General features: G+C 37.9%; 1 protein-coding gene across 4 annotated transcripts; it reads right to left on the bottom strand.

Moving 5' to 3' along the window:
* Positions 1 to 6,364: 6,364 nt before the first annotated feature.
* Positions 6,365 to 37,661, bottom strand: Cpsf6 (cleavage and polyadenylation specific factor 6). 4 transcript variants are annotated; one of them, XM_048359860.1, is made up of 11 exons: positions 37,529 to 37,661; positions 27,561 to 27,770; positions 25,915 to 26,018; positions 21,972 to 22,117; positions 20,931 to 21,104; positions 20,689 to 20,799; positions 19,747 to 20,251; positions 19,286 to 19,401; positions 18,786 to 18,939; positions 18,008 to 18,200; positions 6,365 to 11,298 (listed from the first exon to the last, which is right to left on the bottom strand). In XM_048359860.1, the coding sequence occupies exons 1-10, from the start codon at positions 37,586 to 37,588 to the stop codon at positions 18,011 to 18,013; spliced, it is 1,770 nt and encodes a 589-aa protein (XP_048215817.1). In that variant the 5' UTR covers positions 37,589 to 37,661; the 3' UTR covers positions 6,365 to 11,298; positions 18,008 to 18,010. The 4 variants fall into 4 exon arrangements, with proteins under 4 accessions (XP_048215817.1, XP_048215827.1, XP_048215837.1 ...); XM_048359870.1 differs by having other exon boundaries at positions 18,008 to 18,197; positions 37,529 to 37,660; XM_048359880.1 differs by lacking the exon at positions 20,689 to 20,799 and having other exon boundaries at positions 37,529 to 37,660.
* Positions 37,662 to 72,089: the final 34,428 nt, after the last annotated feature.

Raw genomic sequence — 72,089 nt, forward strand, 5'->3', positions numbered from 1 at the left:
TACTGGAGCCACACTTTTTTTTTTGCCAGTCTTGGGGCTTGAACTCAGGGCCTGAGCACTGTTCTTGGCTTCCTTTTTGCTCAAGGCTAGCACTCTACCACATGAGCCACAGCACCACTTCTAGCTTCCTCTGGTTATAGTGCTGAGGAATAGAATCCAGGGCTTCATGCATGCAAGGCAAGCGCTCAGCCACATTCTGAGTCCTGGTCCTTCAATCTTGTAGATAAAAAATAGTACATAAATTTTCTCCCTCCTTTTTTGTTACCAAGGGTTGAACTCAAAGCCTCATACTTGCTAGGCAAGTGATTTACCTCAAGTTATGCCCCTAGCCCTTGTTGCTTAGCTATTCTTCTACCACATTTTTACAGGTCTATTTAATCTTGAGATTAGTCAACAATTTGTCGGTTATGTGTGTCTCAAGTACCTTCTCCCAGCTTGGGGCTCTTAATGAAAATTAGTTTCAATTTAATGTATTTGCCTTTATTTTTACTCCTATCTTTAAGATGTTCTACAATCTAGTCATAAAACTCACTTAACTGTCCCTCTCACATTCAATTCATATTTAACCCAAACTGAACTGATATTTAGGCTAGAACATGTAGTATGTTCTATAGAATGAAGTAATTTTCCCATCCCAATCCATAAGCAATTCCTAATCACAAATTTAGTTGTCATATATATGCAGTTTCTAGTCTTTCTGGCTGTCTGCCTATTCGTACACCAAATCTCAGCTGACTTATTATGTTACGGAATCTGGTGGGATGTCTTATCCATCTACTCTTCCTGTCATTTGCTTCTGAACTGCCACATAATACTTATTCAAAACATTCTACAAAGACAACTTGCACATCTTTTATTCAATTTAACACTACCTATAGTTTCTAAATTGATTTCATATTCATGAAGGTGGGCAATTTTTTTTTTTTTTTTGGCCAGTCCTGGGGCTTGGACTCAGGGCCTGAATACTGTCCCTGGCTTCTTTTTGCTCAAGGCTAGCACTCTGCCACTTGAGCCGCAGCGCCACCTCTGGCCATTTTCTGTATATGTGGTGCTGGGGAATCGAACCCAGGGCCTCATGTATACGAGGCAGACACTCTTGCCACTAGGCCATATCCCCAGCCCCGAAGGTGGGCAATTTTTAATTCTAATCTGTAGATTCTTTCACATTATCTCTTCTGCAAATAATGGCTAAGAATCGGTCTACCATCATATTATCTAAACTGGATGTTCAGACTCCAGGATACAGCTGATCACTTGCTTTGTTACTGAAATTTTCTAAATGTTTCCTCACCTGTAAAATGAGGAACATTAGTAGCATTGCCTTTTTACATAAAATAGTACCTAGAAAAGTGGTCACTATTTATTAAGTCTCTTTAATTCCTTATTCCAGACAGCACATTGTTTTATATGCTCTAGGCATTTTGCATACTGTAATCACCTAAATACCCACAGGGTAGAAATTATTATCTGGATCCCAGAAGACAGAGAAAATAGCCTTTAGCTTCTTAACTCCTTCCTGAATTGCACAGCAGACTAAATACTCACAAAGAACAAAGGTTAAAAAAAAAAAGGACTAAAAATAAAACTGCACAACATAATATAGCTGAGAAAGTAGAGCCTCAAACACACATTGACTATTCTATTCAGAATGTTAGGACATCCTTGGTGTTGGAGATGTGGCTAAGTTGGTAGAGTGCCAGCAAATAAGCAAAACATCAGGACCAAGTTCAAGTCCTGGTCTCACAACACAAGTTTACGTAGTAAACTTTCTGAAAATGTCAAGTGAAAGCAGCGATATAGCTCAGTTGCAAAGGGCTTGACTACCACGTGTAAAACCCTAAGTTGGCCCCTAGAGCTTGAAAGACAAAAAATGGTGAATTTTTTAAGGCAATGACCTGTGTAATTAAGGGAAAAAAAAAACAGCCCCTTTAATAATTTGTGTACTTAACAAACTTAAAATGTTTTGAATGTGAATCAAATCAAACCAATCCTGACTTTATTATACTGTTTTATAATGGAGTCTTAATTAGAAAAGAACATTTCAGACCTCTCTTGGTTCTTCTAGTTCTTGCTTTTATTGGTTGTATAACTTGAATAATTGGAATGTTCTTAATCATAAACCAAGACTTACCTTTTCTTCTTTGCACAAAGCCAACACTAGATGGCAGTACATCACCTTTTAAAAATGTGGGCTGGGACAATAGCTCAATGGTACAGCACTTGTGCGCAACACTGCAACATTGCAAACAAAAGAAAAAACAAAACCACCGTTTTTTAATCACAAGGTATGGTATCAATTTAAAAGGATGTGGAGAAAAACATTTTTGCACACAGATGTAGTGGTAAATCAAAAGCAATTCAATGTACCAAAATCATTCTGAAGCACTTAAAAATGAACTTTTTGAAGAGATTTGTGTTATAGCTCATTTTAAGGATATTACTATAGCATCCTTTATACTAGTAAAAAAACAAAAACAAAAAAAAAACAAGGCTGGGAATATGGTCTAGTGGTAGAAGTGCTTGCCTTGTATACATGAAGCCCTGGGTTCGATTCCCCAGCACCACATATGCAGAAGCAGCCAGAAGTGGCACTGTGGATTAAGTGGCAGAGTGCTAGCCTTGAGCAAAATGAAGCCAGGGACAGTGCTCAGGCCCTGAGTCCAAGGCCCAGGACTGGCAAACAAAACAAAGCAAAACAAAAACTGGCAGAATAACCTGAAGATCCAGTGATAAGACTTGTCTAAAAAACACAACTTGCTGAGCACTAGTGGCTCAAGCCTATTAATCCTAGCTCTTCAGGAGGCTGAGATTTGAGGATTGTGGTTCAAAGCCAGTCCAGGCAGGAAATTCAGCATAACTCTCCATTTAAACACAGAAAACTGGAAGTGGTGTTCTGGCTCAAAGCCAGAGAGCACTAGCCTTGAACAAAAAGAGGTCAGGACAGTGCCCAGGTGTTGAGTCCAAGCCCCACCACAAAAAACAAACAAACAAAAAACAACAACAACAAAAAAATGAAACCTGCCAGTCTTTAAATGCACACAATAAGCCACCTGGCAATCTATTCAAATGCAGTAAAATTCTAGTTCCCAGCCTGGGTTCCCTGGCATTGCTGCAAGTCAGTGGGGGCAATTCTTGTGTGTTCTACCTATTGAGCCATAGCTCCATTTCCATCTTCTTGGTGGTTAGGTGAGTCTCATGGTCTTTCCTGCCCAGGCTGATTCCAACCACCTTTCAGACTTACCCTCTCAAGTAGGAATATAGGTGTGAGCCACTGGCACCATTTTTTGTAACATGTTTTAACACTATTTAAAAAGCCAAGTTTCCCAGAAAACCTACCTACCTACCAAGTTTACAACAGGTAACTTATGGTGTGCTTTCACTCTCAAGGGCCACACTAATGCCTCATAAACTTTTAACTGGAAAGCAAGTCAGCATGTAAGTTATATGCTTACAGCTCAGATGAATAAAGTTAAAAGCACTTATGGCAGCAGGGGCTACTAGACAATGTGCAACAAGTAACTAAAAACCTGGAAGAGTTCACTATTCTGAGAAGCCTTTGTAAAATACTATCTAATGTACATGGTTTAAGGTGAGCAAGAAACCATTGAGGCATGGTTTAAAATGCTAACAGCAATCCTTTAAAATAGACAGGAGGGCAGGGGTAATTGTATCTGTAGTTTCCATCTATACTCTCCTGGGACATGTGTTCACAAAAATATGGAATCTAACCTTATCACCAAGTCCTAACTATACTACACACCAGTTTTACTACTTCCACACATAAGCCACGTCCATGCTATAATGCCCTAAATTTTGTATTTTAGCCACTTCAAAGGAACATCCAAAATTTCTCTAAGCCCACAATATGCCATATACTTTACTTATCCTGAGGAAAGGGGCCTTTTTTTTTTCTTTCCACTCAAAACTCAACTATGTTAATTTGTTATCACTTTTGCTTCCCAAACCAAACAGACATTTTACCAGACAATGTTATCCCTTTCCTGTTAACCTAATACTATTTTTTAAACAGATTCTTCTGTTTTAAATCATTTAACTCCCAAACCATGTCATTACACAATCGTCATTTCTTAGGTTTCAAAGGTACTAAGTTCAATCTTGTAACCTTTACCATCCAGGTAAGCCCCCAACAAAACTTTCTTGAATCATTTCCTATATCCAAGTGCCAGTGTTCTCATCTTTTTGGTATTTCTCATGTCACTGGCATCTTACTGAAGCAAGCTCTAAGCAACGCTCTAACCTCTGCATAGCTACTCACTATATCCTGTTGGTTTTGCTTCCTAGCTCTCTCATTCTCTCTGTACTTATTGTACTTCTGCTAGTTAACAGAAGATCATACAAGTTCCCCTGGCCTACTTCATGGATGCTTTTCCCAGTTTAATCAGGGGACAAGATGGTTGAAATACTGTGTCTCACACACACACACACACACACACACACACACACACACACACACATTCCTTATGAAAACATTTTAATATGACAATAAAAGCCTTAGTCTGGCTTTGCTTACTTCTGAGGCTCTTCACCCAGGGTATGTTCCTCACTTCCGACACCAGCCAAACTGGCATTGTCTATCCTAACATGTACTATATACTTAACTATCAAAGTCCTAAACTTTTATGTAAGCCTCTGGCCTACAAGGCATTTCCCTTTCACAAAGTCTTTTAAGTCTTAAAGTAACTTTAAGGAAAGAAGCCGTATCTCCCTAGTTTTCCTATAAACTGAATATAGCTTTAGAGAATAGGGGAAACATAGCCTTACCACGATCTGGACTGGCTTCAAACTCCAGATACTCCTGCTCAAATTTCCAAGTGCTGGGACTATAGGAACCATATATACCCAGCAAGTATCTATTTTTGACAGATGAAGAATAGATTTATCTTAGCTGGGCCTTGTAGTATACACGAGCGATCCCTCCAATTTGTGTAGCCCAAGCAGAGGATAATTCAGTTCAAGAGCAGCCTAAGCAAAGTTAGTAAAGTCTATGTGAAAACCAAAATATGAACAAGAGCTGGAGGAGTGGTTCAAGTGGTAAAGCACTGGCCAATCCTCAGTGCCAAACAATTTTTTTTAAACAAAATATAATCTTTTACCTGACATAGTGATCAAAATGAATTGGCACACAACAATCCAAGATATTATTTAATGAAATAGTAAAGGGTGATACTAGGACAGAACTGAAAACCATTACTAATAATTATAGCAATGGCTGGGAAAACATTGCCAAGAGGAATGGGGAAATCGTTTCTTCTTCACTGAAAAGGCCACACTGATCCCTATAAAACTTGCTAAATCACTTGGTCAGATTCCAATAATCTTTTCTTAAATATTCTGTTTTTACAGGCTATACAGGAATCTCAGCTCTACACATATGGGGACTAGTGAATGCCATCTTTTTAACAGGAACCAAAGTAAACCTGAAGTACAGAGGCACTAAAAGGGATTCCAGTGACGGTAAATTATTCTCACATGGTCACTTCTAGTCATTCAGAAATGTTACCATAAACACACTCTGAAGCTTACAGATGAGAAATCAGAGCCTGATACATCTAACACACAGGATTTAGTGAGAATAAATCTGTGTAAAGAGTACCCTAGAGGGCTGGGAAGGTGGCTTTGTGGTAGAGTGCCTGTCTAGCATGCATAAAAAGCCTTGGGTTGATTCCTCTGGACCACATATGCAGAAAAAGCCAGAAGTGGAGCTGTGGCTCAACTGGCAGAGTGCTAGCCTTGAACAAAAGAAGCTGAGGGACAGTGCCTAGGTCCTGAGTTCAAACCCCAGGACTGGCCAAAAAAAAAAAAAAAGTACCATGTTTTCAAGCTGGTAATTTTTTGCTGTTACCTAGAAAAAAATTTTTTTTTCTTCATCAATAGTATAAGACTGGGCTGGGAATATGGCCTAGTGGCAAGAGTGCTTGCCTCCTCCTATACATGAAGCCCTGGGTTTGATTCCCCAGCACCACATCTACAGAAAATGGCCAGAAGTGGCGCTGTGGCTCAAGTGGCAGAGTGCTAGCCTTGAGCAAAAAGAAGCCAGGGACAGTGCTCAGGCCCTGAGTCCAAGGCCCAGGACTGGCCAAAAAAAAAGTCTCTAAGAGTATACAAATGTTTTCCTAATCTTAGATGTAAAGACAAACAGCATTTATATTTATGTTTCATCTCCTTTGAGAGCACTAAATCATCAATACAAAGTAAAATCACCTCTTCAGGAGACTGGCTATGGGACAACAGTTCTATTTGTTATGTTGCAGACTTACAATAGACTACTTATCTCAAAATCACATACAACAGTTATTAAGTTAATAAACTATAAGCCAGACAAAAAGGACAAACTGCAAAGTACTATCAAAACTGGTTTATTTTCAATACAAGATAAATATCATGCTTGTTACTAATGCAGTTTAAGGCCGACAATAGCCATATAGCAAACTGCTGAACAGTCACCTAAATGCTAAAGGAAGAAAGGACAAAGTAAACATTAAACACAAAATTGCAATTACAAACATTTTAATAAAATAGGAATAAGCTTTAAAAAAAAGCTAATATGGAAGTCTGGTTCTGATGGACATCAAAAACTTTTATCTATTTGAGCAAATATCCTCTTACCTTTTGCACAGAACTTATTATGAAGTCATCATCATAGTTAATAGCTAGAATTGTGAGACTTTCTTTGGTCTTTTGATATTAGACAAATTATTTACAAAGCGATTCGGCAATTCATGGATATTTGTAATATGACACATTTTGTTGTTGCTAAGGGCTTTCCATTAAAAATTGTAAAACAACTCTGTAAGGCTGTACTGGGTTGTAAACTACTTCGCTAATATACCATGGGATGCAGAGTAAGAAGGAACAGACCTTTCTTAAGGCTAAAGTCACCAATGTTATAGTTGTTTTCCTTAAAATATATTATGATTCACCCCAAAGCATCATTTCCCATTAAATACCACCTGAGTACTACATTTTTCAAAGTAAAAAAATAAAATGAATTTACCATCATATTTTAAAATAATTTAGCTTACAGAATGCTGAGAGGTGTTACGCAGTAACAATGAAACAAAGAACACACCTTCAAAGTGAAATGCAGGGTCTGCTCAATCATGAAATTAATGTAAAGCATTTTCACCCATAATGAAGTTTTAGGATACTCTCACTTGAAAAACTACTTCAAGATTTGTGTGACTTCAATTAAATTCGATCTAATATTTGAAAAGCTTCCCATTACAATGTCAATGTTGCAGAAAGTCTTTAGAACTTTGAAATCTGTCTGTATGTAGCCAAGTGTTTACACATCCCATACATAATAGCAGCTATATTCAGAGAATGTCAAAAACCTGAAAATTTAAAGTGTTGGTTAAGACAAACTTAAATCAATCTAAACTGACTGAATATTTTAAATATTCATAAATCTATATTGCTACTTTCTAATGCCAAGAAAACGTTAAGAACTTCCTCCCAGAAGCCTAGACAGTTAACATTTTCTATTTTGACTTAAGAAACTTTAATCTTGAATCTTCATTTCTCTAAAAATTATAAATCATTAACACTAGGAATGCCAGATATAAGGCCACATTCTGATAAATGTGTAATTTTTGGTTGTTTTATTTAAAATATTAGTCTAAGGCTTCTAAGAGTGAAGTTGCTAAAAAAACACAGCAGTGTTTCCAACTGAAGGTTAATGTTGGAAAAACAAAACAAAAACAACAAAAAACCACAGTGTAAGGACAGGAAAATAGAATAATGCTCCACTTCAAACGTTTCTCAATCATTTTAGCACAAGAACAACTGATAAATGTGCATTTAAGTACATACAACTGGGGGAAACATTACAGAAGACTATGATGCAAATGAAGTAAATGAGTAAAATTTTTAAAGCAGTCAATCTATAAAGCAGTGAGAATCTCAACACTGTATTCTCAGGTAAAGAATAAAAACATACTTCCTCTTAAAATAATTTAAGATGAAGCTTAAAACATAAAATTGGAACCACCTTATAAAATACAGAAAAGGCAATGATTATTCAGGTAAGAAAACCAAAATGTTGAGACCAGTCCCAACAGAAAAGTCTGGTAGCATCTTATATAAAACAGTATATATTTAGGTTATTGGCACATTTTAACATGTAAGGGAAAGAATTTTTACCCTTTCAACATTTTTCCCTTTCACTATAAAACAATGTACAACATTCATTAAAATCTGTTTACTTTTAGAATTGACCTTAAACTAGTAAAAACTAAAGCAACATTCTCCATAGGAGAATAAAATGAAAATAATACCTTAAGCTAGAAGTTATTTGTGAACTCTAAATTATAGTGAACTGCTTAAGAATATTCTGGGTAAAGGAGCCATTACATGATACAGTCTAAAGTATGGTCAATAGCCACAGCAAGTTTTCCAATCTTGCTAATGAAAACTGATAAAAAATAAACACTTCTGAATTTACATTGAGATATCCATTCCATAGCATACTTCCTTTAACCAAAAGCAGCATTTTCAATTGAAAGTGCTGCTTTAGAAACATAATCATTTGGGTGCTGAAACATCATTTGTAACTTTACTACTAGCTGAAAGGAATGTACCTGCATCACACCAGTAAATGCTATGATTGAAAATCCACTCATCTACTAGTTATTGTGACTTAGAAAATAAAAAAGTGTCTCTTTTTTGGTGTGTTTGTAAAAATTTCTCTTTGGACTGTTTTTACACATTAAAAAAAGAGTTTTCAAATAACATTAGCTCATAAACAACAGAAGGGTCATGACAAATAAAACAAGGTTTGCAATTTTTACCTTTTCTGCTATACATTCATGTGTTATCAGGTAGAGGATTTCAAAAAATTACTCAGTTAAACCAAAAAGTTATCTTCTGGCAATACTTAAAAACGGTCTAGCAGCAACCAATTCTAAGACACTCACACTGTCTGCAACCAAAGTCATGTAATGAAATTAGCCACAGAGAGAATAGTGATATAAAAGAGCAATTATAACGGGTCCTAATGATTAAAAAATAAAAAGGAAAATGAAGGATTAAATTAGTACAAAATTTCCAGTTTCACTTCAAGTATAGTTAAGTATTTTTAATTCCATTTTAAAATTGTTCAGAGAAAAATTTATTCTCATGGACATTTTACTTACCTTTTAATCTTACTATTAACTAATTTCCCTTGTAATATATGTACGTCCAAACTTCTTCACAATAGGGCATTGTAATTAAAAACTATATAAAAAAGCTAAGAAATGACAAAAACTTACAACACCTATTATACACAAAACATGAAAATAGATGTTGATACAACTTAAATGTTATAAAAGCAAGGTCATTTTCAACAAGATGAAATATCTTTTAAAATTTCTAAGAGAAAACAGTTCTGTTAAACACCAATGATCTCATGCACAGATATTCCAACCATAAAATGTTTTCAAATAAAATTGGCAGTAATGTAGGTATTTGAAACAGCTATAATTTTGTAGGTGGCTTGATAGCAGACAAGACAAAACTGAAGAATGGTAGGCAAATCTCTAGAGGGGTTCTATAGTTGCATATTACATATATCTAGGGCTCCTAAGTACTTCAAGCACTGTCCTAAATTTTAGCCATCTTTAAAAAAACCAATGTGTACAATCAGGATACCTCTCATAGATGATCAAATCATTAAAAATGTACTGAAAGCAAAGCCCGGCTCTGGTGGCTCATGCTTGTAATCCTAGCTACTCAGGAGGCTGAGATATGAGGAATGCATTTCAAAGCCAACCCAGGCAGAAAAGTCCATGAAGCTCTCATTTCCAATTAACCAGTAAAAAGTTGGAAGTGGAGCTGTGGCTCAAGTGGTAGAGCGCCAGTCTTGAGCACAAAAAGCTAAGGGAAAGCACCCTGGCCTGAGTTCACATCCCAGTACCAGAAAAACAAAACAAAAGTTAACTTAAAAGATTTTAACTCAAATTTATATAGTGATTTCAGAATTACCTTCTTATAAAAATAGCTAATCAAATTTACATCCACTTCTGCTAATTAACCCATGCAAACCAAGTGCTTTAAATGTAGGCCTTTTTTTTAAGGCAGATTGGGAGGGACGGACGACAAAACAAAATCTTCCTTATAAATCAATAGGCTGCATGAACACTCAAGTTCTTGAACTGTGGAGATGATACTACTAAACCTCCCACTACTCACACTCTAGGAATAAACCCTATCAGAATATCATGTCTTTCAGAAACTATACCAACTGGAAATAAAACTAAGGTTCTTTTCACTCACATTTATCTGTTGCATGGCTGTATGTACACGGCCTATGGGTTCAAATCTAAACCATAAGTGTTATCAATAAAAAAACAGCAAATCACTGGGCATCAAATCAGAATTACCAAAATCTCTCATTAATACTAGTAGTTCACAATTAAGTGTCTCAGTACATCTGTGTTGTAGTTACGCTGCACTACTGAAGCACATACACGACTTTTTACTAAAATGTAATAACCTCAAATTTGGGAACTCTTAACACATTGACTGGATTGCTATGTCTGTCAAATTGTAGTTTTTACAAGTTTACATACCATTCAGCAAAGTCACAAGCTAACTAGGTAAAAACAGCTAGAAAAGCAGAATATAGAAATATTAAATATCCATGTAATCACCTATTCTAATATCAAAACCAAGGGCAAGAGACACTTAATTAGTTATGTTTAATTCACTGAACGCAAGATTAGATTGATGCATATCCAAAAAAATGCTATTGCAATGCTTTTTTAAAGGACAGTAAAAATGTTGTCATAGTAACATTATCTTTAGATATTGCTGAACACAAGACTTTCCCTGAGGTGTAAACATCAAATAACTTGAACAGCTTTACACATCAGCCCCATTAAACAGTTTATTACAACACTACATCTATTGTAATCAAAGTGGTGCTGTTTACAGACATTATCATATGAACATTTTTTAACAACAAACAACTACTATAAAAACAAGCATGTACTTGACTTTTTCCAATTGCTTGCACATTATAATGGCCAAATGTATATAACCAGTAATAAAGTTGCAAAAGCTATTAACTTTTTAATCACACAGGTTTCCTTCAAATAAAACAGTTAAGCAACATAAAAAATAAAGTAGAGCTACTGGTTACCATTTATGCAGATTTGCTTTATTCAGATCTATTCCTGTTCAGTTTATCCATGAATCCTTACAGGTTCAGTTCAATCACAAGAAGCAAACTGCTGGACAAGCGTCACTTTTCTCTCATGAAGACTTTTGTCTTGGAAGGTGTTCCTCTTCCTTCAGCTGTAATGTGTTAAAATTTGTGATGTAGATTTTGCTATACCCCATAATACACAGAAAAAAGCTGGCTTTACTATACATACACAAGTCGTGCACCCACTTCACTGTTAATGTATTCTAACACAAGAATTAAATGAAACAGTAGCTGCCTATGTGGTGGAGAAATGCTCCCAATTTATATGATGATTCAAAATGAGACATTCCCATTTCATTCTTCTTTTGAAATTTAGTTAGGTTATCATAATGACATTATTTTGCAGAATATATTTTAAAAAAGGAATTTAGGGACAAGCAGAAACAAATTCAGCAGCTACTGTTTCTGTGATGATGGAGACAGCCATAAGTCATTTATTTTCTAAATTATGCATACTGCAAAAATAAATTTTAAAATGCCCAGATGATTTTTAATGTAGGTATTTTTCATTCACCTACATTATCAATTCTATAGTAACTCATTTAACAATTAAATGTTGAACTGAACATAAAGTGCAATAAGATTGACAAATTAACTATTTAACAGTATACAGGAACTTCTGCAATTGTAATAGATCAAATGATGCTCCATGTTACAGAAGTTATAAATAACTCAGTATGGACACGTAAATAAATGACATCAACGTACAAATCTTTAGACATAATACAAATTTGAGACATTTACTTTCACTACTCCACCTATGTCAAAATACCTAATGCAGTATAGAAACTAACCCAAACCTAGCAAAATGGGTATCTACACAATGAGTTTTACTGAAAACTCACATAAACAAAAGGGGGGCAAAAACACAAACAAACAATAAAGTGGGTAAACTAAAAATCTCAAAAGATACACATATATGCAAACTTCAGTTAAGAGATTCATAATTGCTTAATTTGGATGAGTGATCACTGAAATACCAGATATTGAAAATATAAATTATAAGGGGCATTTTAATAAAGTAATTTCAGAGCTAACAACTTTTTTCTTTACAACTAAGGATAATTTTTTGCTACAGCTTTAAATTTCCTTTTATATCATTTTTCCTTTAAGGTAAGCAGGAGGATTTAAGAACATTAGTACCCATTGCCCAGGAATAGAGCTGCAATGGGAAAAACACATCAGGGTCTTTCTCTTCTAAAGAGTTTCTATTTAAGGGACAAAACTTAAATGGCAGCTTTTCAACTATTTTGTTACTTGGGATGTGGTTTTGACTGTTTGGTGCTGGTATAGGAGACTGAATCCAGGACCTAATTAATGCCATGCAAACCAAGCACCCTACCAACGACCTATACTTTCTAAACATTATCTGCATTCAGGTAAAGCATAAGACAAAGTCAAAGCATTGTATTCCAGTAAGAAAAAATGATAGGTAACTACCGCAAAAGAATGTTATCTTACTAAATTTTTTTGCTTTGTTGAAAGGGAATAGATTATTAAAAGAAAACATCATACTACACACACAAAAAAATCATGGTAGTTGTGCGCCACTGGCTCAACTCATGCATATAAGTATGAGGCTGAGATCTGAGGATCACAGTTTGTTTGAAGCCAGCCCACGCAGGAAAAGTATGTGAGCCTCTTATTTCCAATAAACTACTCAGAAAAAGGCGCAAGTGGCAGAGTGCTAGACTTAAGCACAAAGAGGCTCAGGAATAGAGCTTAAGCCCTGAGTTCAAGCCCCAGGACTGGCCAAAAAAGCACATAATGAAAATGTTATTATCATTCACTAGAAAATTTTGCTTCTTCTTTTTTTTTTTTTTAAGAAAATACTGTTCATGAAGTTTCAATATACACCTACATGCAACTGATTCACTCTCCCATCATTGGTTTGATTATATTTTATAAATAGGTCTTGACTATAAAGTGATCTTAATCTTTACCATACAGGCTTAGGGGGTAAAAGTCCTAGAAAGATTTATTTCTACATCTAAACACTTTACAATTGATTCACTTGGAAATACAAATTTTACAAAGCAAAGTCTGAAGGCAACACAACCCATTTCCAATCATTGAATTCCATATTAGTCTCAAATGTCTAAGCAGACATCTACACAGATATAAAAAGTTTAAAATAACAAATACATTCAATGCTCTTGGTTTTCAGAATAGCATTTGTTCAAATCTATGTCAAAGCCACATATACCTGCTTGAGCTATTATTAGTTATAACAGGAACCCATATAAACACTTGCTGAAGCAACTAAGATGACAAATAAAACCTACAGCTTTTAAGTCTTAAAAGTGATCACTAAAGCAAAATTTCAATATTCAGAAAATTATATGCAATTTGCAATGTGATCAAACATTAACAACTCAAATGAGTGCCTTAGAAGCTATCTAAGCAATTTTGTTATCAGCCTTTTAAGTAAACATTTAAAAATTGTATTTAAATATGTATCTGATAGGGCTTCATAGTTTGTAATATATAAAATTAAAGATTCTCAAAATTTTAGAGATGCACTGTTTTTAACTCAATGAAATAAAATACATTCTTTCAGATGTGAAAATTTCTCCTATTCCTGCAAGAATGGAGATGAAGTGAGCCAGAGAAATGTTTACATGTTATATTCTTGAAATTATAGAACATATTATACAAAAATACTCATTTGTTATTGATGCTTACAAAAAGTTACTTGTTACCAAAACATTCCACATTTTCATCTTTCTATCTCTGGACATCATATACTTACCTTATTTCAACTAAAACATTTAATTACTCTATAAAACATTCACAATTCCTGCTCTAGGCAGTTAAATAAATAGAAATGAGCTCATTACAAAGAAAAATCAGCATTGCCCAAAAAAGGTTTACAAGAATGGACATTTCAAAATAAGCTGTTCGTTATTTAGAATTCACTGCCACTTTAAAGCATACTACTACTGAGCAAATTGATAAATTTGGATAGCATAAATGGTACTCTTATCCCTTACTGATAAAGTTTTTTTAAAAAAACAATGCTGAATATTTGTTAGAACATTATTCAAAACAATCTAATTTACAAACTAAAACAATGGTAGTAAATTTTACACTGAGATGAAGCTAAGAGCAAGGTGACTCACATTGGCATTAAACTTTTTTTTTTTTTAAAAACAGGGACCATTAATCATTTATGAACAAAATTTTATTCTTAAACCACAGTGAGCAAAACATACTATACATCCATTCAAGGGATCACCTCCAACCTTTTCTTGTCACTTCAAGTAAGAGAGCCTTGTCAATCCAAATAATAAAGCTGTATCATGAGACCAATTTTGCAAATAATACTAAACGAAGAAAAATTGAGCTAAAGATATGAAAAGGCTAGAATATTCACATGAAGCAGAGAAGATATCTGAGAAAACAGAAAGCAACACAGAACTGAGAATACTAAGCAAATCTCAAATGATCTAAAAGTTGCAAAATAGTTTTTAAATCTTATTACAGCCAATTATTCATCAAGGCAGTCAAGAGAATTTTCACAAAAAAACCCTCAATATAACACTAATTCCTAGGGGTATGAAATATCTTAACATACAAACACAAATTTTTATTCTTTTGGCTTTCTCTAAATTAACACAAAAATTTAATAAGCAACAAAGGTATTTATGATAATCATGTAGTCAAAGTATAGTTATTAATCCAGATCCCCATACAATATTCTTTTTTAAAAAAGAAAATAATAAGGAACACATAAAACCTTGTAAGAGTAAGAGAAAAAAGCCTGCACATAGGGAATTTAGGGCAAATAACTTGCTTTCATTACTCTTCAGTACACAAAAACTGAGTTTTTAACAGACATCTACTGCATACCACTGTTCCAAACAAGTACTTAGAGGAATGGAAGCTAAAACTCAACTGTGACAGTAAAATTATTTCTGTAAAAAATAAACAATCTTAAATCACCTTTATTTTGCTCAGAGTGGTCTGAGAATAGAGGCCAAAATTACAGAATATAAAGCACAATGACATTTTGAAATTTACAATCCTGGTATTTTCGCATTGGAGCTGTCTTTTAGAGCTCAGATATTGAATGCTTTTAGAAAAAGCAATACATTTTTAAAATGAGAATGTAATTAGCAGTACCCAACATTTCAAATACAAAAAAATTTAAATGGGACAGATATTTAACAGCTTACTAACATCAAGTTTCCAGTTAAGAACTTGCCCTTTTACCCATTCATCATCACTTTAAAAATGTATTACATTTTAATTTGTACACAAACTTACTATTTATTGGCATTCACTATAGCTTTTAGTCACCCTCATTCTGTTTAAGATTTGTGTGAAAGCTTTGAGGACTCATTTTTTAAAAAGGACTCATACTTTAAAACTTCTCAAGAGGTCAGTCAGTCAACAACAGACCTCATGATGGTAATGAAACTTGCAATATACTTTTTTGTTTAAAGAAAGTTTTTTACTTGAATATATCCAATCCCATTCCCCATTCCCTTTTTGAAGTCTTACTTCCAAAACAAATACTATTTCATATAGCAAAGGCACAATAATCCAGTGTAACAGAATTTTTTCTACTGGAAAGTCTTAGGGAGAATTTTGCTTAGATGAAGGCATAACAATATTACAATTAAATTTTGATTAATGTACAAATAAAAACATGGAAATTTTGGTGTAGTACATTGGTGGTTAAGAAAAGTATCAACAATAGTTTGCATGTTAGAAGTTTATAGTTAAAGTCTGAGTGTAATGAAACTCAAGTCATTAGGAATTTAGGTGTACTCATTACTGGGTAAATTCCAAGCATTTAACATTAACAATGGACTTCTCAGAAAGAATGTACTTAGTTGACTGGGCTAGTTTACTAAAACTAGTAAAAAAAGAAAAGAAAAGAAAAACCTATCATTAACTTTGGATATAAGTTGTCTAGAAAACCCCTGATGAACACATCTCATTTTGAAGATCATGCCTTCAATAAAAGGCTAGTTGATAACAAATGACAAAAGTGTGAAAAATGTATGTGACTTGTAAAACCGATACCTTTCTATAAATGAAGTAGCTAACGGTTAAACATTTCTGGCAATAACTTGGCCAAAATCTACCTTAAACAACTGATAGACATAAAGAATCTTTTCGTAAGACAGGATCAGTTAAAAGGCTACATTCATAATAAGTGTTTAAGTAAGTGTACATAATACCACATTCAGTTTTTATATCCAAATGCTAACAATTTCAGTAATCTTGGGTCTTAAAATGGAAGATGTTTTGTCTCAGAGGAATGCTTTGAGAATCATTTAATTTTGTAATAAAACACATGAACTATTTGAAAAGTTTTGGTAAATATTCAAGATAGTCAATGTATCAAGATACTGCATATCCCAAAAGCAAGGGAAAGTAGTAAAATAGGCCTTCTTCCTTTAAAATGTTCTTAAAATTGTAACTAGTATATAGTAAAAATAGGTTCCATAAAAATAAGACTTAGATGCTTATTTTCTAAATTAAAAAAAATTATCTGATTTACTATGTGTCTGTTAAGGTTAAAAGAAACTCCTATACTGTCACAAAAGCATTTGAAACTTAACAGTATGTTATTCAAGACAAGAGTCATTATTATATCAACATTTCCCAAATATGGTTGGAGATTTATCTACGTTTAGAAAAAGTACTGGCTCTCTCCTTCAATCCTAGCAACTCAGGAAGCTGAAAAGGACATTCAAAGCCAGTGAAGTCTGTGAGACTCATCTTCAATTAACCAGCAAAAAGCCAGAAGTAAAGCTGTGGCAAGTTGCCAGAGTGCCAGCCTTAAGCAAAAACAGCCAAACAAGAGCAAGACCCTGAGAACAAGCCCCAGTATCAGCAAAATAAAAAGAGCAAACACAGAAAATCCCATATACTTCTTAAAGCTCTTGATTTTTCCCATTATAATTTTAATACTAGTAATTTTACTATCATTGTTTCCTATGATCATGATCACTAAAAAGAACAACAGAATATTTACCTAGAGGGATTTGTTTTAAGCCTAATTTAAACTTGATCTGACACCAATACAGAAAAAAACTATTTACATAATCCCATCTTTGTATCACATATACAGCCTTATAGTACTCCTCCCACTGTTCACATGAATGCAGTTTACAAATATTAAAAAAATTACATGGGAAAATGAAGCATAAACAGACAACTCTTATTTTATGAAAAATGTACATGAGAAATATTTTTAAATACAGAAAATAAGACAATGATTATGATTTATGAATGAAACACCAAAAAAATTTACTTTAAGGTAATTTCTAACCTAGGATGTATGGCGTAACACAATTTAAAAGAGAAAAGCACTTTCAATGCTGAAAAAACACCTTCTATATTATAAACTACTATCACTGTTAGCTTTTCTTTAGAAGTTTCAGAGAAAAAATTAGCTTAATAGAAACTTAATTTTTAAAATTCCAAGCCCCTGAAAGAACTCCCTGCATTTTGCATTTTAAATAATTTAAATCACACACAAATTATATTACAAGAATCACAATTTTTAGTTTAGTTTAGACCATTTAGACAATTTTAGTTTAGACCATTAGATCTCCAAAACTGAAGAGTGGTAACTCAGCAATACAACATTCAGATAGAATTTCAAAATTTTTACCTGTCATGGCTTACCTGTTATTTGTTTCATGTGTTGCCAGAAGATTAATTCAGAACAAGTTACTTGGACCATTTTAAAAGTAGGTATGTACTGTATAAACAGTAGCCTTGGAATTACTGTTAATAATATAAACATTAAATTTAATAGGAACAAAAAATACTCACCTCCTAGCGATGACGATACTCTCGTTCTCGGTCACGTTCTCGGTCACGGTCTCGGTCACGGTCTCGGTGTCTCTCTCGTTCTCTGCTTCGCTCTCTATAATAATCATCATGGCGATCTCTACTACGGGATTTATGACGCCGACTCTTTTCTCGTGATCTACTATGGTCCCTTTCTCTTGATCGTTCACGTCTTCTAAAAGAAATTACTGGATTAATGCTTTCCACAATTGGATTGTTTTAAAAATCAAGTTGTCCTTTCCTATTTGTCAATTTATTTTCTATGGGTTTAATCACCCAACCACAGTCCAGAACTAGTGATGGAAAAATTGAGAAATAAAAATATCTGATAAGTTTTCAATTGTATGCTATTCTGAATAACATGATGATATATGAATTACTTTGTCAGAGTATCCATACTGTCTTAATAGCTGCCTCGGTTATAAGATTAGCTATCATGGTACTGCAGTACTCGTGTTCAAGTAACCCTGATTAGTTTTAGGGGCTGTCCCTTAGCTTTTTTGCCAAAGGCTGGTGCCCTACCATTTGAGCCTCAGCTCCACTCCCAACTTTTTGCTAGTTAACTGAAGAGTTTCACTGACTTTATTCTAAGTAGCTAAGATTATATGAGCCAGTTGTGTCTGGCAAATACCTAACATTTCCTTTAGGGATAAGAACAAGTAAGTCGTAAAGTCAGAATCTTATTTAAATCCCCATAGTTTTTCAATCTTTTTGTTAACCAGTTACTGTTTTTCTAATAGATGAGACCAGAAAATATTACCTTGATCCAGATCCATATGACTTGGATTCAATTCCATGAAGGCAATCTTGCAAAGAGCTGATAAGAACTTTGCAACGATCATCAGCAGATACTTTGGATTGTTTAATTAAAGAAATTGCTGTTACCAATGTCTCAATAGCACTCCCATAGTCACCTACAGAGGACAAGGAAAAGCAATTATCTCCAACAAAAATTCTTTCCAAAATATCACCTAACAAGTTGCAGATAAGAGTAATAAAGGACTTTACCATTTACTTACTATAAGAATAAAATGAACTGCCTAGGTCCCTATACCATTAAATGCCAAAGTTACTACTTAAATCTAAACCTACTAGCAAAATTCATGGTCTTTCCACTCCACTATAATACAGCTTCCTTCAATTTTAAAACAAATGATAGACAATGATTTGGGAAAAATCAACATTACAAACAAATGACCCATCTTTAAGACTACACCTAAGCTTTTCGGTCATCTTAATATAAGAATACTGAAGATATACCAGCACTGGCGTCAGACACAGCTCTTGAAATAGCACTGCTTGAGATTGCCCTATTTCTATTCATGATTTCTTCAAACTCAGCTTCACTCAATGGTGTTCTTGCAGTATCCATTTCCCTACAAAAGAAAAATAATCTTTAAATTGTTAGTCATCACCATATTTTCTGTAAGTTACTAATAGTATAAAACAGTAACGTACTAGCAGTATAACATGAATGGAAACCAACCGAGACTAGCAGTTCATGACAAATGCTTGAGAGTATTTTCCTAAATTGGCATGCATTTTCCCCACAAAGAACAAGTCTAAGAAAAATTCTTTTCTATTTCAGCTGCAATAAAGTAGTAGCTAGAAATCCAATCTTTCTGGAAAGCAGAAATGGTATATTTATATTCTCTACAGTTATGATTTTGTGGTCACTGTTCCTATCTTTTACTAATCAAGTAGTTTCATTGCTAACTTACCTCCCAGGGGGCCCATAATCACCCCTGTCATATGGTGGAGGTCGACCATATGGATCTGTAGGTGGCGGACCTCGGCTATCTGATGTAGGCATGCCACTATTAGTTGGCGGAGGAAAAAAAGCCGGATTCACATGTGGAGCTGGTGGTGGGGCACCTGGGGGTGGTCCCGGAAGATGTGGAGGGGGAGCAAGTGTAAGGGGTGGCCCAAGTGGACCAGGGGGACGAGGTGGAAAAGGACCAGGAGGTGGAGGTGGTCCCTGCTGCGGAGGTGGAGGACCAGGAGGAGGGCCGTAGCCTGGAACTGGAGGTGGAGGTCCAGGAGGAAGTGGACCCAACGGTGGCTGCCCAAAAGGTTGTCCAGGAAAAAGAACTGGTGGTGGAGGGCGATCTCCTCGATTAGGAGGCCCAGCTAGAGGAGGCGGCAGAACCTGACCAGGAGGTGGAGGACCTGGAGGGCCAGGAGGGCCTGGTGGACCTAAGGGTGGGCGTGGTGGAGTCTGTCCAGCTATGAAGAGAAGGGGGAGGGAAGGGAGAGAAAAAGAGAAAAAGAGAGAAAAGGACTTTAATAAAGATATTTTAACTTTTCTATGCCAAGAATATACTTTTAAAGCATAACTTATAGGCCATGATTATTTTCTTTTAATCTATTCTAACAACTACAAAAGTCAAAGATATTCTTATTAAATTTAACTAGTTCCATTTATACTTAAGAAAAATTATTCAAGCAAAAACTTCAATAGAAAGACTATATTGCTTATATTTTCCATCTTTCAGCATATACACATTTCTTACAGTGAAATCACCCACCTTATATTCTACTCTGATGCCAAGCTAGAAAGCGAAACAAGGGGAAATGGTCTTGAAAGGATTTTTAAAGAAGAAAATAAGACGAATATAAATATTCTATATATAAGTCAAGCAAGTTTGGAGAAAAATAAAGACCTTTTAGGCCAAAAATGGGTATTTCCTCTATGCTGTGCCCCATATGCCATGGAATCCTAGTTTCCAGGAACAAAGGCCGAGTTCCTTTAACAAGATGCTTGATCAAATTTCCTGGATTCCAAAAATAGCATAACAAGGAGAGTAAGTCACATTAATAATGCATTACTTGGAAAAAAGAGAGAAAAGGAAAAGAGAAATTAGGTAGACATGTTTTATCCATGGTAATTTAATAAAAGTTTTACCTGGAAAAGGTGGAGGTGGCCCTCCTGGTCCTGCTGGCCCAGGAAATCTGTCCCCACCAGGAACAGCCCCTGGAAAACGGCCCCGTCCTCTACCACCTTGTGGAAATGCTGCACGTGAACTGCCTCCTGGAGGACCAGCTTTACCTTCCCCAGACATTTGTCCTGATTGTGTAGCTGCAAACATCCAAATACTCATAAATAGCACTTATTAAAACAGTTGGCTGAAATGTAACCACTGCTATCAGAAACAATACTATTTCAGCATTTATTTATACTACATAGTAACTTGCAGATACTTAGACCTGTGTAAACTAATTGAGAAGCTTTGGTTAGGAAAAATGTACATCTATTTAAACCTTTTGACGTGTTGAAACACCCAGATTATAAATGTATTTCCACTGAGTAAGAGTCACTTTCAAAATACTAATATTCTACAGCAGCCAAGACCAAAATTCAACAGAAATTTTTATTTCAGGAGCATGGATAATTTAAATTTTACAATATGTTCTTTCAATTAACTCTTAAGTACTCAAACATTAAAAGACAAATACTTCAATTTCTATCAACTATATGCTTTAATATTAACCCTTGAAATGTAGAAATTCTTAAGTATGAAATGGCAAATCTCATCTACATTCACTTTACCAAGTAATTAAAGGGCTTGGTGCTGAGAATAAAAGCCAATGAACATTTTCCTGGTTATCTGTGACATCTCCCCCATGATAACACATATCCACAAAACCTTGTTTCAATCTAAGGATTAGAAAATAGTTTCCTTCTTTCTTTATGATGGAAATGACAGAACAAGAATGGCAGTACTATAGAACTTGAACACTGCAGTAAATGTAGTATTAGGTCTGTGACATCGGAACAAAAATGGAATGGAAGGTTTCCAGTCCAGTTATAACCAGAAATTAAATCAAATTCATCCAGTGAACTAAATATTACAGATAACTTCCTTAATATAACACTTTACAAATGGTATTAGCACATTGGTTGAAATACACATCTTTTTTAAAAGGCCCCTGAGGGATTGCTTACTTTTCCTGGACTGCATTTCAAATTGACTCAGGAACTGTTTATTGCATGGAGTTACAACAGGATTCTGACCATGAAGTTCTCTTTTAGGTAACAGATCCATTAACTTTTTTGAAGATGCTTCAGACCCAACACCAACAAGGGCAAATCTAAAAGGTTTTTAAAGAGGTGGAGGTAGAAAGTGAGGAGGGATTAACGTTAGTTAAAAAAACAACAACCAAAAACTGCATTTACTTTTATCTTAAAAAAAAAGCAAACCCTCCTAAGAATACTGCATAAAGCTATACAAAAGTTCATGTTTCTAGGTCTGTATTTTATAACATATGAGCCACTACCAATCAATTCAGTCAATTTCAGAAGTTTTTTCATCATCCCAAAAAAGGAACTCCATACATTTTTGTCATGCTACCATTTTCTCCCATCCATTTATATTAGGAAACCAAATATCCATTTTCTGCTCTACATGTCTGTCTAGCCTGGAATTATATATAATATGTAGTCCATACCAACCTCTTTTCACTTAACATAAAAGTACTTAAGGTCTTCCCATGCTGTAATATGTATCATATATGTTACTTCTTTTATGACTAGCATTCTATTATTCTAGACATATGGTAAATATCTATCAATTCATGGGATTTGGGTTATACAATCAGGTTTGGCTTTTTGCAACACCATTAGCCACCAGGGACATATAAATCAAAACAATGAGAAGATGCCATTTTACATTCACTTGGATGACTATAATTAAAACGACAGCAAGTGCTGGTGAACAACATATGGAAGAAACTAGAATCCTTATGCACTAATAATGGGCATGCAAAATGGTGTAATCACCTTGGTAAAGAACCTGGCAACTCCTCAAAATGTTTAATAGACACTAACCCAGTAAATTTACTCCTAAAAGTATATATTAACACAAAACCAGAACATAGTCTTAAGGACTTATTCCTGTTTCTTTGTGTTGATCCTGTGCCTTGAACTCAGGGCCTGAGCACTGTCCCTGAGCTTTTTTTGCTCAGTGCTAGTGTTCTACCACTTGAAGCTTCACTTCCAGCTTTTCTGGCATTTAACTGGAGATAAGAATGCCGAGCTGGCTTCATACCATGATCCTCAGATCTCAGCCTCTGGCACCTAGCAAGAACTTGTTACTTAATGGTCAAAAGTAGAAACTGCTGGGCACTGGTGGCTCTTCAATTAACTGCCAAAAATTAAAAAAAAGCAAGAAGAGGAGCTGTGGCAAGTGGTAGGCAGCCTTTGACAAAAGTCAGGGACAGTACCCAGGCACTGAGTTCAAGCCCCAGGATAGGAACAGGAAAAAAAAAAAGAAAAAACAAAACAGAAACCATCCAAATGTTTAAGCTAATTATAAGTTTCTTTTATAATTCTATACTCATAATGGGCTATTATTCAACTATATAAAGAAATACTAATGCCTGCCACACAGGACCACATCTTACATGGTTTCATTTACATGAAATATACAGAATAAGCAAATCTGAGAAAGTTTATTAAGTGGTTGGGTTCCAGAGGTGATGAAATATCCTGAAATTAGACAGTTAAGATTGGTGCTTAATTTTTGCACTAAAAAAAAAAAAATCACTGAATTACAAACTTTAAGTAGATCAATTTTCTAGTATATGAATTATATTTCAATAAAGAATTAAAAAAAGAACAATTACCAATTTGTATAAATATTAAGATATTCTTCATTATTGGGGAGGGGGACTTTTAGGAACCCTTTCCTCTCTATTTTCAACAGAGTCTTTACTAGATCCTATTCCAGTCAACACATTCTATTTGATCAAAATAAGAAATCTCTTGGCTAACTCTTAGAAATAATTTAACTGGAACTGGGAGTACAGCTCTATAGTACAGGATATCCTTAGTGTATTCTCAGGGACTGTGTATGATCCCCAACACACACACAAAAACAAAACACAAAAAAGTGCTTGTCTTCCATCAAGGGCTTGGAATATGGCCTAGTGGTAGATTGCTTGCCTCCTATACATGAAGCCCTGGCTTCGGATCCTCAGCACCACATATATACAAAAGGCCAGAAGTGGCATTGTGCTCAAGTGGTAGAGTGCTAGCCTTGAGCAAAAAGAAGCCAGGGACAGTACGCAGCCAAGTCCAAGCTCCAGGACTGGACAAAAAAATAAAAAGGGTTGGGATTGTGGCTTAGCGGTGGAGTGTTTGCCTACCATGCACAAAGCCCTGGGTTCGATTCTTCAGCACCACATGAACAGAAAAAGCCGGAAGTGGCACTGTGGCCAAGAGGTAGAGTGCTAGCCTTGAGCAAAAAGAAGCCAGGGGCAGTGCTGGGGCCCAAAGTCAAGCCCCAGGACTGGCAAATAAAAGTGCAAAAAATTTTAATACATATAACAATTATTCATTAGGAATCATCTCTTATCGTGCTAGGTACTATAATAGGTTTGTAGAATCAACAGCTAACAAAATAAAACCTCAGCTCTCATGGTGCTTACAGTCTAGTGGGAGATGAAACAATGAACAAGCAAAATATAACAGAAAAAAATAAATGGAGAATATAGTGATAAGTTGACAGGGCTGCTGTTTTGCACAGGATGGTCAAGAAAGGGAAAATGATTATACAGTCTGAGTCCAGAAAAAGGCACAAAAAGTGAACTAGGACATTTGCATGGTGAAGCAGGCCAAGAAGAACAAGCAGTTAAAAAGTCCTATGAAGGGATCTGTCTGAGAAATAGCAAAGACTAACTTGTTAAGAATAGTTGAGTTAAGAGAAGTGGGATGAGAAGATCACAGAGCACCAAGGAAACAACTCTTAAGACAGGAAGCACTCTGAAGACACTGAGAAGACAAATAATGACATCATTTAAAAATAAACAACAACAACAAAAAACCAAGAACCCTCTTACTATATGGACAATAGACTAGAGATTAGGGCAAGAGCAATGATACCAGTTTGAAAGTTCCTGCAAAAGTTCAAATGAGAGATGATGGTGGCTGGAAACAGATGATAAAAGTCAAAGGTATTAATGTCAGGCTCTACACAAGTTGTGGAAAATACTGTTACTATGTATGGACATTAAAAAAATAACATAAAAAATCAGTACATTCTTTATTATTCTGTATCTGGTATTTCATCCTTTTGGGGCATAGTACCAGAGCTTGAACTCAGGTGCTCCCTCATGTGAATTACTTACTCCCAAGCCCTTTATTGCTCTCAAGGTATTGCACACAGGGTCATCCTTGACGCACAATCTTTCTGCATTCATTTTCCTGTAGCCTGATCATAACTGTGCTCCATCACACCTAGCTTGCTGGTTGAGATTTTTTCCCTGGGCAGGAATCTAACTGTGACCCTCTTGATCTCTACTCCCCCAGTGTATGGGATCATAGGTGTATGTTATACATCCAGGTAGTAATTTATTCTTTAAAAAACTAAAAAATGTTTCTGCTGTAACTCTTATAAAAGGCAAATGTAGAAACAATCAAAATTTCCAAAATTAAGAAAGGTTAAGATGTACTGTTTTTAGGGAAACAGAAATATATCCAGTAACATGATCACCGGCAGATATTCAGATTATGGCAGTTCGTTTTCTTAATTTGGGGTATCTATTTTATTATTATTCCCAGAATCATCTCAGTTGTATGTTTTAGTAATTAAGAAAATAAAGCAAAACATCCAGGGTACTCACATTATTTTCTAGTTGCCCATCATCCCCCATCTGTTAATCACAGGGAAAACATTCACAACATTGTCATTTCAATCACAATTGGAGAAAATACAGGAAAATTAGAAAGTCAGCCTAGTAAATCCATACCTCCAGCCACTCTGGCCTTAGTGTGATAAATAACAAGGTAAACAAATGAAAGAACAAATCAATCATATGTCCTATACATGTGAACAGTTAGTATTAACCTTATAACAAACTAACTTGGAAAGCACCAAAAAAATTCTTACCCCTTTGACTGGCCATTTGCTCGATTTTCAAAAAATTTTATCTCCAAAATATCATTTACTCCCAAAGAATGAACTGCCTCAGTTAAGTCTTCATCGGTTGTCCACTGTAAGACATTTTCCCCTTATTAACTACTAAAACATACCCAGGATTTACTTTTGTTTTTAAAGATAAACAAGAGAAAATGCTTACTGCAAATCTAAGAATGGTTTCTATCAGTCAGCCTCAGTTTTTTTGTTCCATTTTTTAAAGCCCAAAAGCACTTGAGAACTTCATTCCCTGATAAGTTTTTGTTTGTTTGGGTCCTGGGCCATCCCTGAGCGTTTTTGCTCATGGCTAGTATTCTACCACTTGGGCCACAGTTCTGCTTTTGGCTTTTTTTGGCAGTTAACTGGAAGTAAGAGTCTCACACTTTCCTGCCCTGGCTGGCTTCTAACTGTAATCCTTAGATCTCAGCCTCTTCAGTAGCTAGGATTACAGGTGTGAGCCACCAGTACCCCAGCTTCCCTGATAAGTTTTGAAAATTATAAAGTTCATACCCAAGGAGATAAGGTAAGGTTTTTTTTTTTTTTCCTTAATTCCCAACAGTTTCTCATTTCTTTCAGCTTTAAACTGCTTTTTTTTTTTTTTTGGCTTTTTTCTGTCAGTCCTAGGGCTTCAACTCAGGGCCTGTGCACTGCCCCTGAGCTTTTATTCAAGGCTAGTGCTCTACCACTTGAGTCACTTCCGGCTTTTTCTGTTTATGTGGTACTAAGGAATCTAACTCAGGGATTCATACATGCTAGGCATGCCACATTCTCAGCCTCTAAACTGCTACAATTTTAAATTCCCAACTAAACTAATCTCACTTATCATTTATTCCCTTTAAGGAAAAATATTTTGCAAAATAAATTTTATCTTATGTTTGAATATAAAATGGAGAAAAAGCCCTTATATATAGGGTCCACCTACTATATGTTGTATCAACTATTTAACTGCTAAGTCCTAATGTTATTCTAATTTTACCTATAATACTGTAGAGGAATAAATAGTTTGCCCAAAGTGACAAGAGAGTGGGGCTTATGTTCAAAATCTGACTTAGTAATTACACTCATAACTATACTGCTATTTTCTATTTTATGAAGATTGCTCAGATTGAGCAGCAGGAGATGGATTACTTATAACAAATTATCTTTGAATGTTGGTAAGAAAAGTACTCAACTAACCTGTCTTAAGAACATCCCAAATTAAAATACTAAATACATAAAGCAGTTTCTGTAAGTCAGATCTCAAATTTAAAACAGAAATGATAGTTAAAATCTCGAATATGAACTAGAAAATGAACAGTATTTTTAAACCAGAGTGCCATCATGTCTTTTCCCTTTATACATCAAATTTCTAGGTTGAGACTCCAAGAAAACATTTTCTTGATAAATCTGACACATTTGCAAGTGAGAAAGAAGTAGTAATGTGAAAGCAATTATGTAAGACAAAGATTCAAAATTAGAACTGGAATAGCTTCTTTAAAGGTATTTATTTTCACCTTTCTCTGTACATAGGCAAACAACAAAAATATTTTAACTTCAAATTTTTAGCTCAGAACAGTGAACAAAAACACTGTAGAGAAGTTAAAAATCAATTGCCAATGGTTTAATTCATGTTAACTTACCCATGTTAGATTTCCAATATACAATGCAATTCTCTTTCCAGTGTAAGTATAGACGACATTTGGAGCTGCTCCTTTGCCCACATCATCACCAACAGTTGGTGGGAGGGTATCCATGTAATCACGGTCTTCTGGGGCATCTCCATTATTTGCAGATGGAGAGATGACATCGTCATACAAATCTATCTGATCATGCCCACCGTACTCTGCTTCCTAAGATACAGAAATAGTGCTCTAAATTATAAGAGTCAGAATACAACTAAACAGACTTGAATACAAATACATTCAAAATTTTACTTTAAAAATATGATGGATGAAACAAAAAAGGCCTAAAGGTCTCCTTGTGAGTCATTTTTTACTTTATACAACATATATATTCTCAAATCATAACTTAAAAACTTTCCTTAGATGCAAATATTCTTTAGTAAAAGTAATATATGAATGTAAGTCTGTAAATTTTAAGAGTATTTGTGCTAAGACTGCCTGCCACAAATGAGCATTGGTGGCTAACACCTGTTACCCTAGCTACTCAGGAGATGGAGATGTGATATTCATAGTTTTTTTGCCAGCCTAGGCAGAAAAGTCAGACTCTTTTTTATTTTGTTTTGTTTTTCTGCCAGTCCTAGGGCTTGAACTCAGGGCCTGAGCACCATCCCTGGCTTCTTTTTGCTCAGGGATAGCACTCTACCACTTGAGCCACAGCACCACTTCCAGCTTTTTCTATGTATGTGGTACTGGGGCTTCATGTATACGTGGCAAGCACTTTACCACTAGGCCATATTCCCAGCCCAAAAGTCAGACTCTTATCCCCAATCAGTGACCAAAAAGCCAGCAGTGGAAGTGTGGCTCAAATGGTAGACAGTTTACAGTGAAAAAGCTAAGTGAGAGCATGAAGCCCTGAGACCCAAGGTCCAATAGCAGCTTTATACACTTGCTGGCACACCTATGCACATACATACACAAGACAAAAAGAGTCTTTACAAGTCTTTAATATTTGACCACATAAAAATTAATTGCCATTTTCTGTGACATTCAGATTTTATTTAGCAACCCTGAGAAAGCTCCTAGTTTAGAAATAGTAAGCTGAGCCATAGGAAAGGAAGAAATGAGGGTGTATACATGATACACAAAATCAGCATATTTAGGGAAAGAGCAACAATAGAGCAAATACAGGTAAAACTATACAAATAAGTATCTTGAAATAATTTTATTATTCTCAGTTAATAAGAGCTATTGCTTACCTGACATTTCACATACTTAACCAAGTAAATTGGTAAGAAAAGATAAAAAATAAGGATCACTTAAATGTTGCCACTGTCACCAGCAGACTTAAAACAATGCTGGTGGGTGTCACTTACAGGCCTAAGTAACAACTAAGAGAAAAACAAAAATAAAACATGAACAAGAGAAAAATGAAAGTGAAGGTTCAATTTGTAAATAAGCACAAGAAATGTGATCAGGATATCAGCAGAGTACTGGATAGCACTTCTTTGGTAACAAATGCTAAGTAAGCCACAGCCTTATTAAGCCTACAGCAGAGGAAAAGCTCAATTTTTATTTTCTTCCCTTTCCAAGCTTAATTATTATCAGTGTTAAGTATTTTACCCTGAGACAGAATTCACGTTTTCCCATGTATGTTTTGTCATATAAATGGCATAAGGAAGAGAGAATAGTTGTATAAACATTTATAGGGTGACTTTTCCTAGAGAGAAAGCATTTGTTATATGATGGTGGGTTCCCACAGAGCCAGAATAAAGTTTTTAAAAGGAAAAAAAAATAGATGGGGAAATATCATTTATACTTTAGCCAAAGGAACTTTTGATGTCATCTTATGGTTATTCTGTGAATAAAGAACAAGCTATCTACTTATCACATTAACAGATTTTTTTACATGCCAATTTTGTGACAAGGCAAAATGTCTCTATACCTCACTTATTAAGGAACCCAATATATCAAAGTTAAGTTAAAAAAGAAAAAAAGGAGAGTAGGTTTTGTTATGAAGTTTCAGTGTGACTGAAGCTTCAAGTGATGCAATCCAACAGTTGTTCCATATTCTTAAGGTACTACTGCTTCCCACAAGGGTCTGGGGACACTTTAGTCTCTTTTGCAATCTGGGTCTGTACATAAGATAGAATTATTTCTATTTAACAAGATATGTATTTCCATTTTGCTCAACAAGAAACTAGAGTAAAAAAGAATACATAGGTTATTAATAAGACTAAAAGTACTTAAATTCATACTTTCACACAAAAAGGTTGATGTGTAATTTTGCATTCGTTTTAAGCGTATAGAAGTATTTATTGAGTAGACAATTTACAAGCATTACTGCAGCTACACTAACCTAGTGCATTATAATCACGTGTGTGTATAAATTTTTTGTTTTTCTGCCAGTCTAGGGGGCTTGAATTTAGGGCATGAGTGCTGCCCCTGGGCTTCTTTTGCTCAAGGACAATGCTAGTGCTCCTTACCATTTGTGCCACAGCTCTACTTCTGGCTTTTCTGGTAATGTATTGGAGATACAAGTCCCGCAAACTTTCCTGCCCTGGCTAGCTCCAAACTGTGATCCTCAGATCTTAGCTTCTTGAATACCTAGGATTACAGGTGTGAGCCACCTGCACCCAGCTACAATCACTATTTTTGGTTGTTGTTTTTTGTCAGTTATAGGGCTTGAACTCAGGATCTGGGCCGCTGTCCCTGAGTGCTTATGCTCAAGGCTAGCACTCTACCACTTTTGAGACACAGCGCCACTTCCATACACAATCACTATTTTTGTTAAGTTCATGAATTCATAAGTTGGTATCAAACAGTTTTCCACATTGATATGATTCTACCAATAATTAGCCATTTTTCTTTTCTGGTAGTTAAACTGCCATACTGTTGAAGTATGATGCTAAATGAAATCATGGTCCTAAGTTGTTGTTTTTTTTATCTCCACTAAATTGTGCCAAGGCCACAGCCTATATGTACTACAGGCTCCATCTGAATTTAGACTTGTTGGAAAGACATTGAATAATCTGCCACTGCTAAAACGGCACTTTCCTTCCCATACCTATCTTCCACACTTCAAAAACACAGAACACATTCTACTTAAGAGGGAGTGAACTGGCTGATGCTTGTAATCCTAGCTGCTCAAGAAGAGGCTGCTATCAGGAGGATCATGGTTCAAGGCAGGCAGGGCATAAAGTTCCAAAAGACCCCTTTCTCAACCAATAGCTGGATATAGCTAAGTACAGAAGTGATATAGAAGTGGTAGTGTCTGTCATTCCAGCTACAATGGGAAATGTAAAATAGAACTGCAGACATGGGCCTAGGCAAAAAATGATACTCTACCTCAAAATAATCAGTGCCAAAAAGAGCTGATGCATGGCTCAGTTGTGGAGTACCTGCCTAATAAGTGGCAAGTCCTGAGTTCAAACCCTGTACTTAAAAAAAAAAAAAAGCTCCGAAATGAAAAAAGGGCTTCTTGTAAAACAGAAAAGTGTGGGGCTGGGAATGTGGCTTAGCGGTAGAGTGCCTGCCTAGCATGCATGAAGCCCTCGATTCCTCAGCACCACATAAACAGAAAAAGCTGAAAGTGGCACTGTGGCTCAAGTGGTAGAGTGCTAGCTTTGAGCTAAAAGGAAGCCAGGGACAGCCCAAGCCCCAGGACTGCAAAATAAATAAATATATAAAAAACAAATGGGAGCTAACCAATAAAGCTGTACATTACATCCAACTTCCAGTAATAGCTCTTAGGGTTAAAAAAAATCATTCCCAATAATATAAATCGCTACAACGATTTTAAAAGCAAGGAATGTTAAAGAGTGCCTGCCTGACAAGTTTGAGTTCAAACCCCAGTACTGTGGCTCCCCCCACCCGTGTGTGTGTGTGTGTGTGTGCGTGCATATACTCAGCCCAATGTGGTTGTACACACCTGCAATCTCAGTACCTAGGTAGTTCAAACAGGAAGAGCTTCCATTCAAGTTCAAAACAAGACCTATCGAAAACCAAAGGGGGGGGAGTGGGGGTGGGAATATGGCCTAGTGGCAAGAGTGCTTGCCTTGCATACACAGAGCCCTGGGTTTGATTCCCCAGCACCACATATATAGAAAACAGCCAGAAGTGGTGCTGTGGCTCAAGTGGCAGAGCAAAAAGAAGCCAGGGACAGTGCTCAGGCCCTGAGTCCTAGGCCCAGGACTGGCCAAGAAAAAAAAAAAAACCAAAGCGGGTGGAGAGTCCTCTCAAGATTTTACACAAAATTGTTTTATACATGATATACGAATGCCTGTTGCCAAGAGAAAGAACTCAGAAATAAGATAGAAAGAAAAATGACCAATATCTTAAGTACAATGTTTCTAAATCTTCATTAGCACCATCTCCCTTCCAGTTGTTAGGTTTTCCCTAATCAACTCTTACAAATTTTAATATCACAGATATACTGTAGAAGCTGCATACCATTATTGGGATTATCTTGATAGAGCTATCTCAATTAACTACAAAAAGCCAGAATTAAAGCTGTGATTCAAGCAGTAGGGCACCAGTCTTAAGTGAAAAAGTCAAGAGATCTCAAGCCCTAAATTCAAGCCCCAGTACTCAAAATAATCAAAAAATCCACCAGCAGCAGGCTGTCAGTAGTAGTGGGAGATTAGTTCCAGATAGCCACCCAACCTAGTTAATACCAAAATCTACAGATGTGCAAGTTTCTTATATAAAATGGAATTTGCATATAAACTACATAGCTTCTCATATACCTTAAATCATCTGAGTTGCTTACAATACCTAATAAAAAGTGCTACGTAATCACACTGTTTAAGGAATGACAAGAATGTTATAGATATTTAACACATCTGTGCAGTTTTTCCCAAATATTTCAGATTTGCTGACATAATCTGTGGATACAGAAGCTTTTTTAAGAAAAACATCACTTTCTGAGTATGTTTGGAGTAGATTTTATAATTACTTTGTAATCCACGAAAAAAACTCAATGCTAAGGAAACCAATTTGGTACTTAAAAATATGCCACATATATCAGAATGCACAATTCATAGGTGCTAAGCTAACTATCTTCATAAATGACAAATCTGCGTCAAGAAGAGTTCTAGTATCCCTATGCATTTCTACCCATGTTTCTGAATCAACCTTTAGCTACCTAATTTGGGGCATTATATACTCACCTTAAAACAATTTTTTATTAAAGTTCCACTGGTATATATCTAAAATATATGGAGACTACATATTCTCTGTAACTGGCTGAAAAGTGGCTAAAGTAAAAAAATACATAACTAAAAAGCAAACTGATTCATAAAATTGATTTACATAAAACATGTAAGTCCTAAGAGATTTGTTTTTCCTTGTCACTAACTATACACTTTTATTTTAAAGTTCAGTAGTCAAAGCTAGGTATTAGTAGCTCATGCCTATAATCCCAGCTACTCAGGAGGGTTAGATCTGAGGACAGCAGTTTGCAGCCAGTCCAAGCAGAAAAAGCCAGGAGACTCTTTTCGCCAAAAGACTCAGAAAAAGCTTGAGGAGGTTCTGTGGCTTTTGTGATAGAGGCCCAGCCCTGAGCAAAAAGCTCAGGAACAGCACCTAGGCCCTGAGTTCAAGCCCCAGGGCTGGTAACAAAAGGAAAAAAGACTTGGTGGGTTAAATCACTAACTCAGTTCTGCAGTATCGTAGCAGATTGCAAACTAAATTCTCCATTAAGAGCTTTTGACTGTCTAAAAAATAAAATATACACTACATCAGTGGACAAAGTATAAATGGGAAAACACTACTTTCAAATTCCAAAGCTTTCAGTGTCAATGTCACACTCAAAAGATTTAGATTAGGGATACTCAACTGGTAAGTCTATACAAATGTTCCAAAATCTGAAAAACTCCCAAACTGCTTATATTACTGGCCCCAAGAATTTTGAGGAACATGCAGCTCGTAGGTATTCCTGAAAATTCAGAATATTTGTTTTCCCTCCCTCAATCCTATCCATAAATGAAAATTTTATTTGTGTAATGATAAATGTAACAGTGGCTCCCATAATATAGGACCTAGCAAGCATATCATGATTGTATATCTGTCACCCATTACATTCAAGGGTGAGACCATCTAAATTTTATATTATCTTTGTTTTGAACAACTGATTATTTTAAATTATTTGACAACTACTACACCTGAATACAAATCCAAATTCTAAGTACACTGGAGTGAGACAAAACTACTTAATGCTCAACTCCAAACTCAAGTACTGTGCAGGGTAATTAGTTCAAATTTTTCCTTCCATTAAGGCAATGAATGACTCAGTTTGGTGGCATCCTGAAATCTTTAAAAACTAAAGAGCACCCATAAAGAATGATCAAATAAATCCATGTGCTTTCTCCCCTTCATTTTCCATCCTTAAGACTCATTTAGTAAAGATAATGTAATAGTAATTTATACTCATCATACCCCAAACTAAACTTTACTAAGATTACTGAATGTCTCTTTTTGGAACAAGGTTATCTTGTGCTTTACCAAAAGACAAACGTTTCATAAAAATATAACCATTGTAAATGTGAAAATAAAGAGGAAGAAGAAAAACATTGAGAAAGACCATGTCTTGTTCTTTTCTTTTTTATTGACATAATTGTACATATAGATGGGGTACAGTGTGCAAATTCAATACATGTACAAAATGTGTAATGATCAAATCAGACAATTAGTATTTCCATTTTTTTTCATTTCTGTTTTGTCTCCAATGTCCTTCTAGTTCTCCATAAAAATATATACTATGGTCACTATACTGTGAACACTGGAAATTATTCCTAACTGTAGTTTGATATTCACTATCTAAACTTCCTCCTCACACCCCCTCTTAATTGTTATTCTGTTCTCCTGAATTATACTATGTACTAGGCATCACTTAAGTCTTTTAGAGATTCAGCACACATAAGTGAACATCTCTCCATGTATCCACTGCCTGAAAATTATGTTCTACATCAAGCAATTAATCCTGATCTATTACTTGCCTGAAACCTTGAAACAACAACGGTGTTTTTATCCCATGTGGAATTTTTATTATCTCCTCTGTTGATTTCTATTCTCTGTTCTCAGGCCTTTAGGAATCTTCCAGCTACATGTCATCAGGCCTAAAACCTGATCTCAAAGGGCAAGTATTTCAGAAAACCTTGCATGTCCATTGCTTGTCTGCATCAAATATATTAACTATGTAGCATTATTCTACTGTGAGTGCTACCATGTCTATTCTTACTTGTTTACTTTTTTTAATAGTCACTGATAAATGATTACTGAACGAAAGCAAGATTGGGGAAAAATAAAACCACTTAAAATGTAGAAAATGGAAAATACATGACTACAAAGAATTTCAAAGTATACAAATATAATTAAGTCGTAGCTCACACTGGAAAACAAAGTTGTGAAAACATTTACAGAATCTTAGAAGCCAAAATGAGTAGACTAGTATTTAGTACTCAAAAAATATTTTACTTACACAATAACAGTTTACTGTAAGTAGCTAGTACAAATAAAGTCATAAGCTAGTAGTCATCAGATTAAATCTGGAAGAAACAATTTTGTGGTTACCTCCAATTCTGGTTAAAATTTCAGAAGAATAAAATTTAAATAGTAACATTCTTAAAAAACAAGACACTTTAAAAACGACCAACAATCCTTTGGTGGCCATTTTTTTGTTCAGGAATTAACAGAGCAAGCAGATTACAGAAGCCAATCATATGCAAAATAGCAACACAAAGAAGGCCTCTTTAATCATTCCATTCATCTATTCAAACATAGTTTACTGGTAAAAAAAAAAAGAGAAAAAAACTACCAGTTAGATATAATGCTGTAAGCACAAATCAATAAAAGTTACATTAAAACACACACAAGGTAGTTCCTCATTGGGTTCGCAATATTTTAATCTCTTACCTCCTGTTAAGCATGTAACTGCACCCAGATAAGACACTCCTCTAGCTACATGGATAAGGATGCCCCTCTCAAAATATGCAAAAGACATCTTCAATGAAGAGTTTAAGAAGAATAAAGCTTAACTCCTAAAAATATGCCCCAATTCTTCTTTACTGTGTAAAGAAAAGGGAAGCAATGTATTCTCTTGTTAGAAAAGCTAATGAAGACTGCCTCTGAATACTTGTTTCTTTACCCAGTTAACCTCTTTGGGACATGAGCTTATATTCACTTGAGAAATATAAGGAAAAGAAAATTCCTAGAAACCTTTGTCTACTGACTGTAAAAGCACTGGAAACTGGTTAGCACTCCAGGAAAAATTTTAATTTGAAAAAGACACATCTCAGGCATAGATATTCAAAATACAAGCATATTTTTTTAAAACAAACTGATTTCAAACTTAACGCTTTATTGTAATGGATGGCATTTAAACATATACAGTTTTAAGTGAAATAGTAAATATCTCAAAGTCTATTGAAATTTTTTTTTTATTTAAACCAGAGACACGGCTATTTTTCCGGAAAAAAATAACAGTAGGAAATTCTGAGTTCCATTATTTAAAAAAAATCTTTGGTCTCTAAGTCACAAATAAAATTTCGTGAAAAGGGGGAGGGGTAAACCACATTAACCAATGGGATTTTACGAAGCTTCTCACATGGACCTGCAAAATACATTAAAAATAAATAAATAAAAGGTTTTAGGTGCACCGGCAGTCAAGCACAATTTGATTTTCAAAAAATGCGTTCCTCCATCAAATGTAGTAAAAAGGACGTGAATAGCAGGTTAAAAGCTTCAACATCTGCCTTCCAGTAAGAAGGAAGACGTTCATGTTTATTTATTTTGCAAGGATGCTCCATCACCGGACATCACAGCTCCAAGGCTGGTTCCAGGCCTCGGAGAAACCTTGCAAGTCTCATTTTCCAACGCGGAAAGCAAAAAAGGGAGGGGGGCGGGATAGAGGAGGAGGGACAGCACTTTGCATTCAAAACTCGGGTCAAAACGCATCAGTTTCATTTGCAAACTTAAGAATGGGGGGTAGGTGGGAAGAGAACGGTGAAGGTTCTTGCTTCATTTTAGCCTCCGGTCCGCCTCCAGTCCGCCGCCGGTGGGGCTACCATCTTTTTGTTCTAACCAACCACCGCGCTCTCACGTCTACCTCTGGGCAAAGGCCATTTTATCTTCCCAGGTATTTTCATCACACAAAGATGAAGAACCGTCCGACCCTCACAAGGAATAGGAAGCCCTCGAGGCCCGGACTACACTACGGACTTAAAAAAATAAAAATAAAGACAGGGGGAAAAAAAGGGGGGGGGGAGATCGGAGGTTCCAAAAGTCAAAGGACTTGTTGCCGACGTCCCCCCGCCCGGGCCTCCGGGACGCAGGGGGAAAGGGTGGCGGAGACGGAGGCGCCGCCGGGCCGAAAGCTGTGGCAAAGGCGGCCGCGGCGGGGGGAAGCCCTGGAGACTGGGCGCGCGGGATACAAAGGGCTGTGAACGCGGCCTTCCATGAGGCGGCTGTGCGCGGGCAAGGAGACAAGATGGAGCGACGGGAGGAATCGGAGCCCGAGCAGCCGGGGCCTGAGTGGGAGACGGCGGCGGCGGGCGCGTGCCCGGCCGGGCTTCCCCCTCAAGCCCCGCTTGAGGCCGGGGGGGAGAGGGACGCGGCGGCGCGTTCTCCCGCTCGGCGCACACGCGGCCTAGCGCGGCGGGAAGCGCCTGCCGGCCGCCGCCAACAATGGGACGTGAAACGGCGGGGAAGGGAGGTGGAGGAGGAGTCGGCGGAAGCTGCAAGGCCGCCGGCATCCGCACTCCAGGCCCCGCAGGCGACCGCAAAATGCCGTCGTAGAACGAGGGCCGAGGGGCGAGCGCCGCATGGAGGTGAAGGGGGGGGGGGAGATCGGCGGCGCGGCCCAGCAGCGGGCGGCAAGGGCGCACGGTCTGCAGCCGCGCCAGCTCGCGGCCCCGTGGCGGACTCCGGTCAAGCGTCCAGGGGCCGTAGCGCCGTCCGCGTCCGGCGGCGGGGCCTGAGCCTTCACGTACCTGGTTGAACTCTTCGCCTACATCCGCGTAAATGTCTATGTGGTCCACGCCGTCCGCCATCTTCTTCCCTCGGCCTCGGCGCTGCCGCCGCCTCCTCCTGCAGGTCCGCCCGCCGCGGCAGCAGCAGCGGATCTAGCGGCGGGGGCGGGGCGTGCTGCGTCACTTCCGAGGCCCGAGAGACGGAGGAGGGGGGGGCGGGAGCGGCCGGAGGCCCGGCGTCCGGGTACTGCGGCGCTGCGGCCCGGCGTGCCGGCGGAGCCGCGGCGCCTCCCACCGCGGGGAGAGGCCGTTTCTTTTGTGCGTCCGGGCGGGGCGGAGCGGAGCGGGGCGGGGCGGGGCGGGGACCGGGTTTCCCTCCTCCCACCTGCGCGTCCTGCAACTCGGGGGTTGCCACTCGTTTCCGGGGGCTGGCCTCATGCTGCGGCAGCTCACCAGTGTGTGTGTGTGTGTGTGTGTGTGTGTGTGTGTGTGTGTGTGTGTGTGTGCCACTGAATGTTCAATCTTTCCGACATTTTTCATTATCCAAGGCGTCTTGGGGGACGTGGGGGAGGGGGAGTTACACGTTCACGATCAAATACGAAGTGAACATTAAAGCATCCCATTTGCATCTCAAAACCAACCAGGGCTTGCTCCTTCAGCTTCAGACTGGTAGTTTTGTTTACATCCTAAAGCTAAATGCCCATTGGTGGGTATCGAGTTATTTGCATGCTACTTGTGCATCCACCTCTATCAGCAGTCATAGTTGCTCTCTCCTGGCTTCTTATTCCCAAACCATTCATTGCCCTTGATTTTTCCCCCCCTTTCTAGCGCTGCACTAGATTTTTCTCTGGCATAGAATGCAGATGCTCCTAACTGCATCTTACAGCCCAAACAGCAAGGTAGGGGTGACCTGAGGCCACCCCTTGGAGTCAGAGGAGAACTTCAAGGTGTCTTTAGGGTACGAATACCCCCGTTTTACAGATGAGAAAAGTAAGGCCCCTGAAGTGTTTAAAAGGGGTTGGTCGCATGGTTAATGGAGGACCTTTGTGTCATCCAAAAATATAACTCTCCAAAGTCATGAGCTAGTGACTCTTGCCGGTAATCGTCTACTTTGTGGGTGATGGTTCAAAACCAGCCTTGGCAGAATTAGGTTTTGAGACTACAAAGAAGCTGGACTGGAGGTATGGTCAATCATAAGCCATGAGTGAAAAAGGTGAGTGAGAGTGCAAGGCCCTGAGTTGAAGCCCCAGTACCAGCACAAAATAACAAAAAAGCATATCCCTTCAATTAGAAACTACCTCCCCAATTTTTATTTCTTTCCCACCCATTTGAAAACTCATTAAAAAGATTACAGTGTGTTTCATCAGATACAGAGTAGCCCCAACTTATGCAAGAAGCCAAGCAACATCTACATTCCACATGGGGGAGAGATTGACTGTAGGGATGGAGACCAATCTGGTGATCCAAGTGCAATTTTCGCTCCTTTTGCCAGCTAGATGGCCTCAGTCCAGTTATTTTCATCTTAAAATTTGTAATCTTTTAAATTAAAATAATAGCATCTCTCTCTACCTTGAAGACTGTTGTAGCTTAAATGAGATAAAACACAAAATGGGGGCTGGGAATATGGCCTAATGGCAAGAGTGCTTGCCTCATATACATGAAGCCCTAAGTTTGATTTCTCAGCACCACATGTACAGAAAACGGCCAGAAGTGGTGCTGTGGCTCAAGTGGCAGAGTGCTATCCTTGAGCAAAAGGAAGCCAGGGACAGTGGTCAGGCCCTGAGTCCAAGCCTCAGGACTGGCAAAAAAGAAAAAGAAAAACCCACAAAATGCCGTATTCTCTTCTGCTTCTGGGAAATACTACTTTGCTTTCACATAGGGTATTGTAAAAGAGCCACTCAAAATGATAAGAGCATTTGGAGCTCATGCCTAACAAATCCCAAAGGGAGAGAGCATTTTTCCGATTGTGTGGTGGGAAAAATAATACCCACTCCCCACCCCAGATGTTCATATGCTGATTCCCAGCACCTGTGGATCTGTTTCCTTACAAGGTGAAAGGGAATTTATTTGGACCTGATTAAATAAAGGGTCATGTTTGACTGGTTGGATCCAAAGTGATTGAAGGGATCTTACAGATAAAAGAGGGAAGTAATAGAAAGGGAAATGAGACAATAGCAGCAGTTTAGGTTCTTTAGCAAACACACACACACACACACACACACACACACACTAATTCCAAGATTCTGATTTCTACTGTTGCTTGTGAAAAGTTAGCTGTCTGGGGATACTGCTCCTTTGAAGGTAATTGTTCTTTTTCCTTTGCCTGCTTGAAGGTTTTTCTTTTAAATTTTGATTTTCCATTCTTTTACCATTTATGTTTAACATGTATTTCTTTTTAGTTATAATACTTTGAGTTCATGGATTTTTCTTAGGTGTGTGTATTGCCATGGCTTATGAGTTCTGGGAAAGTTTCAGCCATTTGTCTTTTAATATTGCCCATATCACTACTCTCTTCCCTTCTATAACTCTAGCTAGATGTTGCATCTTATATACCTATTATTTCTTTTAACCTGAACCCCCTTTTCCTCTTTGTTTTCTTTTTTCTTAAGGTGGAGCTTTATTGCTCAGACTGGTCTCAAGTTTGTGGATGGAAATGATACTTTGAATGCTGGGACGAAAGCACGTGTTGTCATGCCCACCTACTTTCTCATTTTAAAAACTTTATTTTTACCTCTTTTTTTCTTTTGTCCCACCCTGCTTGATTTTTTTTTTTTTTTTTTTTTTTTTTTGCCAGTCCTGGGGCTTGGACTCTGGGCCTGAGCACTGTCCCTGGCTTCTTTTTGCTCAAGGCCAGCACTCTGCCACTTGAGCCACAGCGCCACTTCTGGCCATTTTCTGTATATGTGGTGCTGGGGAATCGAACCCAGGGCCTCATGTATATGAGGCAGGCACTCTTGCCACTAGGCCATATCCCCAGCCCGTGCTTGATTTTTTAATTTCAATTTTATTAAAACTATAACCCCAGAGGGGTGATATGGGGTTATACATAAGTCAGGTAATGAGTACATTTTTTTTTTAAAGGTCTTACCCTCTTCCCCCATTTCTCTGCTTCTTAAGGTAGCTTTTTTCCTCCTGATGTTTGCTAGATTGCTGATCCTGTCTCCTATGGTATTAATTCCTCTACTGGGAATAGTAATTTTATGTTTTTGTAGTTTTAGGTTCTAAAACTTTTCTTTTTGCCCTGGGGCTTGAACTCAGAGCCTGGTGTCTTTATTAAAAAAAAAAAATCTGTTGGGCTGAGTGCCAGTGACTTATTCTTGTAATCCTAGCTATTCAGGAGGCTGAGATCTGATGGTTCCAGTTCAAAGCCAGCTTGGGCAGGAAAGTTTTTAAGACTTTGATGTCCAATTGAGGACCAAAAAGCTAGAAGTGAAGTTGTGGCTCAAGTAGTAGAGCTCTAGCCTTAAGCAACAAGTTCAAGGCCCAGGCTCTAAGTTCAAGCCCCAGGACTGACACACAAAAAAGTGTGTATGTGTGTGTGTATGTGTGTATGAATAATATATGTAAACTTAGATATTTTCCTAAGACATTTTATATTAACACTTTTATACTATGAACACAATAAAGTATGAAATAATGTAAATGCCTTGCCAATCATAATATCCTCATACATCATTGGTGGATATAAGTACCTATGATCTGCTTCAAATATTTGCGGTTTTGGAGCCAACTTAGAAAATAGCATATATTAATAACATAAAAGGATTTCATTGTGGTATTTCTGTACATACATAAAATGTACTTTGCTCAAATTCACTCCCGCTACTTCTGCTACTCTCTCCTCATCCATCTCCCCCCTTTAAAAACAATTTTAACAGTTTTCATATTCTGTTTCCACACATGCATATAAAACACTTTGATGATGTTCACCCACATTCACCCTCTCTTTACCCACCTGCCTCCCAGTGGGTCCCCCTTTAGTTTTTATGTGTCATGGAAAGTGTTTTGTCTCTCATTCAATTGTGAGGATGGCTTTGCTCTGTGTAGTAATTTAGGCTGAAAATTATTTTCTAAATGTGCTGTTATTCTGATGAGTTTGCCTTGTAGGTGACTTGTCATTTCTCCCTTATTGCTTCTAATAGTCTTGTCCTGCATGTATGCTATTTTAACAATAAAATGTGGAGAGGTTCTTTTCTGATGTTCTATGTTTGGAGTCCTAAGATCCTCCTAATATGTGCATGACCATCTCTTTCTCAATTTGGGAGTTTTCTGCTATTGTTTTATTGAATGTGTTTTCTGTACCTTTAGCTTGCACATTTCCTTCTGTGTCAGTAATGGGTAATGTCAGATCCTCAGACTCTATGAGGTCCATTAAATCAGTTGTTTAGGCCCTACCAAGACAACTAAAGGCAAAATTTTGTAAGTCTAAGAGGGGTTTCTTTCTCTCTCTTCCTTCCTTCCTTCCTTCCTCCCTTCCTTCCTTCCTTCCTCACCCGCCCCCTCTCTTTCTTTTTTTTTTTTTTTTTTTTTTTGCCATTCCTGGGGTTTGGACTCAGAGCCTGAGCACTGTCCCTGGCTTCTTTTTGCTCCAGGCTAGCACTCTACCTCTTGAGCCACAGTGCCACTTCTGGCCATTTTCTATTTATGTGGTACTCGGGAATCGAACCCAAGGTTTTGTGCATGCTAGGCAAGCACTCTACCCCTAAGCCACATTCTCAGCTCCAAGAGTGGTTTTCATAGTGACATTTCCACACATGTACATGATGTGTCCTGATTGATCTCTGCCCCTCTATCACTCTTTTTTATTCCCTCATCCCTTCTAAAACAGTTTCAACAGGTTTCATTGTTCTGTTTTTATGTATGCAAACAAACTACTTTGATCATATTCATTTCATTCATGCTTGTTAATTCAATCCTCCTCTTCCTCAAGGGGAGATTGTTCTAAGATCTTTTGACATAACAGCATAAACACTGGTACCAGCTGTCGTCGCATACCAGATTGTCAAATTATCTTTGATAGAAAAGTTTCCTGAGCCCTGCTCTATGGCAGTGATTCATAGATTTGGTCTTTTAATGCTGTCTCCAGATACCCAGCATGTTTCATTTATATTTATTTTCTTTCTCTCAATCTGAATGTTCTAATTACCTATTTGTCTTCAAGCCCTAATACTGTCTTCAATTTGGTCCAGTCTATGGGAGGCTTTTGCTTAGAGTTTTTATTTGGCTTATTGAACTTTTCATTTCCAGAATTTCAATTTGATTTTTTTTCTGAATTTCTATATTAAATTTTTTTGCATTAAGCTCTTTGAATTCTCTTGCAATTTATTCAGCTGTTTCTCTGTGTCCTATTTAATTTTGTTAATCATTCATAGGACTATGTAATTGTATTCTTTGAAATTTCATCCACGTCACTGTTGTTAGTATTCATTTCACTGGTGCTGTTGAGTTTGGGAGGAGTTATGCTGCTTTGTTGTTCATATTTCTTGTTGTGTTCTTTTTTTTTTTTTGGCCACTCCTGGGGCTTGAACTCAGGGCTTGAGCACTGTCCCTAGCTTCTTTTTGCTCAAGGCTAACACTACCACTTGAGTCACAGCGCCACTTCTGGCTTTTTCTATATATGTGATGCTGAGGAATTGAACCCAGGGCTTCATGTATACAAGGTGACCACTTTACCACTAGGCCATATTCCCAGCCCCTATATTTCTTTTTTTTTTTCAAATTTTTATTATCAAACTGATGTACAGAGAGGTTACAGTTTCATATGTTAGGCATTGGATACATTTCTTGTACTGTTTGTTACCTCGTCCCTCATTCCCCCCATCCTCTTCCCCCTTTCCCTTTCCCCCCATGAGGTGTTCAGTTCACTTACACCAAACAGTTTTGCAAGTATTGCTTTTGTAGTTGTTTCTCTTTTTTTTCCCTGTGTCTCTCGATTTTGGCATTCCCTTTCAATTTCCTAGTTCTAATACCAGTATAGACGGTTTCCAATATACTCAGATAAGATTACAGAGATAGTGTAGATACAACCACAGGAAGGTGATACAAGAACATCATCAATAGTAGAAACTACAGATACACATGGGACGCTGAAAGTAGTTACAACTTTGATATAACAATCGTTTCCATAACATAAGCCCCTATATTTCTTGTTCTTCATATTTCTTCTTCATTGGGATATGAGCTTCTGAAGGAAAGTCATTGGTTGGAAGCTCTAATCACATTGTCTTCAATGAAGTATATAACATTCATGTAGGTCAATACAGTGTCAGGGCTGATATATAGTTTCTCACCACTGGATTGGGAGTGTGGCTCAGTAGCCAAGCCTTCACCCAGTTTTCTTAGGATGCATAGCTGAATTGCTTAGGGACTTTATTTTATTTATTTGCCAGTCCTGGGACTTGAACTCAGGGCCTGAGAACTGTCCCTAGCTTCTTTTTGCTCAAGGCTAGCACTCTACCACTTGAGCCACAGCACCACTTTTGGCCCTTTCTGTTTATGTGGTGTTGAGGAATTGAACCTAGGACTTCATGCATGCTAGGCAAGCACTCTACCTCTAAGCCACATTCCCAGCCCAGGGATTTTACTTTTTGACAGATGGCCTCTTTGTAGTAGTTAGGTTAGTTAAAGCTAGGAAATACCCATAAGTCTATGAATCTGGCTTTTCATAATCTGTCACATAATACACTGTAAATGAAATGTACCATATGCCTATGTGGAATCACATAGACTATCCTTGATTCCTGGAGCTGTCTAATACAGACTCTGATTTTTTTTTCCCCTCTGGTACATTCCTTCTATTATACACCCTCTCATATGGAGTTGGAATGGAATGGAAGCAGGCAGCTTTCTAGGTGTAAGTAGAAACTAAATGAGTGATACATTTTGTTTGAGCTCAATGGAAAACATATATATATATATATATGCATAAGCTATTGTTATACATCTAAATATCCAGAATTTTTTTTACTGCCAAAAAGAAAGCTGGGCACCGATAGCTTATATGCATAATCTTCACTAGTCAGGAGGCTGAGATCCAAGGATTATGGTTTGAAGCCAGCCTGGGCAGTATAAATCCATGAGAATATTATCTCTAATTAACCATCAAAAAGTCATAAGTTGAGCTGTGGTTCAAGCAGGAGACCACTAGCCTTGAATGAAAAGAAAAAAGCTAAGAACAGCGCTCAAGCCTTGAGTTCAAGCCCCAGTCCAGCACAAATAAAGGAAAGAAAAGCATAGGATTAGGATTTTATATACATGAACTCAAGATGAAGTGTGGCATTTAGGAACCTGTAATCATAATGAGTTAGACACCTGATTTAAAAAATAGAAGGATCAGAAGTCCACACTACAGTTTGCCACCAACTGTTTGAAAACATGCTTGAAAAAATAAATAATTCTCACCATGATTTTGAAGTGTTTTCTTGGCCAGAAGTGGTCTTATTTTGTACTTCGTAAAAATCTTTGTGTTTTTAATGATTTGTTTTGGAAATCATTGAAGGTGAAATTGAAATGTAAAGTCCAAGTGAAAGGTTGGATATCAGCAAAGTATAATAATATTAAGATGAGTGGACAGGCTGGGAACATGGCCTAGTGGCAGAGTGCTTGACCTGTATACATGAAGCCCTGGGTTCAATTCCCCAGCACCACATATTTAGAAAACAGCCAGAAGTGGCGCTGTGACTCAAGAAATAGAGTGCTAGCCTTGAGCAAAGAGAAGCCAGGGACAGTGCTCAGGTCCTGAGTCCAAGGCCCAGGACTGGCAAAAAAAAAAAAAAAAAGAGTGGAAATATTTTTTTAATATCAGCAAACACTTCAAATAAGTGAGACTCAAATTGTTAATTATAATATATATTTCCTCAACATATATAGCAAGTGAAAAATGTATAACTGATGGCAGAATTTATTCATTGTATTATTCAAAAATATTTGTGGCAACCACTATAGAAGACTTTTTTTTTTGGGGGGGGGGTTAGCTATGAGGCTTGAACCTGGGCCTGGGCACTGTCCTCCCTGAGCTCTTCAGCTAAAGGCTAGTACTTTACCATTTGAGCCACAATGCCACTTCCAGTTTTCTGGTGGTTAATTGGAGATAAGAGTCTCACAGACTTTCCTGCCTGGGCTGGCTTTGAACTGCTATCCTCAGATCTCAGCCTCCTGAGTAGCTAGGATTACAGGTAGGAGCCACCAGCACTTGTCTAGAAAATATACTTCAGGAATACAGATATAAGTAAATCCATTATGATACAGTGAGAAGTGATACACCATCTCAGTTTGAAATCCAACCCTGTAACTTTCTTACTATGCAATTTGTGGGGCTAGGGGATTCTTTTATTTTGGGAACACAGTCTCACTATGTTTCTCAGACTGGTCTTTAAGTCTTGGGAATCATGCCACCACCTCTGGCTAACGGTGCCATTTAGACAAATGTTACTTCAGTGAGACCTGTTTTTAAAAATTGGAATAATAATACCTACCTCAAATGGAATATTAAACTTAGGATAAGAGGAATGGAAAAGAGCAATTTGTTGAATACATGTAATATTCATCAGCCCCTGAGGTGCATGTTTCATAAATCTTAGATGAAACTGCAAACTATATGTACAGTGTATGTATATGGTAGAGGGAGTAATCCTTCAGAGGAAAGACATTGCTTGGAATTCCTTACAAAGATGTGTTAGCCAGAACCTGGAAGGAACCAATTGAGAAAAATGAAGGAGAGTTTAATGGAGTAACCACTTAAGAGGATGTGGTAAGGTTAAAAGAAACTAATGAGAGATGATGCTGATAATTGCTTGTCAGTTACCATTGCAGGCAATAGTGGGGAACCTGAACTGAAAGGGGAGAGAAAGAGAAAAAAAAAAAAGAGATTCGTAACTACAGGAGAGGGTTATCTAACCCACCTAGAGCTTACAGTGGAGGCACATAGTAGTGACAGCTTAGAGAATAAATAAACACCTGAAAATAAATACCTAAAAGTAGATATTATTCCCATCTTGGCCTTGCATCTCTCAGAAGGGTGTTCCATTGGTTGAACACAAGAAGAATTTAGAGAGGAATAAAGCCCATAGTCTATAAAAGTCATTCATACAGGAGAGAAAAGGGTGCAGAAACATGTAATGGAGACACATGAGAATGTTAGGGATGGGAGGTACAGAATGAGAAAATGTCACCTTGTTCAATGTGTTTATTTGGGAGATCAAAGAACTTTAACCCATTATTTTGTTGACTGTGACTTTTAGAAAAGATATCATTCCAGACTAAGCTTTATTTTAATACTTGATCTGTTTTAAATTATATCTTAGGAATAAAAAGATGAAAGTGTTTATTCAATTTGGCATCAAGCTTCAACATGGCCTATTTTACTGATTATATTGTTTAATAATAATGAGTACTTGCACCAGTTTTTGTTTGTTTTAATGTCTTCTACTTCACAGTCAACCACCTACAAGTCTTGTGTAGTAGAGTATGCCTATAGTCCTGACACTGGAAAGGAGGAGGAAGGAAGATGAGAAGTACAAGGCCAGTCTGGGTTACATGGTGAAAACTGGTCTCAAAAAAGAAAGATTCAGGGCTGGGAATGTGGCTTAGTGGCAGAGTGCTTACCTAGCATGCCTGAAACCCTGGGTTCAATTCCTCAGTGCCAATAAACAGAAAAAACCAGAAATGGCACTGTGACTCAAGTGATAGAGTGCTAGCCTTGAGCAAAAAGAAACTAGGGACAGTGCTCAGGCCCTGAGTTCAAGCCCCAGGACTGGCAAACAAACAAACAACAACAAAAACAGCAAAAGAAAGATTCAACTCAAGAGTTATGTAAGCCATTATGGAAAATGAGTTCTGATCAGCAAATTATTGCATCCCCTACTCTATTACATTTTCATAGACTCTGCCAAAATGAACTAATTTTGCCACTCATTTCCTTTTCTGTACACTGTTTACAGTGTCTTCCAGAAACCCTAGCCCTAATCACTTGGAGCAAGGAATGGAAAGCCCTAGGGTGAAGTTAAGAAACTTGCACTAGGTTCTAACAGTGTTAAAATTGGCTTTGGTAGCAGGCTTGCCTAAAGGAAAAAACACAGAAGTGAGAAGGAAAAGGAAGATACAAACCCTCATAGCACACTTATATTTCAAACTTCTCAAAGCTAGGGAACACATTTTATTCATACGTACATTACCAAGGCATCCAGAAGAAGGCCTTAGTTGTATGAAGTACTTAATGAATATTAGCTAAACTGGATTGTAAAGAAAAGTGGTTCTGTTGAATGCAACCTAGTGGGAATTCTACTGGTAGCATATAGGAATATTTACTTCTGAATGGCATAGATATAATTTTTAATCCTCTGGGAGGCACTGGTAGCTTACACCTATAATCCTACCTACTTAAGAGGCTGAGATCTGAGGATCAAAGTTCAAAGCAAACCCAGGCAGGAAAGTCTGAGAGACTCATATCATCAATTACCAGAAAAATCTGGAATTGGAGCTGTGATTTAAGTGGTTTAGTGCTAACATTGAGCACAAAAGCTCAGGGACAGTGCCCAGGCCCAGAGTTCAAGCCCCGGGACCAGAAAAAAGAGTTACCTCCCTAGAACTGTTTTCTGATCTTACTATAAATTTATTACTATTTATTACTTAATCAAACTTAATCAAATTATTGAATCATGTTGCTATAAATATGTAGTAAAATCCAGCATACTAAAGATGGTGTGAGGGGCTAGGAATATGGCTTAGTGGTAGAGTGCTTGCCCAGCTTGCCTGAAGCCCTGGGTTCAATTCCTTTGCACCATATAAACAGAAAAAGCTGGAAGTAGCGCTGTGACTCAAGTGGTAGAGTGCTACTAGCCTTGAGCAGAAAGAAGCCAGGGACAGTGCTCAGGCCCTGAGTCCGAGCCCCAGGACTGGCAAAAGGTAAATAAATAAATAATGAAGATGGTGTGATAGATACAAACAGCCTATTCTAAGGTTCTGCTCTGGAGTCTGACAGAACTGCTGAATAATTTCAGACAGTATTAGAGAAAGGGACACAATTAAGTATGCTGTTTATAAAAAATTAAAGGTAAAGAGAGGAAGAGAGGAACAACATTCAGAGAGACCTAGTATATAACAGCTTTTGCATCAATGGAAACACAAGTGGAATCATGTTCAGGCCTCCCAGATATTTTGATGAACATGTATGTGTAAATATGTTTTTTAGTGACATCATAAGATGTGCCTCTTTTTCATCTGAGAATCTAATGTGTTTGCCTTTCTATAGAAATAAATATTCCCTCATATCACTTTAGGGAAAATATATTATTCATCCAGGCGCTGGTGGCTCACGCCTGTAATCCTAGCTACTCAGAAGGCTGAGATCTGAGGATCACGGTTCAAAGCCAGCCTGGGCAGGAAAGTCTGTGAGACTCTTATCTCCAATTAACCACCAGAAAACCAGAAGTGGCACTGTGGCTCAAGTGACTGAGTGCTAGCCCTTAGCTGAAGAGCTCAGGGACAGCACCCAGGCCAAGAGTTCAAGCCCCATGATGGACATATATACATATATGTATATAGTAATTTACTCTGATTGACCTTATTTCTCAGTTCATTAAGATTTTTTTCTAAATCAATTTACATTGTCAAATACCTTTTAATCTTATTTCTGTCCATAATTACCTGAGCTATTGCACTATGGTTGAATGTTTAGGTATTTACTTATAAATGCTACAACAATAGCATTATTTTTTGAATACTTTTTGTTGCTTTCAGTGGTGAGGATCAAATCTAGGCTTTGTCTATGTTAGGCTCTTCTGAGTTATACCCTACCCCATCTAGTGAGTCTTGGATCCTCTCAATTTCTGTCACAATTATTCTAAATATAAGAAAGCTGCTGGCAATGCATTAATTGAAGGTTTAGTAATTAACATTTAATATTTATTTAATTAGCATACTTCCCTTAGTAGTCAAATTTATGATTTTAATAATGTTTAATTTAATTGATGATTGTAATCTTCCTAGCATAGTTAGTCTTAGGGAGGCTATGCAGGAAGGATGCTTATTTCTGTTTTGTAAGGCTTGAGAAGTTTATTACAATTTTTAGTTGTTATAGACTATGCAGTGGTTTCTTTGTCTTTCTCATATTGCATGTGGAAAATCTGTAATTCATTGGATGCTAAGTCCTTGGTTGTACAGTTCCTCAGTCAAAACATTCTCCTTCCCTCAATCTCTGCTTCCTAGTCAGTCCTAAGAACCAGCCAGGTGGTAAGAGGCCTGTGGCACTAGCTCTGGGGAGGACATGGTCTGTTATGTGATGCTGAAATCTCTCAAGAATCAAGGGCATATGCTAAATACAGAGCTATATGGAAGGCTGAGCTAAGGGAGCTGGTAGAGAGAATTCTGGGTCATCAGTGAGGACAGGGGCAGATATCAGGAGCTATGCCTCGAGTTTAAAAGCCAAGAATAGAAGAATGGAACAAAAGATGCATTTGGTTGCATCTTCATCTTGGGCCTATTCACATATCTGACTGGAAGCTGTTACTGCCAGGTGTTTGTGTTCTTCTGACACATGGAGGTATATTTGAAGAGGCAGATGCCAAGGTGTCACCATCATGGCTCTCTTTATCACTCCAATTTTCTTCCTTTTTTGGATCCAATAGTATCACAATTTCTCTAAATTAACAAATAGGAAACTATATATTAACAAGCTACTATTATTAACTGTTGACTTATTGTCTTAAAGTTCTGGTTGTCAGAAGTTTGAAACAGAGCTCAATGGCCTAAAATCAAGGTGTTAGAAGGGCTCGCTGAAGGCTTTAGGGAAGACTTGTTTGCATAACTTTTCCATAAAAGATCAGCCTGGGGCTGGGAATATGGCCTAATGGTAGAGTGCTTGCCTTGTATACATGAAGCTCTGGGTTTGATTCCTCAGTACCACATATATAGAAAATGCCAGAAGTGACGCTGTGGCTCAAGTGGTAGAGTGTTAGCCTTGAGCAAAAAGAAGCCAGGAACAGCGCAGGCCCTGAGTTCAAACCCCAGGACTAGCAAAAAGACAGACAGACAGTGAGAGGAGAGAGAGAGAGAGAGAGAGAGAGAGAGAGAGAGAGAGAGAGAGAGAGAGAGAGAGAGAGAGAGAGAAAGAGAGATCAGCCTGTAGAATGAAAGAATGAATGCCTAGAGAAATCCTTTGGCTGTGTGATGACTTGCACAAATGCCTCCAAGCCTGCACTTCAAAAGTTTGAAAACTGGGGCTGGGGATATAGCCTAGTGGCAAGAGTGCCTGCCTCGGATACACGAGACCCTAGGTTCGATTCCCCAGCACCACATATACAGAAAACGGCCAGAAGGGGCGCTGTGGCTCAAGTGGCAGAGTGCTAGCCTTGAGCGGGAAGAAGCCAGGGACAGTGCTCAGGCCCTGAGGCCAAGGCCCAGGACTGGCCAAAAAAAAAAAAAAAAAAAAGTTTGAAAACTGAGCCCTTCCTAGTAGGACACAGTCCACAAAGCCTATTTCCTATGTAACTGTGACTTAGAATGAGCAAGGATTTCCCAGATGACAAATTCTGGGAACATGGAGAGGCAGGAACAAGGACTCAGGACAGATGTCTCTGTCCATTCCAGAGAGTAGGAATAGGGACTATCAAGTGGGGTAACCTAGGAACTTAATTTACTATCAGGACAGGACTCTCAAATTACTGCTCTGCATGATTTCAAGATTGCAATAAACTAGAGGCCACTATATACCTCCTACTATTTTCTTGGTGTTCATTAGCAGTAAACACATAGTACTCTTTGCCAGCTTTTCTTCAGGCTTTCTCTCATGCCTTATGGCTCCTACAAGTACTGGTTAGTATCTGGTGGTAGTGGTAGCACTTCAAGGTATGGGGAAATAGAGAAGTGAGATGACTTGTATATAAAATATTCTCTGGTTAAGGGATGAACCCATTGCTTTGTGGAGAAATGCAGCATGGAGCTATAGATCTAACTTCCTGAACACACCCAACAAGGTCGGAAAGAAGATGCAAAATTTCTATCTTTCTGAACCATAGCCTTCCAAATGGGTGAAACTGATTCTCTAAGATGGATATTTCTTTGACAAAATATGTGGGGATTGGAAGGTGGATGGTGTTAATGGAAGGCTAGTGCAGATGGAATATACCCTATTGGTGAGGGGTAACCTCAGCCTTCAGGGTTGTATTGAAGTCATGCAGTCATCATCATTAGAACATGGTTTTATTTTGCGGAGCTGACAATTTACATAACCAGGACAAGATTTATGTCTATCAACTGACCATTATTATTGCTGAGCACTGATGACTCAAGTCCTAGCTACTAAGAAGGCTGAGATCTGGAGGATCTTGGTTTGAGGCCAACCTGGGAGGAAAAGTCCTCAAGACTGTGTCTCTAAAATAACTGACAAAAAGGAAGACTGGAGGCATAGCTCAAGTGGCTCAGCACTAACTAAGCAAACACACTGAGCAAGCACAAAGTCCATGTGTTGAAACCCAGTACCTTAAAAACAAAAAAAAAGAAAAGGAAAAAAGAATGGTTACCGGAGTGACTTCTAAGTAGTTTTCATTTAGTTTCAAGGGAAATTCTCTTTCTTCTTGTTTTTCTATTTAGGAAAATGGCAGTGTTGTTGACTATGTATGAGGATAGGAGCACACATATTTCAACAAGTGATTTGACAAGGAAGTTAAGGTAAAATTTTTCTTATTAAGTAAATGGAAGATAGCATATGAATTTTATTTCGGTCGTGGAGCTTGAACTCTGGGCCTGGGTGTTGTCCCTGAGATCTCCAGCAAAAGGTTAGCACTTTGCCACTTGAGCCACAGTGCCACTTCTGGTTTTCTGGTGGTTAATTGGAGATACGAGTCTCATGGACTTTCCTTCCCGGGCTGGCTTTTAACTGTGATCCTCAGATGTCAGCCTCCTGATTACAGACGTGAGCACCGGCACCCGGTGCATATGAATATTTTAAAATAAATAGTGTGCATTTTTGTTAATTGAGCTCATAGTACTATAGTACATTAAAACTCCATACACAAAGACCTACAGATTTATTTGCTTTTTTCTTATACATTCCTAGGCCCCCAATTTTACAAAATCCAAAAGGTTTTATTATTTAATTGAAAAACAGATCTGAACATTTGCAAATTAAATGTCTTCTTAGGAATCTAGCGTCTAAAGTAATGAGACTAGTATCCACATTTGCCAGAAATACTTGGGATGCAGGACAAGTCAGTATTAAGACCTTCTGGGCAGCAAGAGTACAGAGCCCCCTGCTGGCAAAGAGTAGCAAAGAAGGCTATAACAAAGCATTCCCAGAAGTGCTACCAGAAATAATGATGTGGTCAGAACTGGAAGGATTAAGATTGGCAATGCAGATTGTTTATTGTTACCTTTGGCAGAAGGCAAAGTGGAGAGAATTCCAACACCAAAACCAGAGGAACTTGCTATACCCTGAAAGATAAATGTAACATTTTACCCAGTTGGTACCAATGAAGACTTGTAAGCAACTTAAGTAGAAGGAGGTTAAGAGTTAACAGAAGTAAAGCTCTCAGACAGATCACAAACCAGAGAGTTACATGTGTTGGGCTGGTAGAAGATGAATGAATTTGTCAGCATAGAAATGTTAGTGGAGTTATGAGGGGCAAGTTTTGCCAATAATTTCTCTACAACTAGACTGTGTGTGTGTGTGTGTGTGTGTGTGTGTGTGTGTGTGTGTGTGTGTGTGTGTATGAATACTGAAGCTTGAACTCATGGCCTGGGCATTGTCCCTTAGCTTTTTTTGTTCAAGGCTGGCACTCTACCACACAGCTCCACTTCCAGATTTCTGCTATTTAATTGGAGATATGAGTTTCATGGACTTTATTAACCTGCCTGGTTCAAATTGAAATTCTCATATCTCAGCCTCCTGAGGATTATAGGTGTGAGTCACCAGAGTCCAGCTGAGAAGTTATTTTTGAGATAGAAGTCTGTTCCTGAGCGGGCCATTAGGTCATTTAATATATAGTCCTCCCCTGGTTTATACACGAAAAATATTAGAAGATTTGGCTTGTGACAATTATGAGAGCTCAAAGATGTCATTCTTTGAAATTGCTACTGCTGCTGCTGAGACCCAAACTTATGGACCACTTTCAGACAAGACAAATGTTTAACAACAGATTTAAAAAAATCTTCTAACCTGGATGTTATGGTACATGTCCACAATCCCAGTACTTGGGAGGCTGAGGCAGATACATTGTGAGACACTCTCTCAAGAAAAAGTCATCCTTTCAGCTTTGACTCTCTAATACCATACCTGACTTACAGTAGATGCTTAATTCATATACTGTAGGAAGCCTATAATTTGGTGAGATTTAAGAAGGATTTGTCTAATATGTTTTCTTCCACAAGGGATCTGAAAAAGCTCATATTAATACAATCAAATAGAAAACATCAATAATAAATGAAGCCAGCATCACAAGATATACATTGGGCAAAACCAAATGAGTAGACAGGAATATGATATACAAGCAATAGCCAGTGCCTTATTATCTAAACTAAGCTACAGATTTGGTTGAGTTCTCTGCTAAATGAAATGAAGGTCAATCATGATTTTCTGAAGTACAAAGGCAAAAGATTTTGGAAGCTTTATTGGAAATTAACCCTAAGTGTCGGGTACAGGGTTTTACATCTGGGACACTAAGGGACTAGTAAACAATATCCTCAGTGATAGTTCTTTTTTTTTTTTTTTGCCAGTCCTGGGGACTGGACTCAGGGCCTGAACACTGTCCCTAGCTTCTTTTTACTCAAGGCTAGCACTCTGCCACTTGAGCCACAATGCCACTTCTGGCCTTTTCTATATATGTGGTGCTGGGGAATTGAACCCAGGGCTTCATGTATATGAGATAAACACTCTTGCCACTAGGCCATATTCCCAGCCCCTCAGTGATATTTCTATAGAAAATCCAACAGAGCTTCTCCAAAGCTCAGTCCTGTAGCATGAAACTTGTTACATGACCAGTGTAGATAGCACAGCTCACTGAAAGCAATTTTGTTATGTACCAAGGACATACTGCTCAAGAAAGAAAGTTCTTAGTTTTCTTTATTTCTTGGTAATACTAGAGATTGAACTCAGGGCCTTCTGCTATAAGGCAATTACTCCATCACTTGAGCTATGTCTCAGCCCTTTGCTTGTAGTCTATTTTTTTCAGATAAGGTCTCACTTTTGCTTGGAGCTTCCCTCAAACCACATCTACCTCCATCTCTGAGTAGCTGGGATTACAGGTACGAACCATTGCTCCCACTTAAAATTTTAACTAAATCAAAGAATGAATCTAGAAGATCCAGAGGAATGTAAACAATTGTCTTTGAGATCACTTCTTGAACAAGACCTTAAATAAGGGTAGGGAACAGATTATTGGTGTGTATGTTCCCTAGCAAAGCTGAAGGCTGGTTGTTCTACATTGTTTCTTGGTAGCATTGGTTATCAGAATGAGATTTCTTTTTTTTTTTTTAACCATGAAGCTCATTTATTATTCTGTTTATTGTAGCATGACATTTTATAGATTTGCACAAATTGAGCCACTATTTTTTTGGCCAGTCCTGGGCCTTAACTCAGGGCCTGAGCACTGTCCCTGGTTTCTTTTTTGCTCAAGGATAGTACTCTGGCACTTGAGCCACAGTGCCACTTCTGGCCATTTTCTATATATGTGGTGCTTAGGAATCGAACCCAGAGCTTCATGTATACGAGGCGAGCACTCTTGCCACTAGGCCATATTCCTAGCCCCAGAATGAGATTTTTTTTTACAAGCTTTTATTTACAGTAAGGCATATAACCAAAGTCTTTCTCAGGATGGATACTAGCTCTCTGTTCTCAATATCTACCCATTGCTGCCCAGTTAACAATCAGCAAACCAAGTTGCTTAAAACAATGGTCATTAATATGACCTCTCATAGTTACTGAGGTTAATGGGGTTCATTAAGATAGTTCTTGCTTATGTTTTCTTTTTTTTTTTTTTTGGCCAGTCCTGGGGCTTGGACTCAGGGCCTGAAAACTGACCCTGGCTTCTTTTTGCTCAAGGCTAGCACTCTGCCACTTGAGCCACAGCACCACTTCTGGCCATTTTCTGTATATGTGGTGCTGGGGAATCGAACCCAGGGCCTCATGTATATGAGGCAGGCACTCTTGCCACTGGGCCATATCCCCAGCCCTATGTTTTCTTATATAGTTAGAGCCAGCCAATGTCTGGGGCTGGAATTTCCTGAACTGAAGACAGCTGCTCACTCACATGTCCACTGCTAGGCTGAAAGATTCAGTCAGCTGTTGATTGGAATGGGGGTTTCCATGGGCAACTCTACGTATGTACAGTCTCTACAAGTGGTCTTCTCAGCAGTCTGGCTTCAAGATAGCTGGACTTCCTTCCTAAAAGGTGGCTCAGGATTCTTAAGACATGTGTCAAGATAGATTGGAAGTCATCTTACTTTCTATGATATATCCTAGGAAGTCATGCATTACTCACTGAGACATGAACACGGGCTTTCCAGGTTCAAGGGAGAGGAGATGCAGGCTCTAGGCATTGACAGGGAAGTGACCGAGTTTGGAAGAGCCTATAGGATAAAAAAATACTCATTTTTGTAACATACAATCTACATCCTCTCCTTATTTTAAGGTATCCTGTGAGAGTGTATACTCAGTAAAAAAAGAAAAAAAAGTAGTTTCCAAGGCTTGGGGGTAGGAGAAATAGCATACAACAGGCAGAATTTCAGTGTTGCAAGATCTGTTGCAAAGCAGTGTAACTTACTACTAAACTGAATAGGTATGATAGCAAATTTAGGTTTACACACCACACACACGCATGCGTGCGCGCACACACAAATTTCAATAATAAAGATTAAAGTCAGGGAAGAACACAATTCTGTAATGGTTCTGTAATCAAGTTCCTGGTTTATCAGGATATAGATCTGTAGGAATACAGACTTTTACTAAGATGTTAACATATGGCTTACATATATATAATGCAATAGCTGGGAGTTAATACTACAGTCAGTCAGGTAGCTAACCTTGAGTTATACATGCCCTGGACTAAAGGCAGTGGAAGTATAAATTAAAGCAAAAAGGGAAACTAACTCTGGTTTACTTATTTAAGATTTTTGAAGTTATGCCCAGTTAATCCCAAGAAAAGAATGAGGTAACCATTTTACTCCTCACATTTTCCCTTTAGGTAGTACTGGAATATCTATCTGTACTTGAATCTCCATTGAATCTTGTATGAAATACTATCGTAGACATCCTCAATCTGACATACTTTACGAACAAAAAAGGCATAAAGTTTAAACGGAATGTCCTATAAAAAGATGGCCCCATATTTTAGAGGAAGTCATTCAGAACAAGCTAAATAATGTTGAACAGCAGAACATTTTCTTTTTGCTTTTTTCTTTAAATTGTGCCTTCTAACCAAATGAAACACAGGAAGAGATCCATCGGGCACCCCTCCACTGAATACCTTAGGAACCACAATTTCAGTATAGTCTTAGGATTTTAATTGTAGGAAGAAAGGGAGCTCTCCCAGTTGTCAACTGAAATCTGCATGGATTTGTACTTTCAGCCCCACATCTACGTTCATTACTCAGCATTCTTTTTTTTTTTTTTTTTCATGTCACCGAACCAATGCAATAACAACCTGACTAGAATTCCACCAGCCTTCCAGTTGGTTATCCTGAGAGTGTGACTCAGGCCTCTCTCCCCGAGAGGGTCAGTAGAAAATGCACTGGTATGCCCATCTTCTGTTCTCCGGCTCCCCGGAATGAGTATGGTGGATACTGTTCATCAGTTCATTGTTTTTCCAGTAGTTCTTTGCCAAAAGAACTGTCAGCTACAAAACCCCCAAAGCAGCAACCCTAAGTAGGTAGTTTGATTTATTACAGTGTAAGTATGTGCTGTGTCATCACCATATAGATAATACCATAGAAAATTACCAATTACCTCCAAAGGTTTCCTTTTGCTTATTTTCAGCCTTATTCCCCATCCCCTTGGTGGAAGTAACCATTATTCTAACTTCTACCATAGTTGATTAGTTCTTTCTATTCTTGACTTTGTAGAGGTAGGATCATACAATATGCATTCTTCTACTTAACCTACTGGCTATGAGATTCATCCATGTTGTTGCTTATACCAGGATATTGTTCTATTTTCTTGCTGAGTAAGTAGTATTGCATTTTATGAACATATCACAATTTACTCAACTGTCCTTCTTATTCTCGTCTCTCCTAAAAACTTTTAGTTGCTTTATAAACATTATTTCATTCCTTTCGTAAAAATGACCCATGTAGGCTGGGTGAGGAAAGTTTTTAATTTGCCCAGAGAGTAACAGGATGCCTGTCTACAAAGTAATCTTTGCACATCACCATAATTTATGGCTAATTCCAATTAATAATTTGTCTGCAAAAACAGAAATTAAAATTTTAAGATCCTTAAGGTCAAATCATTCTGGAGGATAAACTATATGCAGTAAAGTACCATGGACATCTACTTTATAGACTGATCTTATCAATTTGGTAGTTCCACCCAGCTAGTCACTCTTGCTGTGACCCATGAAGACAGTAAGACACATGGAGTGCATTTACTTCTAAGCAGAAAGGGAGTCTTGCTTAGAAACAATACCAACATCAAATTTGAGTTGCTGTCAGCTTGTTAAAATGTTGGCCCAAAGCCCAGAAGTGAATAAAATTGTCTTTCTCAAATAATACATCAATCAAAAACAACTTGAAACAAATCTGTCAGAATCCCTGAAACATCAAAGAATACAAATTTCATATTAATTTAGAAAGAATCAGGTAATATAGTTAGACACTGGGTCTGAGCCATGAGAAAATTGTGGTTCTGTGCATACAGAGTTTCTCTAGGAGGAAAATAGCTCATTTTCTTGTTTGTAGAGTACAATGTTCAGACTGACCTTTGTGCTGAGTTCTGTTGCTAAACAGATGACATAAACTATAGTTCTCCCTTGAGTGTTTGTTACAGAAATTCTCCTCCTAATTAAATGTTTCACTTTTTTTGTGCTGGGGCTTGAACTAGTGTCTGGGTGCTGTCTCTGACTTACCACTTGAGCTACAGCTCCACTTATGGCTAGTTTGATAGTTAACTGGCAACAAGAGTCTTAGGGAGAGGCTGGGAATATGGCCTAGTGGTAAAGTGCTTGCCTCGTATATATGAAGCCCTGGGTTCGATTCCTTAGCACCACATATATAGGAAATGGCCAGACGTGGCGCTGTGGCTCAAGTGGTAGAGTACTAGCCTGAGCAAAAGGAGCCAGGGACAGTGCTTGGACCCTGAGTTCAAGCCCCCAGGACTGGCCAAAAAAAAAAAAAAAAGAGCCTTAGGGACTTTTCTGTTCAGGCTGGCTTCGAAATGCAATCCTCAGATCTCAGCCTTCTGAGTAACTAGAATTACAGGCATGACCCACAGTTGCCCGGCCACATTTTTTTACAAAGAAAGAAATAAAAACTCTTTTAACTATTCAGTGATGGTGCTCCCATGGATTCTTAAGGAATATGAATAAATCATGGAGGGAATCTGACTTAGACTGTATGTGTTACTATAGGCCAAAGGTGTCAGATTTGCACACTTGGAAAAAGAACTTTGTACATGGCTACTTGATCTTAGGTTTTAGATAAATTTAGACAAATTTTAAGCTCAGAGAAGAACAAACTGTGGAAGAGAAGACATAACTGTAAAGGAAAAAGGAAGATGGAATGAATGTACCGGAACATCATTCTGGAACTTTTTCTACAAGTATTGATAGGCCCTTTCTTGAATGAGACTCTTCACTGACCCCAGGAACTTTTGTACTTAAGTAGGAACAGCTAATGCCATCCTTAAAATGATTTATTTTCTACAGATGTTAAAGATAAAACAAGTCACCTTTTTTAAAAAGAAAAACTCAACTCATCAAGGGGAAGTAATGTACTGTGAGGTCATTAAGTGACAGATTTGGTGTCAGACTGTTCCTCTCTTTCTGTCTTACTAACTAGCTACATGACCATGGGCAAGCCACATCATTACCTCACCTGAAGAGTGAGTATTGTATGATAGATAGTTAAATGCTCAGTTTATAGTGTGGTTTTGTTTGGAATATGGCAAGCACTCAGTGAGTACAAAGTTTCTTGAAGCATGTTTTTGAATAAATGCCTAATAAATGTTATCTGCCATCATTATTATCTTGGGCTATAACTCCAGCAGATATCAGGCACTCAACTTTTTGACTTGCTAAGCCCTTTGACTTTCTGCATCTGCATACCTAGGACTAACCACATTCTGATGTTTCTTCTGGTCTAACAAGGGTTTATAGCATTGATTTCTGCTTGAAGCCTATTGCTGGGATAAGCATATGTGATATTAGGGTAAATGGTCTACCACTGTTATATCACCAATCCTAATTTGTAGCTGTTGATAGGAACAATCAGTGCAGAATGTAGAACACTAGGACCCCTCCAAAAAAGATTTAATCCCCAGTCTCCTACTTCTCCCCCCAACCCAAAATGATGACTCAGTTTGGTTTGAGTCCTTTCTTCTACTACAGGAGAGAGATAATCTCTAATTACCTCTCCCCCTTAGGTCTTCTTTTTCTTTTTTCTCCCTCTTTCATATTTCTTCTCTGAGTTCTTTGGCTGATCTAGAAACCAAATTAGCGAAAGACCTGATTAACAAGAAAAAAGCATAGAACTTTTTAAAAATTAAATTTATAAACATGTAGAAATCTTTATAAGCAATTGAAGTCTGGAGAGATGAACCAAAGCATGCTACTTTTATATATTTTTTAAAAATAGAAAGAACAATAAATCCGTGAAGGAACGGCCAGACAGATGGACCTCTGGAGTAGCATAGTCTAGATAGGGAGTTAACTAAGAGATATGTGTGGGTTTGCTAGATGTTAGGGGAAGACAAGGGTTACTTCAGAGTTCATTTATTCAGGTTCATTGCACCTCCAATGGTTTTTAGTGACCTAGCCTATTTCCTAGCCTTCATACATGAAAGACATCCCTCCCCAAAGTATCTTTGTGGTTTGCTGTGTATAGAATAAGATAGGCCAAATGGGCCATTCTGAAGTTAGAATTTCTCGAATGATTTCAGCTTGAAATAATCATACCAAATGTTTCTGTGTCCTTAACTCCTTTGCCACCATCTCACACCGTACCTTCGAGAGCAAAGAAGCCACTCCATCAAAATGTGATCATTTGCTGGATTTTGGCACCATGACAGCCAGTTACTAAGCCATTGATTGTCTTGCCTCACAGTGATCTTATTTAGTTGCTATGAATGTCTAAATAACTTAGACAGCCACTTTGTGGTCTGTCTGGGGACAGACTCCTATCCAAGTTTGATAGGCAGTATAACCAAGGGCAAAAAAAAAAAAGGGCAAGCAGACTGATAGATGGTTTCCTTATTGACTCCCAGAGCAAACTGCAGAGACAGGCTCTATGAATAGCTGTTGTAATCACAAACCAAAGGACAGTCCTTTATTTATGCCTAATAGGGAAAACCATTGGTCATACACCGGTCATTTCAGTAGCACTTGCATAATCATGGCTTTTGAATACAGACTCCAAACCAAATTTCACTGTGAAAACTGAAACTATTTACATGAACTACTCCAATAAATCTACAGAACATCAGAGGAAAAGCTAGAAGTAGATGTGATAATTTATGATGTCCATGCTTCTTTTGTTAGCTTCCTTGAAGAAACCAGGAGAGATTGTGTGTGTGTGTGTGTGTGTGTGTGTGTGTGTGTGTGTGTGTGTTTGAGTTAGGCCTCAACTGTTTGTTGAATTGAAGCCCTTTTCCCCTTTGTATAACTATTTAAAGATAACTGAATAATAAAATGAAATTAGGGTTTATATTCTGCTCCAACATCACCCATGCAGATGTAAACAGTTGGGTTATTTCACTGCTGCCCATCCAGCTAGCTTCTCTATTGAGACCTTCTCAGGTGTTAATTGCAGTTGTAAATTAAGCAACATTATTCTAACTGAGCCAGAGTCTTGTTTTCTTCCTCAAGCATTTCATTATTGAGTTTGCTTGAATTGATTAATGTGAGAATATCATCAATGTAAATTACTATTCAGCAATATATTATTAAACCTGCACAATGGGTTTTATTATGCACACTGGAATTTTATACATGAAAAGTCATAATTGACCACTTATCTAGAATTCTTCTCTTGTTTATTTTTTATTAGAGTTTGTTTTTTATGAGTTCAGGATTTTTGTCAGGACCTAGTTTTCCTTTTCTTTTCTGAAACATCAAGACAGAGTGGTTACATTCCTTTCAAAAAGTCATCTATTTAAAATAGAATATCAATTAGTATTTGGTTTGAGTGCCTTAAAAGTACCAGCTTGCCACTATCTTTTTATACATGGATGAAACCATTGAAATAGTTTCACTGTGATAAAAACTAATTCAATAAGAACAGTCATTAGTCAAATATATAATTCCCCTGTTTTCCAGAAACTATTATGTACATGTTTTCAGAGAAAAGGTCTCTTTCATCATGACTAGAGAAAAATTGCTTTTGCATCTTGGGAGTCAGCTGGACTCACCAAGAGTCTAACTAAGTAAGGAGAGGGAATTCAAATAGTTGGCATGGAGCCCCCATTGGGCAGATCAGGTGCTGGGGATGCCCACCTGCTTGCACCTGTTGATTGTGAAGGCTTTCCTAATTGGCACACTGGTTCCAGCCTGGGCCTGAGGTTGTACAAAAGAGAGAATAAAGACACAGACACTGAACTCTGATATTAAGCAAGTGTCCACTTTTTCAAAGAGGGGAAATTTAAAGACATACTCAGAAATCTAGGTAAGAAATTAGCGTCTAGCTAATTTATCAATGAGCCTCTAAGCAGAAGGGCTATCTCAGGCTGGGTTCCAGCCCTAGAAAGTTAACAGTACCAGCAGGGTATTCTAGAATTTCTGCTCAGCATACACAGAACTGTACCCTCCATTATCCTAATGGGGACACTAGCTGACATTATTCTTCAGAAATCCCATTGAGGTAGAGATTGAAGCTGTCCTGTCCAGCCATTACAGCACTCAGCACTGGGTTGTGGATTGTCATTGCCCTACTCCATCCTGTTGCCTGTTCTTACCCAGAACATGTCCATAGCCTTCTGACTTATCCACTTTGATTCCTTCACTGATGCAATATATTGTTCCTACAGTACTCATTGGGTGGGTTAAAACACATATCTACCTATTGCTATCAACTTGCTTCAGTGATTTCCCATTCCTGTAAGATGGAGCCCTAATCCAAAATATAGTCTCTCTACATGCTAGCTAGCTCCTCGGGCTTTCCTTCACCTCCCCATTCCACACTCCTTACCACACATTCCTGCCCCACCCCCCTGGTCCAGGTCCAGTTGATCTACCCAACTCCTCATTCGTTCACACTGTTTAAGGATCATATCATTAGAAAAGCCTTCCTCTAAACCTTGGTCTCCCTGACATTCACTCCCTTTACTTTTTTTCTCATAGCTTTCCCCACAGATTTTTATTCATTTGGCAACATTATTTTCTTCTCTGACTTGTAACTGGCACGAATGCAGGGGATGTACTCATTTTGCTCGATTCTGAAAACATAATAGAAACCTCAATCATGTGTTGAATCAACTTATGATTACCATAGGAATAAGTCCAGTGATAAGAATTGGGTCCTTCTAGAGGACAGGGCCCACTGGCTCATGAACCAGGCAAGAGGTCAGATAGTAGAATCCAGAAGGATGAATTTAGATTAGCTGGGCCTGAAGTGACTAGAAGATGATCAGGAAGGGCATAAGTGATTCCTGTCTCAGCCCTAGAACTTCTCCTTTTCTTTCCCCTGCAATCCTGGTCTGGCCATGGCTACAGGAAGAAAACTAGGCCTTGCCAGAAGTCACACAGTCAATAGAAGACCCAAGACTCAAACAGGTTCTAAGTTTAGATGTCTACTTTTACACTAAATGGCTGCTTTTCTTTTATATAAGAACAATCAAGTCATAGATCAATGATTAGCGAGGGATTTGTCTGGGATTTCTGTCTTTCCCCTGCCTGTTTGACTAAGGAACACAAGTCTCCTGTTAGTCATTTATTCTTTAGTTCTGTTCAGCCTGGAGACTGAACTATGATGGCTAACACCTAGAGGTTGGTACAAACAACCGTATTCTATGCTTTGCTGGTGATGATTGGCTTGTTCCTGTGGGCTCAGTCATGTTGAGAATACTAATGGAGTTGCTCTCTCAGGAAACCAAATAGGAGCTTAATCACACAGCAGAGACATGGGTGGCAAAGTTTCAGGAAGGGTGGCAAGCAAGCTGAGAGATGATTGTTCCTATCTGCAGAAAGGCTTCAGACAGCAACAAAAGAGCAGGCTCAGAGAGAAGTACCTAGCATGCCCTCTGCAAGTGCAGGTCAAAGATGCCTTGCACTCAGGCAGAAACAATGTCAGTCTCATTCCCACCAGAGTGCAGACTCTGGCAGAAGAAGGATACTCCATTTTGTTATTTTGTTTCATAGTGAATTTTTTTTGTAAGAAAGGAAATCTGTGTTGTCAGGATGCTTTCCTGTGTGCTCTGTATATTACTGGGGCCTTTTTATGGAAAAATGGAATTTATTACTTTCTGAAATTTAACTTTTACACCTAATTGTTTATATAAACATTGAGTTTTACATTCTCATATCTTTCTACAAATATTATGTCAAATAGTTTTCCTCATTTCTTCTTTATTTATGAAGTTTCAGGCCAAATTACCCAGCTCAGAAAATTGTTTTAAATGAGAGCATTAAATGGTTATGTGAAGTTAAAGGAAAATTCTCTCTTCATGTACAGGTTGATCTCCTGGGTCCTTGGCATTCTCAAGCTCTGGCTCTGAATACAGGCAGGGGATATCTGCAGTGGTATGTGAATGTGTTTAGAATCAACATCTGAAATGTTGAATCGCTGCCTATTAAATACTAAATCATTCATGTATTTGAGTCATCTTAGAAATGAAAGTTACTTAATACATCTCCTCCTTTTTATATTTTGAATGCTATGACAAATGTAAAATCCTCTTTAAATAAGGCATTATATCTATCACTTATCACAACCCATTTATCTCAAAGTTTATTTATTTTAGTTTTTAAGTGATTCTCCTGATGTTGACCACGATAGACTATTCTATTGCAATCACTGAGAATTTTACTATATTTTCTCTCCCTTTTCCCATGTATCTGTGTAAAAAATAAGTTTGGCTTGCCATGAGTTGGATACAGTTTGAGTGTTTAGTTTAAGGCTTCACATATTGAAATGTTATCACCACTTAGATATTAAGAAGGTGGAAACAGTCTCACTATGAGGTTTAGAGGTGGGGCTTTGGGGATGTGATCAGGATTGGATAAAATCATTACAGAGGAGCTCATGATTGATCTGGTAGCCTTACAAGCAGATGGAGACAGAGAAACACAGTAGCACTTCTGTCTTTTTCCACGTGATAGTGGGTATGACCTTGAGATTCAACCAGCAAGAATGCCATCATCAGATGCAGCCTCTTGACCTTGTATCTCCAGAACCATAAACCAAAATAACCCTCTTTTCCTCATAATGCAGCTTGCCTCAGATATTTTATTATAGAAATAAAAAATGGACTAATATGGTGATTTTAAAATGTACAAATTTGGGCTGGATGTAGTTCAGTGGTAGAGAACATAAGTAGCATGAAGGAGGCCCTATGTGAATCCTTAGCACCAAATACATACACACAACCTATGAATAATTTCAAGGCAAATTGTATTTACACAGTATTTAATAAAAATTATACTTTTTCGACTGAGAGAATTTTGTCTCAAAACTTATGATTTGCCAAAGGCAAATCATAACACAAGCAAACTCTGTCCTTACCTCTCCTACGTCACTCTCTGGCTTGAAGGAATGTAACTAGTTTTGCCAAGGTCATGGTGACTTTCTAATTACTGAGCCCAAAGACTCTTCAGTCTAATTTACCTGTTCCCTGTAGCACTTGGCACAGTTGAGCACTGTCCCTTCTAAACTCTCATCTCTTGACTTCTGGAACACTGAGCTGTCAAAGAACAGAATTATAACAGTTTAGCATAGAGATGTTAATTGACTGTATTTTCTGTTCTAGAATCGAGCAATGCTTGACTTCATGAAATAATATATGTTCAGATGGCTGAGCAGTCACGAGGTTGTTTTTGTAGACAGAAGAGCTGAAAAAAGCAGAGTAAATGAAAAAAAAAGGTCATTTCAAAGTAGTGCATTGTAAAGCAGTGGCAGGGATCTAGAAATATAGAAAAACAACTGATTATTGACATCCAACTGCTTCTGGTTAGTCTTCCCTACTGTTTTTTGAGATAGGGTTTTGCTTTAGGTCACCTCAGTGATCCTTCTGGTTTAGCCTCTTGAGTACTGGGATTATGGGTTAATACCACCAGGGTTGGCTTCTGGTTGCTTTTTGTAGGGATTAAAGGATATGAGGATTAAAACAGAGGAAACTTCATTATCATGTCAATTACAATCCACCTGTTTTGGAAATTTTGTTATTATTTTCCTCTTCTCATTTCTCAGATCAGATAACAATTTAGTTTTGTTTTAATGAAATGGATACTCAGTAGAAGAGACTCTGTTTTAATTTAGTCTTGTCTGTTGGAGCCCAGTATAAGCCTAACCCAAAGCAATGGCCCCCTACAATTTTTATTTAACAACCCCAAGGTCTACCCAAGAAAATAAAGCAGCCCATATTTCTGCTTCTCAAGAATGCAAAGCCTTCATACCCACAGATAGTTGAGACCACAAACTCTGCAGCCAGGTAGGAACCAAGTCTACACTTCCTTATTGGTATATATCTTGTCCAAGTTTTTGTTTCCAAGTTAGAATGAAAAGAGATAGGCTTTGATGAGTTCTAGTGATTATTATTATCAATCCTCAAACTTGAAAGGCCTCTGTGGCATGGATTAGCTCACTCCTAAGCCTGTAGCTCCAGTCCAAGCCTCTCATGGCACCTGCTCACTTAACTGCCAGCTGATCTTCCCCACCTAGCCTGACCACATACTCAACACAGAATCTCATTCTTTTTGCCTTCTTAGAATAGAGGCCCTCGTGTAATGGTTTTCTATGCCAACTTGTCGTAGAAATCTGAAGATCAACTTCTTTGAATGTTTATATATCTCCCAGATCCTTACCTTGAAATCTAATACTAAATGAGTTGTTATTATGAGGTGGGACATTTGTCAAGTAATAAGGTCATGAATGGGACTAGTGTCCTTATAAAAGGGGCCTGAGGGAGCTTGTTTGTTCCCTTGCCCTTCCCTTTCGTTATGTAAGGACAGGTAGAAGGCCCTATCTATGAGGAATAGGCCTTTGTGAGGCACTGAGTCTTCAGCGACCTTATTCATGGGCTTCTCAGCCTCTGGAACCATGAGAAATAAATATCTCTTGCATATAAACCCCTAGTCCAAATACTTTGTTATAGCAGCAGGAATGGAACAAGATACCCCTGTATATTGGATGATTTCTATGTTATATATAATTTTCAAGTCCACACTCCTTTCTTTTAAGGTCACTCAGTTGGTTCTAGTTCCCAGAATCTGTTAAGATCTAAGATTAAGGCAAAAACAGAGAATAGAACTAGCAGTTCTCCTCAAGAAATAGAAATACAACTAGAAAATGAGATATTAATTTCATTAGTAAAATTAACCACGTTGTAAAGATTAGTGTATTGTTTCTGAAAATGGAAAGGGTTCTATAAAGAAAGTCTCATGCTAGGGCTGGTAGCATATGACTACAATCTGAGTGCTGGGAGGTCGAGGGAGGAAGAGAAGTCTCAGTTTCTTTTTTATTACTCAAATGATTCTAGTTTTATTATTTCTAAAATGAAGCTTACTTTTACTTTCACAAACAAGAATTTGGAGAGTTTATTGTTGGTTCAGTTTCCTTTTAATAATTGTACCATTCCCTTTCTACAAGTTATATAAGTCATACGCTGTCACAACTTTTCCTTCAGCTAATTCTCCTAAAGGACAAGTTCAAGAGCATACCTGGCTAAGACCAAGAACTTCATCTCAAAATACAAAAGATTGAAAGGCAGAGGTATGTGATAGGGTCTAGAGTGCTTTGGGAGTGGGGTAGGGGAGAGAGCAACAAGGAAAGGAAAGTCAGTGATCCTAAAATATACAAACTCAGTGCCAATACTTAAAACAGAATTAAGTGGATTGAAGAGCCCTCTTAAAAATTCTATTTTTCTATATTCTCTTGTATTTCTAAAGATAAATTATGATTAGCAAGTAATTTAGAATAATAACACCACCACTGAATTTCCTGCCAGCTGAGGTCTGGCAGAGGTGAAGCATGCTAAACCTCAAGAGTGTGCAATTTTAGAACTGAATAATTAAGCTCAGAGAAGATGAAAGAAGAGGTTTCCATGGCAACCGGATCCTACAACCCAGTGTAAGGTCATATTGTTTCAATGTTGGATGCATGTATTCTGGTTATTGTGATGTATACTCCAAGCAGTGTTTAGGTACCCATAGTTTCCCTTGTGCAGGTTGAGAAAGGATAAGTATTTTGAAATTTGCAGAATAGGATTGTGTGAATTTTTTTCAGTGAAGTGGATGGCACTGTGTTAATGAAAATAGTAGAACCTAGTAGCGAGATTTAGTATAAAATATGGGTTCTGCAAAAATAATTACATGAATATTTATTTGTTAAGTATAATCATGTAACTAGTATTTGTTTATTCAATAATATTGGTTAGGGCTCTGGATATAGCTCAGTAGTGAAGCATCTGTTTAGTATGTATGAGGCTGTAGTTTGTTCCCCAGTAGCAGACACACACAAACAATAACAGTAATAATCAAGATGATGATGATGATGATAATGATAATCCTATGTATCTGATATGTACATGCTAGGATCTGTGACAAACAATATATAGCAAATAAATAATTTACAGCATCTATGGTGTTTGCATTTGGAAAGGACTCTAAGGACAAAATAAAGCAAAGCAAGAAATTTGGGAATGCTGGGAATAGCAGGGGTATGGTATGGCAATTTTTAACTGAGTTGGCAGAAAAGGATTTATAAAGACAATATTTGCACAGAGTCAACGAGGTAGGGTATGGGGGAACCATGCAGGTGTTTGGAGGACATACAGGCAAAGGAAATACCTGTGCAGAGGCCCTAAGGCAGAGGTATGCTTTCCATGTTCAGGGAACATAAGGAGAACCAGAATAGAGTGAATCAAAGGTAACAAAGTTCAGGTAAGATCAGAGTGATAACCAAGGGCAAGGTCAATGGCCTTGTAGGGCACTGAAAACTTATATGGCCTGCATCCTGAGAGAAATAGGTCACCACCAAGAGATTTGGGACAAAGGATTGACATGTCCAGTTAGGAGGAGTCAAGGTAACAATATAAGAGAAATTATACTGACCTGGGGATTGGGATGGGTAGTCAGACTCTGGGTATATTTTCAAAGTAGATACAACAGAACTTCAAGATGAAGTATGAACGTCTGTGAAGTATGACAGGAAAATGGGAGTCAAAGAAAACCACAGGACTTGGTGCCTAAGCAACTAGAATGATGGGTTGCTATCATTTAAGATGAAATGGTCCATGGATGGTGGCAGTAGGCTAAGATGGGAGAGCAGATTAGTTTGAAGTATCTGTTAGAAATACAAGTAGAGACAGAGAAAGCAGTTGGTTGTACAAGGCCAGACTTCAGGGCTAGAGGCACAAATTTGGGAGTTATAAGCAAATGGATCATATTGGAAACTATAAGATGAAATGGAATGAGCTCAACAAGGAGACTGAGAAGAGACCAGACTGAGCTCTGAGGCTGCATTCCAGTAAGATGTTTGGAAGAACAGGTGGGCCCACCAAAAAGACTAAGGTGATTAGCAAAACCCAGAGAGTATATGGAATTCTAGAAACACAATGAACAAAGAAGTTCCAGAAGGATGAACTATTAGAGATGCCAAAAGCTGTGGACAGGGAAACTCTGTCCCCGATTTAAGACAAGAGGCATTACTGGACCCGCTGTATTTCTTTTTTCCCTGCCTCTGTTGATCTGGAGGGTACCCTCTAATAAACATCATGAATCTCTTTCTCAGAGTCAGTTCTCAGAAACCCATCTAACATACCAGTATTACCCTTCATATTTAACATAGAATAAATATTTAAATTTCCCTAACAATCCACGACATGAGCCTCATTGATTACTTCAGAGATATGCAAATCAAGCGTCACTTTTCCAATGTCATAGAATGGCAGAGTAGAGGTGGGGTTAACTATGTGGTTGATTCCAAAGCATTGCTCTTTTCAACATGACTTTTTATCATCTGCTTTACTTGCTTGGGTGCCATGCCGAGCCTAGTAGGAACCTGGAGACAGGATGTTAGGAGGGTATTAAGAACTCCTGAGATACGAGGGAGATACAGGGAGAAAAAAAAGTCAAGATAAGAGGCTTGATGGCTCTGCCAAGCTGGGAAACCACTACTGAGCTTCTGTAAGTGGGAAGGAGTCAGAAATAAAGTAGAAAAGGAAGAAAGAATGGAGGAACTTACAAGCAATTCATAATCTTCACCTGCAACTCAGAATCATTTCCAGGTGGGTCCCAGAGTCTGTCACAGGATGAACACATCTTTCAAGGAACTAAATTTATGTAACATTGGCAGCACCTCATAATTTTCATGTATTTTTGTCATTCAACAAATTTGCTCTGTAGTCTATATTTGTCATCCCCGAAGTAATTTATTGTCATGGCATATCCATGTACAGTTAAAAAGAGGGTTTACTTTCTTTAACTGCTACTATACTGAAGGTATAATTCTTGTCTGTATTTTAAATATATTTCCTTATCATCTAGAGATCATTCTGCTACTGGTATGTGTGTGAAGTACATTTATATTTTTGTTTCATCTGGCCTTTTTGCTGGTTCATTCTTCCTTGAAACCTCTAAACATTAGGCTATGGGCAAACAAAAATCAATAAAACACAGTTCCTGTTAAGGTATTAACAGTCTAGTGGGATAAATAGGTCTTTAAACAACAACAAGAAGAACAAAAGTGCATATACAGCAAGCTCTGGGAGCCAAGAGAACCTTGTTAGGGCTAAGAGACCAGCATAGGTTTAAGAGAAATGTCCTCAAGAAGGGAAATAATATTGCATGGAGAACAAACTCAGTAAGTATCTATTTACAATAATAAGATTAACCATCAAGGAAAACTATCCAGAATATTGTCGATAAATATATTTAATCTCTTAAACCCTTCAATGGTTATTGTCCACAGGAATAAGTTCAGAATTTTTGCCCCGACTTGCCATTATTCTCAGTACTTTTCCAATTTTTTCTCATCTTCTCAGTGATGAGTAGGTATATTAAAGTATGATATAATACATGGAAGTTCAGTTAGTCTCCCGGCACCAAAGCACCCTGCTTGGCCATCTGTCTCCCTGCTAGGTTCTGCCTCAAGAGGGCGCTAAAGGAGGCTGCGAGCTTGGAGGAAGAGGGAAAAAGGACTTCTGTTTTCACTTCTAGAGAGCTGCAGTTTCTCTTCCCTGTTTGTTTCCAGTGAAATTCAGTCTGTAGGTTTCCTAACACATGCAGAGCTAGCTTCCTGTTGCCTGCTGCAAAGAACCCGGCATCAGCTGTGGTCTGGGTAGTTATAAGTACATGTTAAGTTTGATTCATTCCAGCTTCTTCTGTTCATTTTCCTCAGCTCAAAGTGGTAGCTTCTTCCTGCTGTTGATGCTTTTGTGATATTTTAAGGCTGTGGCTCTTGACTAGGGTGAGTTTGCTTTCCAGGGGACACCTGGAAAAATCTGGAAAGCCTTTTGTTGCCACAATTCAGGAGAGTTAAGGAGAATATTACTTACATTTACTAAGTCGAGTCCAGGGATGCTACTAAACCTCCTCCAGGACACAAGGCAGCTCCACAACCAAGAGTTATTTGACTCAATGTGTCATAGGTTGAGAAAACCAATTTTTACCCTTTCAGTTAAAAATGTCCCAGCTAAAGATTATTATAACTAAAACGCGTTAAGACTGAATTCTCTCAATTATATAATTGTGGCTTTAACTGAATCTTGTTTGGTTTACGTTTCACTAAGGTTATAAAAAGAAATGAGTTGACCAGTGAAAAGTTTGTAATGAGGTAGGAGGGGGATCCCCTATCCCTCCAAGAGTCCACCACTCAGAAATTCTCAAGTAAAAAGATGAATTTATTGGGGAAGTTCCGGATGGACTGGTCCCAGGTTTCTGTAAAATATGTAACACAAACCAGGACAGCGGCACAGAGACTTTTTTCCAGAAGATTTCTAAGTACCAACAAACCATTTCAGCTCCAATGGAGAGTTGATTTGGGTCATCATGGGGACAAGATACCAGACTCGAACATGTGGCATGGCATAATGGCACCTGAGCTGGCCTACCCCTAAATAGGGTCAGGTCAGGGGGCTGGGTCCCAAGCATTTGACTGACAGGTTCAGTAACCTATAGGCTATGTGCCCGCCCCTGTCTCTTAGGATTCAGGAACTCCCATTACCTGGGGATGGGGTTTCCCTTCCTGTAGGAATCCAGGCACACCCATCAAGAATTGGAGTGCGGGGCTGGGG

The sequence above is a fragment of the Perognathus longimembris genome, chromosome 1, assembly GCF_023159225.1.
Source record: "Perognathus longimembris pacificus isolate PPM17 chromosome 1, ASM2315922v1, whole genome shotgun sequence".
Lineage (NCBI taxonomy): Eukaryota > Metazoa > Chordata > Mammalia > Rodentia > Heteromyidae > Perognathus > Perognathus longimembris.

Excerpts from the sequence above, each read along its gene's own strand:
- Cpsf6 (XM_048359860.1), bottom strand. The coding sequence starts at position 37,588 with ATGGCGGACGGCGTGGACCACATAGACATTTACGCGGATGTAGGCGAA. Across the intron at positions 18,940-19,285 it reads TGTGTCTGACGCCAGTGCTG|GTGACTATGGGAGTGCTATT; the intron begins GTATATCTTCAG and ends TGTCCTCTGTAG. Across the intron at positions 18,201-18,785 it reads TCATATGGATCTGGATCAAG|AAGACGTGAACGATCAAGAG; the intron begins GTAATATTTTCT and ends AATTTCTTTTAG.